The sequence below is a fragment of the Homalodisca vitripennis genome, unplaced genomic scaffold (assembly GCF_021130785.1).
Source record: "Homalodisca vitripennis isolate AUS2020 unplaced genomic scaffold, UT_GWSS_2.1 ScUCBcl_437;HRSCAF=2426, whole genome shotgun sequence".
NCBI lineage: Eukaryota > Metazoa > Arthropoda > Insecta > Hemiptera > Cicadellidae > Homalodisca > Homalodisca vitripennis.
This window is the reverse complement of record NW_025776582.1, coordinates 298895-370983: the sequence shown is the minus strand read 5'-3', so window position 1 is coordinate 370983 and position 72089 is coordinate 298895.

Below are 72089 nucleotides of genomic sequence, written 5' to 3'. Positions count from 1 at the left end.
ACTTATTGTATAACGCTAATGAATGATTTTTAATGACACTCAAATCAGCCACGTTGGCGGAGAAGATATATCAAGTTATAGTTGCACTAGAAGAGACAATTGTAAAGTACATTAATATATATTCGTTTTCTAACCTTAAATAGGTATTTCAAGGAATACCGGCCTGAATTCCGTCCACGGGAACGAATATAAGCTCACATAAAATAGTATATACCTCTAGACCACCTTGCAAATCGCTAAGAGGGATTGTTTCTGTAGCACAAGTAGTACTGACGTATTTTGTTCAAATTTAAATGTTATGTGCTCTAACACGTATATCATTAAAAATATCGAATAGACGAATAAGTCCATGATCTATACAAATAAGTATAAAGTCACAAATTTCAATTTATTTCATAAGTGTTTAAAATAATAGAATATCCGTTTGAACTTAGTGCTAATCTACTGAATGGTCCTTGTTTAATTCGGTAGTTATCAAAGAATAAAAATCTCATTGTTTACTAAAATTAAAGTCATATTTCAATACTTAATATCAAAGTGTTTTATACCTCTAAGGCAATTTTTCCACATTTGCTATAAGTGTAACAACACCTCCTAGCACAACCAACTACTCGATCAAATATAGCTAGCATCTTTGTTTAATTCTCTAAAAAGCAATCAAGAATCAAAAAAAGTGTTCGTTTATCTTTCAGTCGACTTATAACGTAAATACTTATGCTCATTGATCACTTTTTTAGATAACTAAATTGTAAACAGAATGCTGTTATAAACTATGTATACCCTATAGTCCTGTAAGTCACAATGAGAATCTAATAATGCATTGTATTACATTATCGTGTAGAAACATACTGTCTACAATAGATGTCTGAGCACACACCAGACAAGCAGGTTTGACTTTATTGTCCAACATGCACAAACCTAACCTAATAAGAGAGAGGAGTAAAAGTGCGATCACCTGCCAAGGGACTGACCATGCAATGCTCTACTTGGGTGCGAATAACGGTTTTATTGTTGGGTATGGTATTTTTATGAACCCAAGGGTACACTTTTATTCTCTATCAAGTTTAGTTTAGGAAGATTAGTTTTTAGGATTAATAATACTAGAGCCATATATATATATATATATATATATATATATATATAAGTAGATAATAATATGGGGTTCCTGGCGCACTTTCGGAGCCAACCGAAAAGCAATGTAAAATACTGTTCAATGTACCATAAAGGAAGCTGAGAAATAACACAGCAAATCTCAATGAAAAATTAACCGAATCTACAGTCGTTCGTCTCCAAAAGCGATCGGTACATTACTATCTACTCTGTGGAATGAAAAATTAACCAAATCTACAGCTGTTTGCTTCTACTTTCTTAAGCTGTGCTTTGTAAAATGTTGTCAAATCTGCTACGAATAAAGGAAAAATCTTCGAAATCTTAATAAAATTTAATCAATTTAAAACATTTTTACTAAAAACATACTGTACTTTAATAAAAAACTTTTCTACTAAATAAACAACATGAACTCACCAAAGTCTCTACAATTTCTAGCATTAAAACAGTGCAACAAAGATGAATTCAGTGAATTGCCGGTTTATTTTCAACAACAGTTGATACCGTCTTCGATACTTTCCTTAAATGATACAGAATTCAAAGAACTTGTAAAGTCTTTTGCAGAAAAAACGTCTAATGGAGTGTTTTACTATCGGCAAAAAACTAAAAAAGTAAGGGATTACATATTTAATATAATTACGAAAGATATTGAAAAGAAAGTAAAAAATAAACAAACAGAGAGTTTTCATCGTTTTTTTATGACATTTTTCCCATATTATACGTCCTTTCAAGATAATCAAGACTTAATTGATGAATTTCTTAGGAATTTTTGTGAGTATCAAGATTTATCAACACAATTCATTAAAGAGCATTATAGAATTTTTCTTATAGAATATAGCCACATTTTGTGTGAAACAAAACGTATTACTGTAGATAATATTCCATGTGATTCCTATGAAGAAAGACACCAACTATGGTTATCAAAACAGTACTATGACGTGGGGAGGGACTGCAAGTTTTAGAGTTAAGACTTTATTCTACAAAGTTAATTGTTATAATTTCTTTATCTTTAATAGTCTTCTTTCCAGTAACAACCAAGTGTAATTTTTCATTTTTGTTTAATTCTTTAATCTTTTTCTCATCCAAAACAGTCAAAAATCTGTTCGGTAAGTGTACTTTACAATCTTCCAACTCGGCAATTATTGTAAACCCGAATTTATCTTTCATTTTCTCCAAATTCATGATTTTGTACTTCTTTTTTTCTTCTAATTCATTCAACTTCTTATACTCTTTAAACTTGCATTCACCAATATCATTTAACTCTTTCAAGAACTCCATTTAAATAGAAAAAATTCAAAGTCAAAAAGTGCAAAACCATTTCTCGGTCGACCTTTTCTCCTCCCTCTGTCTCTTTCTCTCTCCCTCTCTTTTTATGCCTATGACACGATCACTTCTGCCGTTTATAGGCTAGGATCTATATTCAGGCTAGAGAGAGAGAAGAGCGAGATACGGATAGAGAAATGGTTCCGGAATACGATCTGAATACTTCTGAACTTGGTGTTTCTCCGCTATGGCCACTCGCATTGAAACAGTTCAGAAGTAAACTTCCTAACCGACCAAACCGAATTCGCGGACATATATACTGAGCAAGAAACTACAACATCCAATCGAGAAGTAAAAATTTAACAAATTAATTTAAAATATAATTTGAAAATTACAAGTAACAAAATGTACGCATATTTAAAATAGGTAAAATTATCTTACATTTAAAAAAAGAAAATGTTATAATAGTTAACGGAAACACAATTTTTATTCTTTAAAGCAATCTGCATTACCGACATTTTAGTTCCGAAAGAATGCGCTATGCACGAGGTGTGCCACTACAGACCGACCATCACGATAATCGCTTCGCCCGCGTCATATCCGTTAGTGATATCACGCCGTGAGAGGCACAATCGTTGGTTTACAATCACCATTTAGTTAAATAAATTTTTCTATATAAATGGAGCGCGAAAAAATATCATGTCCGTTCTGCAAAAGAGAAATTTTAAGAAAAAACTATGATCGCCATTATAATTCTAAAAGTCACGAAAAAAACAAGCAAATTTACGATAATGAACTAAATTATTTAAGACAATGGGCTAGAGAAAATAAAATTGCCGATCACGAAAACATGTTTAATATTGAGAAATTACGTGAATTAAAGAGAAATTTCAAAGTTGAAAAAGAAAATCTCGACCTATTTAATGATGAAAAACTTCATTCAATAGCTGAAAAGTTGGCTATCGGTACTAACGATAAAACCAAGTCTGAAATCATTGAAAACATTGATAAAACTCTTCACGAAAAACCTGAAAATATCATAGATGTTGAAGTTTTATCCTCTGTGAAAGGTCTTTTCAAGCAATACATTTTAACGAATTTGAGCGATAATTTTATGTCAATTTACAAATATCTTTCAATTATGCGCCCAGAAATTAAAGATTTAATAGAAAAATTTCAAGAAAATGTTAAAAATATGAAGGGCTATCTCTCTTTGGAATGTGAATACGAACGAACTTTAGTGAATGGTGAACCGCAAACATGTCCAATGTATTTTACTATCAAAGCAGACGAAATCTTTGACGTAAACGACTTTATTACTAAGCAATTTAATAAATTAACACATCGAGAACAAACGAATAATCCAAATAAAGGTTCCGGATGGACATTTAAAAGTTGTAAACAACTAGTTTTGAGCCTTAACAAACACGAAATGATGAATGCAGGATCATACATCGATTTACCAAAGAATATCAAAGATAAAAAAGCTTGTATAAATATAAAAAATAGAGATGATTTTTGCTTTATTTACTCAATAAGATGTGCTATTGAAAAACCAGAAAGAGACTGTGAACGTGTAAAGCAATACGAAAAATTTGTGAATGACGAAATATTTTCAGGTTTTGAGTATCCAATGTCTCTGAAAGATATACAAATATTTGAAAAACGAAGCTACAATTCCAAGTATAAGTATCCAACAATGTCTATCAATGTCTACAGTTTTGATGAAAATATTAACATTGTTCCGTTACAAATTTCTGAAAAATATGACGCTGAAACAAACATTGATTTATTGTATGTTAAACAAGATGATAAATCTCATTATGTTTTGATAACCGATTTAAATAAGCTTGTTTCTTCGCAGTTGTCTAAACATAAAGAAAGAAAATTTTTGTGTAGAAGATGTTTAAGCCATTTTTACAAATCTGGAGATTTAACAGATCACTTAGAAATTTGTAAAAATCATGAAGTTTGTAAGCCAATTATGCCATTTCCAGGTCAAACAACTAAATTTACTAATTATCAAAAGAAATTTAACCATCCGTACGTAATTTATATGGACTTTGAGAGCATATTGGAAAAGATTCCGACATGTAAGAACAATCCAGAAAGATCAACTACAACCAAGATTCAGAAGCATATTCCTTATGGTTTTACTCTATATTTAGTGTCGAATGTGACCAATCGCATGTACAAACCGATATGTTATCGTGCCAAAAATGAAGAAGATTTGAAAAACGTCCCGACAAAATTGTTTGAAGAACTCGATAAATTATCAAAGTACATAGCCAAAAAATATAATTCAAAGAATACGAAGCCTATGAAATTGACAGAAGAAGAAGAAATTTCATATCAAAATTCAAACGTTTGTCATATCTGTGAATGGTCTGCTTATGATATTGGGTCAGTTCAGTATGGTTTTACTCCTGATAGTTGGAAAGATAAGAGTTATAATAAAGTAAGAGATCATTGTCATTTAACCGGCAAGTTTCGAGGCGCAGCTCATGCATGTTGCAATCTGAATTTGAAATTTCCACAAAACATTCCAGTTTTCTGTCACAATATGAGTAACTATGACACACATTTGTACATAAAAGAATTAGCTAAGAAATATGGAAACGTTGATTTGATCGCAAACTCAGAAGAAAAATATATAAATTATTCAGTAAATTCTGGATATGGCTATGAGTTCGACAATTATAAGCCAAGAAAGTTTGTAAAGTTTTCGTTTGTAGATACATTCAGATTTATGGCCTCATCTATTGAAAAATTAGCGAAAAATTTAAAGAAAGAAGACTTCAAACATACAAATCATTTTATACAGGATGGATTGAATGAAATTATAGAAAGACAGCCAAATGACGACGACGAGATTTTTAAAATATTGTCTGGAAAAGGAATATTTCCCTATGAATTTATCGATAATATTGAAAAACTTGATTACAAAGAAGAGCTGAAAATTCAAGATTTCTATTCACTTTTGACAGACGAGAGCATATCTGAGAAAGATTATCAACACTACTTAAATGTATGGAACAAATTAAAAGAGAAAAATCTAGGGAATTACTCTGATTTGTACAACATTCAAGATGTTTTATTGCTTGCTGATATATTCGAAAATTTCAGAAATATTTGCTTAAATTGCTATAAACTTGATCCGGCACATTATCTAACAGCTCCAAGTCTCGCATGGGATGCTATGTTAAAATTAACGAAAATTGAGCTTCAACTGATACACGATTACGATATGTATTTAATGATTGAAAAAGGTATTCGTGGAGGTATTTCTCAATGTATTAAGCGATATGTGAAAGCAAATAACAAATATTTGAAAGATTTCGATAAGACAAAGCCCGAAAACTATTTGTTATACGTTGATGCTAATAACCTTTATGGGTATGGCCTAATGCAAAAACTGCCGTTTAGTGATATCAAGTGGATGGATCCAAAAACTTACACAACTGCAGAATGGAAAGAAACAATTTTGGAACTCACTGGCGACGAAGATTATGGCTATATTCTCGAAGTTGATCTTGGATATCCAACGAATTTACACGAACATCACAAGGATTTACCTCTTGCTCCAGAACATTTTAAAAACAAACTTTGCACAACTCTACTGGATAAAACTGAATACGTTGTTCATTCGAGAAATTTGAAGTTCTATTTGGAACAAGGTATGATTTTGAAACATGTGAATAGAGTTATTGCATTCGATCAGAAGCCTTTTATGAAAGAGTACATTGATTTTAATACTAATATGAGGACCAAAGCTACAAGTGACTTTGAGAAGGATTTTTATAAGCTGATGAACAACTCAGTTTTTGGAAAAAGTATGGAAAATGTGCGAAATAGATGCGATATTAGACTAGGAAATGAAGAATTTTCAATGAAACAGGCCAAGAAAACGAACTTCAAAAGCTTCACTATCTTTGACGACAACTGTATAGCGAGTCACATGTACAAACAGAAAGTAAAATTTAACAAGCCGATTTACATAGGGTTTTCAGTACTTGATTTGTCAAAGTTGTTAATGTATAAATTTTATTATGAAAAATTAAAGAGTTTTGATCCAGATTTGAATCTGTGTTACATGGATACAGACAGTTATTTTCTAGAATTGAAACGTGATCCTTACAAAATTATTAAAGAAAATATAGATGACTTTGATACAAGCGATTTTCCAAAAGATCACGACTGTTTCGCTACTAAAAACAAGAAAGTTATTGGAAAATTTAAAGACGAGCTAAATGGCGAAATCTTAGAAGAATTTTGTGGATTGAGATCGAAAATGTACTCGTACAAATATCTAGACAAAAATCCAGTAAGATGCAAAGGGATTAAGAGAAGCGTTGTAAATAAAACAATAAATATCGAAAACTTGAAGAAATGTTTGTTCGAAGATAAAGAAGAATTTAGGGAGATGACAGTAATCAAAAGCTACAAACATGAGTTGTACACCGTCACTATAAACAAGTTAGCACTGAACGCTAAAGATGATAAGAGAATTGTCCTAGAAAATAAGATCGATACAGTACCGTATGGATATAAAGGCGAAATTAAAACAGATATTTTAGAAGAGTTAAACAAACTTGGAAACTTTGATATGTAAATGGAAGATGATTTAATTCACTGTCACAAGTGTAAAAAGAAAACGAAAAATATAGATTCTAAGATTGTTCAAACTCAAAACGGATTGTATAGAATTGCAGCAAAATGTTCAAAATGTAAGACAAATAAGAGTAAATTTATAAAGAATCCTTATGAAAAACAAGTAAAGAAAGAATTGAAGAATAAAGAAGAAATAGAGATTGAAGCTAGAGAAATTCATGCACCAGTACGAAAAAAGTTTAAAAAGAGAAAAATTATAACTTTAGGAATTGACGATTTATGGGCAGCAGATTTAGTAATAATGTCTAACTATTCGGATCAAAATGATGGATTCAAGTATATGTTAAATGTTATTGATACTTTCTCAAAATATGCTTGGTCAAGAGCTATCAAAAGAAAAAACGGTAAAGATGTTTCAAAAGCCTTCGAAGATATAGTAAAAGACGCGATAAAGATCAATCACAAACCACCAAATCTACTTCATACAGATAAGGGTTTAGAGTTTAAAAATAAAGAATTTAACGAAGTTTTGAGAAAATACAACATTAAGATTTATCATACTGAAAACGAAGAGAAATCAAGTATTGTAGAGAGATATAACAGAACTCAAAATGAAAGAATGAAGGTTCTTTTTGAGATTAATAAAAACTTTAAATGGATCGATATTCTTCAAGAAATCGTAAAGAAATATAACGATACTGTTCATAGCACAATCAAAATGAAGCCTAAAGACGTAGATAAAGATGCAGAAAAAGAGTTATTAGAGTCGGTTTTTAAGTATGTTCCACCAGAAATTCACACGAAAACTAAATTTAAAGTCAATGATCATGTAAGAATTGTTAGTAAAAAACAAACATTTTCGAACAAATATAAGAACAATTGGTCAAGAGAAATCTTTGTAATTTATCAAATTAATAACACAGATCCTGTAACTTATAGTATAAAAGATTTAAATAATGAAGAAATAACCGGAAATTTCTATGAATATGAATTGAGAAAGTCAAAGCTGTAATTTTTTCTATATAAATGGAGTCTCAAAAGAAATGTACACAGTGTCAAGAATTTAAAGATTTTGAAGCTTTTTATAAAAATAAGAATAAAAAAGAAGGATTAGGGTCTATGTGTAAGGATTGCCGTAGTAAATATGAGAGAGAATTATACGAAAAAATAGAAAAATTAACGTTAGAAGAGAAAAAATGTTGCGTTTGTAAAGAAATTAAGAATATTTCAGAATTTCACAACTGGCATTATAGTAAAGATAAAAAACAAGCTTTTTGTAAGGATTGTGCTATAAGAATTTTCCGAGAAAGTCAAAATAAACCGACTCATTGCGAATGTGGAAGAGTTCTTCAATGGTTACCTAGTTATGCTAAACATTTACAAACAAAATATCATAAGTCAAGAGTTTTTAATAAAATTTAGTAACATTTTCATCGTGTAATAATTTTTTCTATATAAATGGAGTCTCAAAAGAAATGTACAAAGTGTCAAGAATTTTATAAGGAAAAGAATAGAAAAGACTGTTATTGTAAGGAATTATATGATAAAATGAACAAATTAACTTTAGAAGAGAAAAAGTGTTACTTTTGTAAAGAAATTAAAAATATTTCTGAATTTAATAACTGGCAGTATAGTAAAGATAGAAAAGATGCTTTTTGCAAAGATTGTGCTAAAAAAATTTTCAGCGAAAGTTATAAAAACGAAATGCCTTGTGAATATGAAAAAAAAATTCTACGATGGTTACCTAGTTATGCTAAACATTTACAAACAAAATATAATAAATCGAGAGTTTTTAGTAAAATTTAGAAACATTTTCATCGTGTAATTTAGATATTCTATAAATCAGTCGAGATTCTGTCATATTTGTAGTAAAATGATTTCCGTTGTATAAAATATTCAAAGATTCTTTCATTTGGTTGTATAGATTTATACTATTTGGATCACCATGTCTTAATAAAATTTCCATTTCTGGGTAATCAATTTCAAGTTCTTTCAATCTTTTCGGTATTTCTCTCTTTTGAGCTCTGATAACGTAATAAGGATATTCCCACATGTGATTCTTCTTAATTAATACAAAAACATGGTGTTTTTTCTTAGCAAAATCTTTACAAACAAGGTCTGGTTTCATTAAGTCAATTTTTACACTTTGTTTTGCGATTATTTCCGTTTTTATTTCATCTTTAATTTGCAAGTGTTTAACTTCGTCCTCTAAATATTTAATCTTGTTTTCAAGTTTGTACTCACCAAATTTACGAATACTTGGCAAAACTTCTTTTGTAACCCACTTTTTAAACAATTTCGATTCTGGCTTATTAGATCTCAAAATTAAAGAATATAAACCAGATTCATTAACGAAAATAGTATGTTTTTGAATATTTTCTCGGGGTCTATGGGATAGACTCCTGTAATTTATACATTCAAAAGTTGTTTTATCGTCATTATCGACATTATTTATGATAGCTTGCCTCGTGTTTTCATATTCTAAAATTTCTGCAACATCTTTTGCTTTGAACCAAATTTCGTTATTTTCGTCAACAATCGTAAAAATTTCTGTATTATTGAATTTGAGTTGATTATTGAGTAGGTCTACAACTGACTCCATTTAGATAGAAAGAAATTTAACTAGTAATTTTTATTTTGAGTGTAAAGTCCAGATTCATTGATAAAAACAGTGTTTTTTTGAAAGTTTGAAGGTAAGAACGATTCGTTCCCCCCTTGATTCATCATTCTTTCGACAATCTTAAATATATTGTTGTTTTACTCTCATTATTTAATAAATTTCCCTCAGAGTCTTGAATAGTCAGAACGATTTTTTGAATTCTTGTAATATTTTTTCTAATAGGAATATAATCGATTTCATTCGGTTTTTCACTGATTTTTGATCCATAAGCAACATTTGGGAAAAAAGTGTACAAAATTTCAGATTCTTTGTGTAAATGTTCGGTATGATTTTCAAAACTAGGTTCAACGAGATTGCAGTGCACTTCAATTACATCGAACGGTCTAAATTTTGGCGTTTTATTTCCTAAATATACCTGATTTGGCTCAATAGTTTCTTGAACAAACCCTAATAAATCTACAATAATTGCTGAAAACATTATTCTTACTGGTGATTTTATTTGAATTTTATTAGAGAGATAATTTTTTTGCATTTCAAACTTGTTTTCGTCAAAGTTTAAAGATTTATCTGATTGTTTGAATGTTTTCAGATAATTTTTAAGGGAATTTTTTATTTGATCGAAAGTATAATATCCTTTGTTTAAACCATAATATTTTGTTACGTTCTTCTCACTAAATCCTATACAATAAGGAGAACTTTCACTAATATTTATTACAAAATTGTCAGAATAAAAACCGCTTAAACCGATGAAAATAATTTGATTCATCCTCTAAATGAATAGGATGTTCCAAGTTTAAAAATAATTGAGAGCTTTCTGAAGTCAACTTGAACAGCTTCATTTTCGCTATTTAAATGGAGAAATTTTTAAAGCAAAAAGATCAGATAAAACTTCAAACGTTTGAAGAAAATAAGAAAGATCAACCAATCAGATTGTTAATTGTTGGTTCAAGTGGATGTGGAAAAACAACTTTATTATTGAATTTTATCTACAATAGGTTGATTCCTTATTCCAATTTGTATGTTTTTAGTAAATCTTTAGAACAAGACGCCTATAAAAAATTACAAGAAAGATTTGAAAATATTGAGAAGAACTTAAGCAAAGAAATATCACATTTTTACAATGCTTCTGAGGACATAGTTCCATTAAGCGAATGTAAACCCAATTCGTTAATCGTTTTTGATGATTGTATTTTGGAAAATCAGGACGTTATTAAGGAATATTTCGTAATGTCTCGTCACAAAAATATCTCTTGTATCTATCTTTCTCAATGCTTTTCAAAGGTTGATAAACAAGTTATAAGAAATAACCTGAATATGTTGTGTATTTTTAAGCAAGATGATCACTATTCGAGAAAGATTTATAACAATTATGTGGGATCTGATATGAGTTTTAACCACTTTATTGAGTTATGTGATAAAATTTGGAAGGAAGACTACGGATTTTTAACTATTAATCTAACTTTGAAGCCTAAAAATGGCAAATATTTGAATAAATTTTCCAATATAAACGTGTGATAATCTAGTTGTTTTCATGTTTTTACGTTCACGTTTACGTTTCGTGTTCTCGTTTTTACGTTCCACGTTCACGTTTTACGTTTCACGTTCACGTTTTACGTTCCACGTTTCGTGTTCTCGTTTCGTGTTCACGTTTCCACGTTCCACGTTCACGTTTTACGTTCCGTGTTCACGTTTCGTGTTCTCGTTTTCACGTTTCGTGTTCACGTTTCCACGTTCCACGTTTACGTTTCAAAATTTTCCTAAATAAATGGCGAACGTAACTTCAGAAGAAGCAAAAAAACTTGATCAAATAGAAAAGAAATTAATCAAAGAATTTAAAGAACAGATTCGAATTGATGAAAAAGAACAAGAATTTATTCAAAAAAATCAATCAACCTGTAACTTCTGCAATAAAAAACGTTGAGGGCAAAATTGAAAATGTTTTAAGTGATAATCAAAATTTGATGAATTTGGTTCCAGTTGTACGACAATTTGCCGATATTTCAATTCCAGAATCTGAAGAGTTTGAATTGCCAAAATTACCATCTTCAACACCATTTAGACCTCGAATCATTGAAGACTCTACCATAGTTGAACCAATAAGTCCTGGAACGACGGATATAATAATTGGTGAAATTGGTAGAAAATTCCTTCCTAGAGCGAAGGATGATAAATTTGGTTTGTATTGGGATAGAAAAAAGAAAAGTTTTATGATTGGAAATTTGCCCGTAAATTTTGAACATAATGACATAGTTATTAATGAAAAAATGTACGAAGGTACTCAGGGTTTATGGAGATTATTAACAGGCACTGATGTTCCAAAAGACGGTTTATATTCTGAAGAAGACTTGAAAAAGTATACTGAAATTTTATGGAAATCTGATTCAATTTACAAAAATAATGATCCATCAACTAAGAAACCAAAGTCAAGTAAAGGTAAAAAATATCTCAATTTGATTAAACCAATTTGGGAAAAAAGAATCGAAGGATCAGGTGTGAGAAAATACAGTGATAATAAGATTGAATACAGATATATCGACGATTTGACAAAACTCGATGGAATTATTAATTATATTTATGCTCAAGAAAAGGCTGGAAACAACAATTTTTTGAACGAAAAGAAAGCAATTAAAGATTTTATTTCGAACAAACTTGACGAAATGATTGAAAAACCTGATGGAATTAAATATTTAAAACGAATTTTGCCGACAATAAGTTCATCTATGATTGAGGGTAGTGGACTTTTGAATGATTTTATCAACAATTTACCTTTTGAATTACACGTACCAACTTATCAGTATCTGGGGCCTGGCACAAAACTCGAAAAAAGACTAAAAAGAGGAGATCCTGGTATAAATAAATTAGATCAAGCTGCTATGGAACACGATATTTTTTATGCAAAACATAGAGACACAAATTCCAGACATATAGCAGATAAAGTTTTGCAAGATAAAGCAATGGATAGATTTTTATCAAAAGATGCTAGTTTAGGTGAAAGATTTGTTGCGCTTCCAACAGCTGGAGCAATGTTTTTGAAGAGAAAACTAGGAATGGGAATCGAAGAGAACTTGAAATTTTAACTATATAAATGGAGGTGAACGTAAACTTCAGCAAAAATCAGAAAGAAAAAATAAAATCCGCTTTTAAGAAGAAAATACCCGTTAGTATTCAATTTAAAATAGATCAACTAAAAAATGGCGAAGATAAGATATTTTTAACAAATAGACAATACAATAAACTCGAAAAACATAAGAAAAACAATAAAGGAACCAGAATAGAATTTTCTTATAATCAGTTGAAAGAACTTAAAAATGGTGGACTTTTGAAAGATTTATTAGATTTTGGAGAAAATATTCCAGTTGTTAAAAATGTTGTTCCTTATGTTCGTAAAGCTGCTCCAATCGTTAAAAAGGATGTGATTCCTATTGTTCGAAACATTTTAAATTGGTTAGATAAAGAGTTGGAAGATGTTACAGGATCTGGATTAGATGAAAAAACTTTGAATTACGTGAAATCAAACATTAAAAAAAAATTGAAATCAAACCTTTAACATTCGGGGAATTGGAAGAAATCTGCAAAAATATTAAACATTTTAGAGGAATCTTCATGAGAGATACATTACCTGAAAAAGTTAAGAAATTTGAATGTGGAATTGTGAATTTAGACTCGATTATGGGAAGTGGAACGCATTGGATTTGTTATTATAAAAATGATAAGAATGCATGTTATTTTGATTCGTATGGAAGAATTGAGGACAAACCACCTATAGAATTGATTAAATATTTGAAAAAATCAAGCGTCTACTACAATGATTCTCAGATTCAAGACTATAAAGATCCCCCAATTTGTGGTCATTTATGTGTTTTTGTGTTGAATGAACTGAGTGATGGTAAAGATTTTAAAGAAGTTGTTAACAAATTATTACTTAATAAATATGGATTCACAAAATATTTTTGACGTATTTGGAACACAAATTATTCAAAATGTAGATAATAGTTTGAATTTTGATAGTTTGAGAAATGAGTTTGATAACAAGTTAGAAAATTTATTACAAAACCTTCCAGATTCAGATATGTTTGCTGTCGAGATTGAAGATTTTAAAGCAGAATATGATAACAAACTTGCAAATTTCATGAGTTCAAATGAAGTTGCTGATAAAATAAAAACATTGGAAAAAGAAGTTGATGATGGTGTAAAAAAATTATTTACCAATTTAATGTCTCATATCGAAAAAGCTGATAAAATTACTGAAGCGATCAAAGTTGAAAAGAATTATGTTAGTTTGGCTAATAAAAAAAGAATTGTCGGTGTTCGACCTGGTATTGACAAACATGATGTTGTTGTTAAAGAACAAATTTTAAAACCTCTAAAATTATCAGAAAACATCGATATTGTTGATTTACATGATCCGAATGTTAAAAATGCCTTAGATTTTAAAGGAAAAAGAATTAGCAGTGTTAGTAAAGGAATTAATCCATTTGATGTTGTTGTAATGATTCAATTAGAAGATCATATTAAAATGTTTAATGAACTAAAACAAAATTATGAGAATCATAAACAGCATGTTAAAGATTTTACAACAGAAGTCTATGAAAAACTTGATGAAAGAAGTAAAAGATCAGTAGACGATGTTGGTGAATTACTTGATAAAGTAAATAAACTAGAAGAAAACTTTAATACATATAAAAATAATGTTAATGAATTAGTTAGTGAAGTAGTTACAAAAATTCTGGAAAATTTTGATACACATTTCAATGAGAAAGTAAACTTTTTTGAAAATTTTGGTACACGTTTCAATGAGAAAGTAACACATAATAATGAATTACTTAAAAGAATAGATGATCAATACTCTTTATATCTCGATAAAGTAAATAAACTAGAAGAAAACTTTAATAAATTTAAAGAAGATGTTAATAAAACTTTTGAAAATATTGATAACAGATTTAATGGATTAGGCGGCTATGATGACTAAATTTTCCTTATATAAATGGCGCTCATATACTGTGTGAGATGTAAAGAAAAAACTGCAACAAATGATATAAAATACTATGCAAACATCAATGGAGTTAAGAGAATATCTGGAAAATGTGCTGAATGTAACACTAAAAAGAGCCAATTTATAAAAACTTGAAAATTTTTTCTTAATAAATAGAGATGGCGGGACATTACAGTGCTTTCGATCTTTTTATAATGCAACACGAAAGAGATTTGAAAAAAGAACATTGGGATGACATTTCTCAAAAATATGAATTATCCGAAGATATGATGAGATTATACGTAAACAAATTGAATTGGTATAACATTGCAAAATATCAAACTCTGTCCCCAGAGTTCATTCAAGAAAATATACATTATCAATTAAAAGATCATATGTCTGTTCTTTGTCTCTATCAACACTTGAGTATAAAGTTTTTGGATGAAAATAAAGATACAGTTGATTGGAACAATATTATAGATAGCGGTTACTATCCTGTGCAAATTTTATTGAAATATGTGACCGAGATCGCAAAATTTAAGGAAGAGAATCCTGAATATGACGAAGTAGATCATTAAAAATGACTCTAATCTTTTTAATTATTTTACTAAAATTTATATCTTTTCTTATAAAAACGTACATTAGATCGATGAAAAAATGATATCTTTCTTATACATGATGTTTAAAATTTCTAAATTTTCTCTTATTAAATGGCGGACTACAGAAAATATGCTAGTGATATTGAAAGGGCGGAGTTTAAAAATTTCTATCCAATTAGTAAACAACATTTGAATGAACCGAATAAAAGAACTGAGTTTAATATTGATTTTGGAGATAACTTTTGCTCGTCTAACTTCCAGTTTTATATTTCTGGAACTTTAACAAAACAAGATGGTCAAGCATATCTTGGAACTGATAATGTTAGATTAATCGATAATTTTATACCGTTTTTATTTTCTAAGATTGAAGTAAGAAAACACAATAAATTGATAGAAGAAGTCGAAAACTGTGGCCAATTAAGCACAATTAAAGGAACTATTTCGTATTCAAAAAGTGATGTTATTTCTCAAACTTCTAATGGCTTTGAATCAGATTTTAAATTTGGTGTTTTTGAAGCAGCTGGAAATTTATCTCATTTTGGATTAGGATTTTTTGAAAATGTTACTATTCCGATCTATAAAGGAGGATTTTATCTAAGTTTTATAAGAGCAGAAGACGATGATGTGATTCTGAAGACTGCAACTGGAAATGTTATGCCTGTTGATGGAAAAATAACAATTACAGATTTTTTTATTAGAGTTCCAATGATTGATTATAAAATCACGAGTAAAATAAGGTTGATTGATGAAATTACAAAAAGTCAAAACATTATGTTTAATTTTCTAGATTGGCAATGTATTGAACAAAAAGGTATTTCCGGAACAACTTATTCGTTCGATATCACAAATATTTATAGAAATATCTTCAATCCCAAGTTCGTTATCATAGGTTTTCAAACAGATAGACAGAATAATCAAGAAAAAAATCCTTCAAAGTTTGATAGTTTGAATGTAAAAAATATCAGAGTAAAATTGAACGGTTCTTATTATCCAGATGAATTACAAAATTTAAACATTTCCGGAGGTCTTTTCAGAATCATGTATCAGATGTATCAAGATTTTAAGAAAGTTTACTGTAATAATAAGGAAATGTATTACAATCCTAAAGAATTTTTAGCGAATAGACCTATTTATGTCATTGATACAACAAAGAGTATGACAAATATTTCTGGTTCAAAGAACGATATAATTATCAATATGGATTTTCAAAAAGCTGTTACAAACGCGATTTGTTATGTTGTTGTGGTTTCTGAGAAATTTTTAGCCTATGATGTGATTAAGAACGATATTAGAGAAATTCAGTAGTTAATGATGTTCATATTATTCTCTTTCATTCCTTCTAAAACTTCAAAAATATACTCTTTCGCTGATGAAAAATCTCGATTTCTTCCGGAATAATCTTTGTAATCATAGACAAAATATCCTAAATAGTTGTACAATAGAATGAAATTATTTATATTTATCTCTGTTGTAGAAATGTAAACATAAACATTTGTGCTGAAAAATTTATACCTCGGCAGACTTAGTTCCATAATCTCCATTTATAAAAAAAATCTTTTTGTTTAAATGGAAGAGTATAATGCCAACTGTTACAAGTGTTATAATAGAGGAGAAATTATTGATAAAAGATATTTAGTTTGTAGAGATTGTAATTTAATTTTGTATGAAAGACCTAAACCTAAGAAATTTCGAAATAAACTAACACATTTGAATAATCTGCTTACAAAATTGCAATATGGAGGTAAAAAACAAACACAATTTGTTACAGAATTTAGAAAACAGAATAAAAATTTTTACTTATCTCTTGGAACCGTTGAAAAAATTATTTTCCTTTTCAAAGAATACATTAGGTTTGTAGGTATCGATACACACGTTTATTATGAAAAGATATTACCTGTATTTTTTTATTATCTAGATGTAGAATTTGTTTATGATTTTGAACCAGAAATCCTCGATGATTTTATAGTACATTTGGAGAAATTAAACGAAGAACCTCGTGAAAAGAATGCGGTTTTACTCACATTCTCCCCGACTTCTCGAGTGAAGGTTAGCGAATTTCATTTTTTCCGTCTTTGAATTTTTTCTATTTAAATGGAGTTCTTGAAAGAGTTAAATGATATTGGTGAATGCAAGTTTAAAGAGTATAAGAAGTTGAATGAATTAGAAGAAAAAAAAGAAGTACAAAATCATGAATTTGGAGAAAATGAAAGATAAATTCGGGTTTACAATAATTGCCGAGTTGGAAGATTGTAAAGTACACTTACCGAACAGATTTTTGACTGTTTTGGATGAGAAAAAGATTAAAGAATTAAACAAAAATGAAAAATTACACTTGGTTGTTACTGGAAAGAAGACTATTAAAGATAAAGAAATTATAACAATTAACTTTGTAGAATAAAGTCTTAACTCTAAAACTTGCAGTCCCTCCCCACGTCATAGTACTGTTTTGATAACCATAGTTGGTGTCTTTCTTCATAGGAATCACATGGAATATTATCTACAGTAATACGTTTTGTTTCACACAAAATGTGGCTATATTCTATAAGAAAAATTCTATAATGCTCTTTAATGAATTGTGTTGATAAATCTTGATACTCACAAAAATTCCTAAGAAATTCATCAATTAAGTCTTGATTATCTTGAAAGGACGTATAATACGGGAAAAATGTCATAAAAAAACGATGAAAACTCTCTGTTTGTTTATTTTTTACTTTCTTTTCAATATCTTTCGTAATTATATTAAATATGTAATCCCTTACTTTTTTAGTTTTTTGCCGATAGTAAAACACTCCATTAGACGTTTTTTTCTGCAAAAGACTTTACAAGTTCTTTGAATTCTGTATCATTTAAGGAAAGTATCGAAGACGGTATCAACTGTTGTTGAAAATAAACCGGCAATTCACTGAATTCATCTTTGTTGCACTGTTTTAATGCTAGAAATTGTAGAGACTTTGGTGAGTTCATGTTGTTTATTTAGTAGAAAAGTTTTTTATTAAAGTACAGTATGTTTTTAGTAAAAATGTTTTAAATTGATTAAATTTTATTAAGATTTCGAAGATTTTTCCTTTATTCGTAGCAGATTTGACAACATTTTACAAAGCACAGCTTAAGAAAGTAGAAGCAAACAGCTGTAGATTTGGTTAATTTTTCATTCCACAGAGTAGATAGTAATGTACCGATCGCTTTTGGAGACGAACGACTGTAGATTCGGTTAATTTTTCATTGAGATTTGCTGTGTTATTTCTCAGCTTCCTTTATGGTACATTGAACAGTATTTTACATTGCTTTTCGGTTGGCTCCGAAAGTGCGCCAGGAACCCCATATTATTATCTACTTATATAAACTCGACGGAATAACGCATGTAAGAGTATTGTCTGGAAATAAACGTGAATAGACAATGTGAGTGCTAGTGCTTCATAAAAGCGACAGAGTGACTAGTTTAAATAGTAATGTACGTAGAGTTATTCAAAGGCTAGATATACACAAAAGGATGACCAGCCCCCAGGTAGGAAGCTAGGAATTCCGGAGTGAGCGATATTGTAAACATAATGGTCGATATTAGGCAGATAAGGGTGGCGATATTTGACACATTATTGTTGTGGTAAAAGTTTAGATATTGTCACCTTTACTACGGCTCTTTACTACATTATAATAAAAAAAACTGAGGTCAGCATGCACGCTAGGGCAAATATACTGTACAGTTACTATCTAAGTATAACACATATTGTTAAGGTAAGAACATTTATTGATAACTAACCAATTAATCCAATATAATTTACTTTGACGACACCATTTTAAAACTATGTTGTCTCATTGTATTTAAACCACGATTCAAAATACGTAATTTTCATATATTGCCGAGTTAGTTATTTTTATGTGTAAGCTATATTAAATAGCCACATACATATGTTTTCATAACTTAATTTTTTTAATACTTCTTAATCTAAGGAAATTACTGCTGGAAAATATTTTATGCATTAACAAGAGCTAAGACAGGTGCAAAAAATAAAATGTCTAGATTTACCAGTTTGGAGAAATACCAGGATGAACTTCTAGGTTTCTTTGACGGAGTCTCAGATTTAACGATTTAGTGAGGACTAAAAATGGTGGTAAACAACTTATTTAAACATTACTGGCTGGTTTAAATTTTCCAATTGTATGCACTCAATATACAAGTTACTTTATTTTAAGCTGCTTCACTCCCATGTCTAACATATTAACATTTAGCGGTTGGTTTTCGTAGAGACGACGGTATACATTGTTATAAGATAATGTTTCATACTCTATAAGTCAAAAAGGATTATATCTCTGAAGTTAGGTTAGTTAAAAACATTTTAAAAACACAACTTCCTGTCAGGATGGAAATTAGATTAGGCCTAACTAGAAGAAATAATAAATACGTAACTGCTAAATGTAAACGCACATCATATATGACACAGTTTCACTATCATAAAATGTTTCAAACAGATCTTTGTGGCACAGTTGGTTTTAAAACGTAATCGAATTTAGCTATTTTAAATTTAATATTAATTCAATCGAAACTCTAAAACCTAGAAAAATATCTAAACACTAAAAGTGTATTGCAAATAGAGTATTTGCTTTTAAAACTATTTAAAAAACTATCATTAAGTCTAAATGTTTAAACTGTGTAGTTTTTCATCAGGGTGTGCTGGTATTTTGAGGATTTATTTTATTTTAAAACAATGCTCAAATCTTTCTTGTTTAGTTTCAGCACAATGTCTTCCCATTGATTTGTTTTCATCAAATTATTGTTGGATCAAAACTTAATAGTTAATTTTCTATATTAAACTTTTAGAGCCCCTGTCAATGTTACCAGTTACAGGATAAGATATTAGAGTATTGCTGGTTGTGAGGATAAATTAGATATGGATTTGAAATTATCTTTTATACTTATTTTTTACATAGAGGATATAAGATTTTATGATGATTATGTCTTCATGGGATGTCCTTCATATAGTCAGGACGTCTATAGCCTCAGAGGTAATCCAGACTGTTATGTAGGGTAGATAGCGTAAGTACATATAAATGCACTATTTCTATAGAAGGGCAAATTAACGAAAGAGCGCTATTCAGTTCAAATGTGTCTTAACCGTTTAAAATCAACTAACGTGTTTATCAGTAAATAGTAATTCACACAATTTTAATCTTGTTTTGAAATTTTAAGGCAAAAATTGACGTAACCTTACGTCAACATACCTAACTATTTTAAAGAGACAATGACAAACTTCACTCCAACAGCTGTCTGACTTACAGGTAATTCTATTGGTTTCTAATCTGAAATAGCCTGGGGGTGTACATACAGACATTCTTGTTTTTTAAAGTAGGAAAAGTATTCTACTGTAATACATGCCCGTCACAAATGCAGTGCAAATTATACACAGTTGTACCACATTTCCGATATTACCTAGATGCAATTCACCATCCTGTACTTAAATTTAAAATCTTTTGAATTTAAAATCAGAAACTGTTATCTCTTGCTATAACCGTTATGCCCACTACACTGCGCCCTTAGCAAAAACAATGATTTCTTTAATTTCGGTTGGTCTCTCATTTTGGTACAAGACGCATAAATAATTAGAAAGAAAATACAGTATAGGAACTATGATAAGATCATTAATTAAAGTTAATTGTAGTTTATTGTTGCAATAGGAGAGCGATTAAGTTTTTCTCAAAAAAACGTTTTTTTTAATCTCGGCGGGACTATTGTCCCTATTGCCGCACTTCTGGATCCGCCAAGATGATTTTGTACTGTAAGTACTCACAGTCAAGGACTCACATCACATGGACATGGTAAATGCCAATGGTAAATGTTTACCCTATTGTTTAGCGCAGTAACAAACCACCTAATCTAAGACATAAGTAGCTCTAAGTTTCAGTCTAGATGGCCTTACGCTTAGGAGAGGCAAATCTTTTCCTTTTACTTCAATTTAGTAACAATAATTCAATAAGTATTTTTTTATTAGTTTCTCAATAAGTGGAAACAAATAAAACCACTTCTAGAGGAAAACAGTAACGCTGAGTAGAGCATAGTAATCCTCATTTTCTTAATTACTAATAAGTTGAGTTTTATCTTTTCCAGTGCCAAAAGTGAAAAGAGATTGTATATGTTAGTTCATGATTTGAGTGTATCACTGACTCGGCCGTTTTGTCAATTTGTTTTAATAATAATATAGGTGTAGCATTTATTTTTTACAACTTTTTCAGCGGTATTAGAATACATACCCGTTACAGAAAGTTGAATTTTACAAATAAAGATTGATGGCCAGTTACATGTAAGCTGCGGTGCCGGAACTTCAATAAAGAAATCATATCACTACATAGTTAGGTAATTAGACATAATTGTTCTAGTATTTACAGAAGAATAAGAATCTGTACCCAAAATAGTAAATAGTTATTAGGAAAAAGGTAGTTTGCCATCCCTTGGGAATTTTAACCCTTGCACTTTGGGACTCTACAAAACCACCCTCTTTGGTATTAATTCTAAACTAATTGTAATATAGAAAAATAATTTGTTTCTAACAAATAAAAAAAAAACTAATCACTAATGTGTTATTTGTTACTCCTTGTCATGTAACTCTCGTAACGTTTCATACGATTGGCAAATTCAACAAGTCGCATAAAGGAAACATCTATGAGATCTAGAATAATGTCACTTTATAAATTTCAAATGATTAACTAAGGCAGGGATTGGGACTGCCTGTGCTCAAAAAAATTGCCGTGCATTCACCACTGTCACTTGAAGCAAGAGTATGATAGCGTCTACAGCCGCAGGCCTGCAGCATATGATCAACAGATTGGAAACTTTTGGCAAAAATTGAAATTTACACGTAAATTTTAAAAAAATTAAGAGGTTTCAGAAAAGTGGTTAAACTGGGAGCCAACGACAAATGGGTATACAAAGATAAAAGGGTGGAGGTGTGAATCCTATTCTTTGCCGGGGTCTTTCCTATATACTGGCGAAATTTGCATTGGCCTCGGTAGGGTTCCAGGATTTCATCGATAGTATCATATGAACTGACATTGCAAGTGGCTTTGCAGTTATTTACAGAGCTTTCAAAAATGTCTCTTATCAATGCAAAGTTTCCCTTTTTATCTCCAAGTCCGTGTTTGCCTATCATTAAAACGTAATCGTTGGAGTATTAAATATTCACTTTGACATTGTGGCACGATATACTTCTAGGACTGTTCCGTATAAAGACCAAAATTGGTCTTTATTTACTTGGTTTTCTTTTTTTGACACCAATTAAATACGATAACCTAAAATAAGTATCAAATAATTGTCATGAGTAATTGTAACTATATTAATATTAAATAATATTCTTTGTAAACAGAAACTGAACCAATTAATATTAGTGTGCCATTCCGAAAGCACTATTGTAGCCAAACTTATTAGACCTATAATATTTTTGACTACAGCAATACATTACCTAGTGTATGTGAGTGAAGGCGACCTCCAACCGAATTGACCGCATCACCCTGTAACAATCAGATTAGTAAACATATAAAATCTTAAATATATATTAATGTAAATCATGAGGTTTAGAAAGCCATTACATTTACAGAAAGATTCCTTAATAAAGTAGATATTTAAAACAGTTTCTGTTACTATTAATTTATTCAATAACTATGTGTTTTAAGACTAATATATGAAAGTAAAAGTTGCTTACCTTGATGTGTAGTGTAGTGGAATATTGTTTTTAGAGTTACATGTACGTCTACACGCACGCACACCTTTATAACGTTTTTCCATTCAATCGACATACATTCTTTGTGTGTTTTTGCAACACTCGTGAGAAAGTGTTAGCTGACAGTGTGACAGAGGGGAAGTCGGGTCATCGCAGGGCCGAAGGCACTTGCAAATAATCAAAACAAGACTATCGAATTACAAATATGACACCAATATTAGTTGGCTGTATCATTCCTAGTAACTTAAAAGATAATATTTGAACAAGCGGGAAGGTTTAAATAAAACAGTAGTTTCAGAATGGCATTAAAACTTACAGTTTACATTGCCCAAATACTTACGTTACTCGTATAATTGAGGATAAGTAATATTTTAGCCTGAAACATAAATCCAAGTTAATAATCAGAACATAATAATTAAAGTATGTAGTTGCTCATGTAATTTATAATGTTAGTAATTTTATATATATATATATATATATATATATATATATATATATATATATATATATATAATGTTTATCAAAGTATGAGTGCCGATATCCGAGTTATCTAAGACGTCGGCCTTTGTAACTGAATTAGTGATAGCCCAGTTTCAAATGATGTTTTTGACCAAAGCACTGAAATTTGTTAAATAACACAAATGATATTTAATACTAGGTATGATAACGTTTTCTTCAAAAGCGCGTGATCAAAGAATTATTTATACACAATGGTATAATATATTTGTAAAGGATAATAAGTTATAATATTTTAAGTATTTTTATATAAGATTTTCATCAAAAGCATGTAATGAAATTATCATTTATACATAAAATAAACTTATGATATAAATTATAATAATGTTATTTTATAATAAATATATTGATAAAAAGATCGAGGCATTCGTTTAATTGCGGATAACATTTTTTAAGCGTGTAACCATTATCTATGTAAATTTAACCGTACTATCATAAAATGCCAGTAAATATGTAACTTCAAATATGTAAAACACATCTTTTGATATGACATATCTGGTAATATATAGCTTTTCATCGTACCTAATCAATTTAAGTTTATTGGTTACTATTTGGTGTAGAATTTGGATGAAGATTTAGAGTCAACATAGAATTTAGTAAACGTAAACAAAGTAACGTCATACGTATCCTACATGTACATGTAGTGTAGTATCACTTAAGGACAGAAAATAATATTCACGTGAGAGATAGCATAGTTGCTGTTATTAGAGTGAGTAAATTATTTAAAGTCTTAATTTACAAAAAATAAGCAATGACCAAAGGAATGTTACGTGTGGACTAAAATGGCAGCGCAATCAGCAATCCAAACTCCCTGAAAGCATCTTTGTATGAAATTAAAAAAAGGAATTATACTTTCAATTTTGTGTTTTTGCTAAGCCTTTCCAGAATCTGATACCATATGCTAAGTGCGGATAGATAACGCTGTAGTGTACCAAATTAAATTTTAATTCTGAGAATACGGTTGATAGCTTACGTAAGTTATAAATACCTGCTGCAACTCTAAAACAAGCAACACCAATAAAACTGACTCTGTTAAGGCATCGACTCACAGCTGCTGCTTCAAATTCATCTTTGTCTTAAGCAGTAAGTGGTAAAATTGGATTTTGAATGGTTAGTTTCAAAATTAATATCAGTAAATACTAAGAGCAAAATTTCAAAACCAACAAAATATTTTATTTCCAACTCCTGTACTACTTTTGAAACAAAGAGCACAGTTAGAGTGTTTTAAGAATATATATATATATATATATATATAGCTTTTTGAGGTAATAAGCAAGCTACAATTGGACCTCGAATGCCATATTTTCCAACTTGTGCAACAATGTTTATTGCTCAACACAGTCAAATACCTTCGAAAATTCTAATAATATAATTAAGACAAGTTTCCAACTTAAAAGCTATAAACGACAAATTCTACAACGTTGATCACTTAGTAACGTTATTTAGTTGTTTTTTTAAATTACACACATTTTCGGAACCCTGTTACTCGTTACTGGTGGCTGACAAGCAAGGGCTCGCGCGCCTTGTCTATAAGTAAAATTTATATTTTCATATTGTAAACCAGCCCTTTCATACGAGTCATCTAATATGAATTCAATACAAAGTAAAATTGTAAATAGTAAAGTAACTTACCTTTAATGTTGTTTTATTTTAAAGATTAATGATAACAATATATGTAATAATTATAATAATTAATAACAGTATATGTCCTTCTGACGAGACCACGTTGTCGTAATTATAAGTTGTGTCGATAAATAGCTAATACCGTCGTGATTTTTTTCTTCGTTGAGTTTACGAGTGCTCTTGAACTATGAGTAAAACTTCGAATAATTCCAGTATTCATGTTCTAGACTTCTAGTCTTCCTTTTTCCGACAACAGTTGCAATGTCAAGCCAAGATTCTGACACTGCGCGTGTCAGTCAACATCGACGTGAAGGGAAGTCAATTTAAAATTTATAGTAAATGATTAAGTTCACAGCAAAAGTACAAAGAACATTGGAAGCATTAGCGACTACACTGACATTTAATTGATGTCAGAAGTTTTCTTAGGTTCAACTAACTGTATGACACGGTTTATTTCCTCATTGGGGAGGGAGTCAGACCCTTAGATGTCATAGTAATTATATTATTCTTTTAGATCTAACATGACAAATTCTTGAGTTGCTTCAGTCTATACTCAAGGCTTAATTGCTGAATAATTCAGACTGCATCTGTGTGGGTTGTATTCAATTTAAGGTTTTGACTTACTCGTTGTAGAATATTAGCGACAAATCGCCAGAGGATCAGCCATGGTGTCAGGTCACAGTTCCAAATAATTGCGAACACTGCTAACATTGTTCGTATCAACCGGTAGCAGATTGAATCAAATGGTGTTTAAATGGTGTTTTCGTGGACACGAGGATTGATTGTTGTGAGTTATAAATTATATTAATACTATGAGATTATTATTAACAGTAAAAATTTGAATTAATGATATATGCATACAGGCTTAGTTCACAGTAACTTGGCGTTTTTCTGGAAGACCATAACATAACATAAATTTTTAACCAAATGGTATTACATACTTTAGGCATTTTTATATAATGCTTTGGGGATTTAAATAAAAAATATTACTTACCTAAGCTTAGCCAATTGAAACAAAACGACTATTTTCTTATTTTGTTTTTATAATAAGGAAGTTTACACATTTGTGGAAATAAGTTATTGTGCTTTTACATATGGTGAGAAAATAAACTGGTTTGCAACTAAAGAAGTTTTAAATTTTTAATACATGTTTAACTAGAATGCCTAATCAGTCTGTATAAGGTGGTTATACATGAGTTTACTTTACATGAGCCTTCTCAGTGGAAACCTTCTAAGATGTTTCAACATAAAGGTGAATACCCTTTTACTGCCGGCCATTTGTTTATTGTACCAGTCAAAATTGCCAAGGAGGAAAATCGCTGTTGTGCATTAATTTACAAAAAATTCTGTATCTTTTTTATTTTTCATTAGATTTGCATGAATTTTTATTTTATTTACTCGTATTTAAATGCTGTTTCTTTAATAATAAAAAGACATTTTAATTTGAAACACACAAATTATTTAATTTTAAAAATGATGTAAATAAAAAATAAATAAAAAAATAAAAATTGTGTTTGGCATCTGATAATTTATTTTTAAAATTATACTAAAATTATGAGCATGATATCATTATAAACTAGAGCAATTGCTTAGAACATATACCAAATTTGAAGGTGCTACCTTGAAACATAGCTGCACTATGAGGATTTTCCCAAAATTGGTAGGCCTCCTCTAGGCCTATCAGTGGAAATGGAAGGTAAACTTATCTGTGCCACATCCCCCTCACTATCTAATAACTCCTCATTATCTGATGGTAAGATACAGTCAGGATCGTCATCAGTGTCATCCATATCACTTTGATTGTCATCAATAGCCCTAGCTAACAATAATATCAGATTCGTTCTCGGCATCTGAATCTGACAAGTTCTGAAGGAAATCGTCACTCAGTTCGTCTTGCACTTAATTATTCTTCCCTCACTCACAGGAGAGTTAGATGTAACTCTTTTACTCATTTTATCCTTGATCAACAAAAGTAACACTTCAAAAAACTTTCGATAACATTGTCAACAACAACAACAATGAACGAAGATTTCAGTAACATAACCCAATCAACTGGTTTTGACAGCTGTCTAGGTAGTTCGTCAATTATAGTCAAAGACGATTAAAAATAGAAATCCAAAGTTCTTCAAATAGCTTTTTTCATCATCCTTTGCTCCTAAACAACCAAAATACCGAATATTTTGGCATTTGAACATAACAGTAGCCAGTAACGATAAAAAAAACAGACGTCCGACATATCGGACGTTGGCGTTTTCGGCAAAAATGCCGACGTCCGATATGAAAGGGAAACAGGCTTAAATGGGAAATATTTTAATTTTGATTATGTACATTCTAAAATACAAATACAATAAGACATAACAAATATCTAAGGATGATTATTTTTTTAATGGATTGTACTGGTATATTTTAATTTGTTCGTTTTACAAACAACCTTTAACGGGGATGTCCATACTTTTCAAAATAAAAAATTACTTGGTAATAATTTCCAATAATAATGGTTATCTTTAATTTTGTATTTTATGATAAATTGGAATGAAAGTTTTATTAAATGATTTTTTATTTGTGAGTAATTTTTATAACTGTACTCTTTTTGAAGTTGTAGTCATTTAAAAAGTGTTAATGCATTTGGAATTTAAACTGCATTATACTCTAGTTAGTGATTTCTTACGTAATCATGGTTATCACAACTGGTTCATGTTCATCTAAATTTTCCAGGTTGATTTCTAAAACAAACCAAAAAAGTAAGTGCTGCCCTTGTTAAATTATCTTCACTACTTACTTTAAATTATACAATACTAATTATTTTAGAAAAATTTTACTTGTGAACTAGGTTAATATTTTTAATTATTTTTATTTAATTAAACTCCTCGTTGTTTTAAACTAAAATAAAAATACTAGGAAATAAACTGAATAAAATGCATATATTGTACTGAGTTTATACAAAATAATGAACCAATTTTGGAAGGAAAAAAATTTCAATTTGATAAGAAAAAGGTAACAAAAGTTTTCAACAATGTAATAACTAATATATTCTAGGCACGCAGCTACGACATCAGCCCCAGCCGAGCTTTGTCATACCGTGCGGATCACGGTAACTAGAACAAGAGTTCTAGTTCTGGTTACCGTGGGGCGGATGACCCAAACAGACTTGAAGAGACGTAAAATTCTTAGTAACTAAAGCAATATTTTAATTTCGCTACGAATAATGAATAAATTATACGTACAATTACTACAGTTAGGGGAATGCGAAAACCACAATACTAAATTTATATCATGCAGCACAAAAGCTATTAGACATAAGGTTTTTGAATTAATTGTTTAAAGAGGCGGTTATTATTTATTTCCTTCCCCAAGATTTTAGTATGAGAACGAAAATGAACATCTCTATAATCTTTTTACAAAATAAATTTTTATACTTACATTTTCTTAGACATCTTTTCCTCATAAATAATGAAAAATCAGTAAAAAAAACTTTCGTAGGTAGATCCATTAAGTTAGTATGACCTACTCTGAAAGTATAGTGATTCTGCCCATATTTTTTAATAAAAAATACAAAGAAAATACCATCTTAGGGAATTATAATTTATGGTATGTGGAAATGCTTGGTATTGTCCTAAGTTTTTATTTTAAATTATAGCGAAGTGGAATTTGGACCCAGATGTCGGTTCCGTACGAGATAGCCCATGTCTAGGTTCATACTTGATGGGCTTAACATAATAATATATGGGTGTGTGTTTTATATTTGATATATGTTCATCATTAGAAAAGGGAATAACTGGGGAATATAGTTCAATAAAAATGTGAATTTGTAAACATAATTTCGTGTTTTGACTCCACTTCATTGCCAGGGACTTACCTGCTTCATGTCACCTCAATGGTTCTCATCAAACTTAATGAAGAACGCCGAGTATACGGCAGTCCAGAGCTCCAAGGAGAAACAGATGGACGCAAGACTACCATACCTATTGGAGGCTAAACACCAATATTTACACTGAAAGTCTGTCCATCAACGATGCTTTCAGTCGTAGTATTGCAAATCGTCAATTTCTCCCTTGTATAATACCAAACGTATACTATCAATTAGTGGATTTTTATGAAAGCGTTCCTTGTAAATATCACTTCGTATTCATGGTAACTTATTTAGTATATTTGACTGTTGTTCATCTGTGTCCTTTATAATGTTTACTACTGTTTACTAACCTGGAAATAAAATAAGAATGTCAAAGTAATACAACTTTTTTAGAAATAGTAAGAATTTAAAAATTTCTTTGGCAACAAACTCAAGCTAACACACAGACATTACGCTCTTGAACTTCTAGCAAAGTCAATTCCATTGACTTAAGGCTCTGCTTTTGGTAACAGCCACATGGCTTGAGGACAAGTAGCTATGAGCTATCTTGAAAAAACCACGTCAGTATAAGAACAAACCACAAACTCATTCTTTCTGGCGCTCCATGTGTTTGTCTGCACATAGACAGACGCTGAAGTGTGCTCGTTATGTTGCGGGAGAACGTCGTGCGGTGAGCACTGACAGGCTGAACTGTCGTGCTGTCGCTGACTAGTTATTGACAAGTTATAAATAGTTTGAAGCTATCTTTTCCTTTCCAGTACTCCAATCCATTTTCGATCTTACTCGATCCCTGCAGGTAGAGGTCGATCACAGATTTCTGTGACTAAACATAGGCCTACGACACTGCTTTCAAATTGCAGGAAGCTTGGGAATGGTGTGAAGGCATAATAAATTATTCGTCACAAGAAACAACACAATATTTTAAATAGCAGATAAGAGAGGACTTAGCTAGAAGTTATATCATGGTAACGGTGTAGACTACCTGAATCTGACTAGAAATTAGAAAATATTGTTGCAGCTTTCTGTATTTTATTTTATAAAGGTTGCTTAAAAACGCTATACGACATGTTCTAAAATGTAATTGCTCCCCGTAGATGCTTAAGAACACCAAGTGGATAAAAAAACCATACATCAAACATTTTTAAATTTAATTTTGAAGTATTGCAATAAAATATGATAACTGTCCTTTGACCTTTCGTGAGACAAGGGGAACCTGTGTACGAAGTTACAAGTCTCTAAAACTTCCATCGAGAGCTCCACAGACTGACGAATTACAACACCATTTATGTAAATCCCTGTCTAGTCCTTAATAGCGGAACATTTTAATGAAATAGTTAAGTACTGTTTTGTAATACAAAGTCTACATTGAACTAAAAACTAACTAGAAATTCAATAAAAACTCACTTTTTATAAAACTTACATATTGTATAAATCTAATTGATTGTTTCTAATTAACAGTGCACTTTGGTCACATTGGTAAAGAAGAACTATCTGAGTGATAGTTGCGCTACAAGATATGATTGTAAAGTGCTGTTATAAATATATCCCTTTTCTTTGTTAATAGAGATAGGTAATTGAAGGAATACCAGCCAGTATTTGGGCAACGGAAATAAATACACCCTCACATAAAGCTGTGTAAAGGGATTGTTACAGCAGCATAAGTAGTATTGATGTTTTATTGCTCAACCTTCAATTTTAGTAGCTGTAACACCAAACATACTCTAACCATGAGAAAATAATGAAAAGAACAACAGTACATGGTTTACAATAAGTATAAAGTACAAATTCCAATTTATATAGTGTTTCGAAGATATAATATTAACATTTTTAATTAGTATTATATCCGTATGAAGTTAGTGGTAATGCCGACTGGACGGTTCTTACTTAGTTCGGTATATGTCCTAAATTATAAATCATAGAGATTTTTATTTTACATTAAACTCATATTTGGATATTTGATACCGACGTGTATGATACCTCTCAATGTAATGCATGAGAGATTTGGTATGTGTAAACAGTTAATTCGGACCGGATAACTCGATAAAATTTAGATACATTAGCATCTTTATCTTTATGCTTTAAATAGCCACCGAGAATCTAAAAGTTATCGCTTATATTTCAGTCGGCTCGTATAAGGCATATATTTATTACCTTGTTTAATGTACACTGACCACGATTGTAGATAATTAAATTGTAATCAGGACTCTGTTATAAAGTATTCAGACCATGTATTTCCGGAAGTTTCAATTATAATATAATAATAAATTATATTACCTTGTCGTGTAGATGCTTACTGACTACAATAGATGGCAGCACCCATCTGACAAGCAGGTTTCACATTATTGCCCAACATACACAAACCTAACCTAATAAAGATAAGAGTATTACACGGTAGAAGGGTGACCACCTGCCAAGGGGCTGACCTTATTAACATGCAATGCTCTACGTGGGTGCGGATAACGATGTTATTGCTAGGTATATTTACTGTTATAAATGCACAGCAACCGTTTCAATCACTTTCGAGGTTAATAAGTTAAAAATATCTAAAGCGTCTAGAGAGTACAGTATGAGAGGAAACGCAGTAGGTAGTAACTCTGATCTATTACTGAACAATAAACAGTTTGTCTGGGACCATGGTAAACTCCCTGTCAAAGAGTGTGGAGAGTCGCAAGCAAAGAATATTTATTTCCTTTGCAGTTCTCGCTTATTGTTATTGGAAATGTTTCTGCTTTTGTAACAACCCTACCACTCCAGACAAAACGTATTATACAATAGAGTACAATTATAGTTCATTTTGTTACAACATTAATTTATTTTAATCTTTAATGATATATTATATTATACTCGAAGTATCTACACATATGCGATAAAATTATAAAATATAATATAAATAAAAATATTTTAAATATATATTTATGTAACTTACTATTTAAAATAAAATCGGGTAAACGGCTCTAGTTTAGCACATTAGTTTTTAAAAAAGTTTATTAGGTTTTATTACATATTGTAATGAAGTTTAAGCATCTGTATATTTTTCACATTAGATTACAGATTAAATTTATGTCATATTTATGTCACACAACACCGAGCGGATGACACAAACACGACTTAATGAGATCTGGTAAGTAACATATTTCACCGTTGGTGATAATATTATTACTGACAGTAATTATCTGCTGCTCTGGGGCCCGATTCAAATATTATACTTATCAAATACATTTTTATACTTTATAATATAAATTGTACTGGATTAATATAATTAAAATGTTTCAAATTCTGTCCATTACCAGTCCTAAAGTTAATGTGAATCAAATCTGTTTTATAAAATGTTAAGTAAGTCTTCTTACGAGAGATTATTATAATTATTAGAAACAATTACAGTTTAATTCCAACACAGTGAAACAAAAGACAAAAGTGATAATATTAGCAGTATTTCTAATCTATTTAGTAAAGTGTCATTGAAGTAAACTAATGTCATAAAATTAACTGACTATTAAAATAAAAACTAGTAGTTACCTTTAAAGTTTGGGAGTGTGTAAACGCGTAAAAACATTCGACATTCAGTTTTGACATCGTTTTTTAAAAATCATAAAAACTTTTTCATTGACAAAAAAGACTAATAAAACTATAAAAATGGAAACCTCAAACGAGTGCGGTTTATACGCCATAAAGAGATACTTTTTTCAACAAGTCAATAACTATAAAACCCCATTTATATGGGCCGTGTCCAGTATTTAATACATTACATTACAATTGCTCTAGAGTAGAATATTTGAGCTACTGTTTAACAAGCAGCCTGTCTGTGGTAAAATGTGCGAGAACTGTTATTATGGATGATATGGATCAAATAATTAAATATGTTAAATTTTATGGTAATACATTGTTTAAAATACAACATGTAAATGCCTAGGATAGAAAAGATCATTGGATATTTCTGCCAATTTTTTATATAAGTATTTAGTTTGGGATATATGTAACAAAAGCAATTACCAATTTCAGGCCAATTCTAAGTGTCTTCAAAGCTCCTATCAAATCTGACGAGGAATTTTCAGTAGCCATCAGTATAGAGCTTCAAGGGGCAGATGAAAATAATACTAGAATAGTATTGTTTACAATTTGGACTCATGATAAATTATGAAATTTATTTTACTGTTATTCAGATGTTTCCTTTAAAACAGTTACTGATTTTGTGATAAATAGATCATTTTGACCAATATAAAAAATGACTAAGAAAACTTAAAATGCAAAGTCTTTTAAAAATGTCTTGGCTAAGAAAATGAATTAATCTTGATCGAATTTTTAAATTTAAGTTACAACAATATCAAGCTAACCTGTTGTTTTGTAAACGTTCCTAATCATATTCCTTTTTAAATTTTAAAATAATTCACCATCGCGTCTGCGCCATCATGGTCTCATTGTTATTTAAACCAATACAAATCCTAATTACCTAACCGGCTTCTTAATATTTCTAGAAACATAAGATTGAAATGTATTTTGAGATGGCTTCATTCTATAATGGTATAGGGAAAAAGTTCAGAAGCTGGCTTGCTCCGTAATAGCAAATTTTATATTGCAAACGTTGCCCGATAGTTATTTTTTACATCAAATATAACATAATTAAAAACTTTGCATAAAATTAATTATTTTGCACTAAAAAAATATATTTCCCTGTCTTAAAGACAAGTTTTGAGAGGTTGGAGATCTGGAAACGTAACGGGATTATTAACAATTGACTTTTTTAATTAAACTTTACGAACAAATAAAAGTATATCACCTCCTTTCGTTAACTGATATTGACATTCGTCCTTTTGGACAAACCCCACTACAAAATTTACAAAGTATTTTAGTTCCTACGCTTTCGTAGCAGATGCCATTACAAACATCAGAGTCTATCGGTTCAAAATCTGTCGAACATTATCATCTTTAGTCAACAGATGTAAAACCGAAACTGCCAATAATCAACAGTCGTTTGTTAGATTTGTTGATGAAGGAGCGAAGCTTTATTCCATACCATAAACCTTTTAGAAAAATCATGCTATATATTTATTTGATTTTGTTCTGAACTATTTCTAAAGTTTCTATTATTACAAGTAACTTAATTATAGATTAACCAGTACTTTTTTGTCGAATTTAAATATAAATTTTAAATCAATTAGTGTGCTTATATAATGCTAATTTAATCTCGGCTCATAGACTAAGTGGTTCAGTCTCTAACAATGGGTGTTGTCGGCACTTGAGGCAGGGTAGCAACAGCGCTGAAGAAATGGTAGGAACAGAGACAGTCTAAATCACAGGGTCTCCGGAGGTATTTACAAGGACTACTCAACAGAAGTCGTTAGTAATGCGAGAATCCGAGTTCCTACGTCTGGCCGTTGGTTCGCACTGTGGATAATGTTCCAGTGAGACTTCTTTTATCTACGTTGTGTATATGTGGGATTGCTTAGGTCAACAATATAAAGGACCAACAACAAAGGTTTTGAATCACCAGCCATGCTTTCAAAGATTCTTCTTGTATAATTAAAGCAGGTGTTTTTCGAAGCATTTACACGAAATCAGAAAACTTAGTGTTATTTATTAAACGTTAGCAAGGTAGCCTAAGTTTTTACGTTTCCTCATTGAATGTCTGTAATTCCTAATAATACGTTTTGTAATTGAACATCCTTACTTCTTTAATCACTATGTTGTCAGGGCTGTACACGCAATGAGATATAGAATCAGGTTCACAAGTTCAACACTAATCAGGGTGTCTAACCAACAATTCTTAACAAAATAAGTGTGTTTTTGGCGATTTTTCACGACCAAAATCATATCTTAACACAATCCCCAGACAGTTTGAGACGATAAATATTTTGTATATCTCAAGAGAGAGGTTTTGTTGATTCATTTAATATGTAATGTCAACTTAATTCTTTACCTTCCTCATACACTTGGATCATTGTTGCATCACAGTTTTTGACAACACGAAACATCTTTTAACATGACTAACTGTATACTAGAAGAGAGGGTAAACCATTATTTTAAAGTTAAACCATACTGTAAGAGAATGCGTAAATGTTCGGAGAAAGGTAAGAGGATGTTAAGTAGGTGAGTAAAAATATTTATAGAAATAAAATTTAGTTATACTTGTTATACTAGTTAATCTAATTATATTATACTTCCACTGATATCATGATGTGCTGATTGTAAAAAATATACTTCCCTTCATTGTCACACTTAAAGCAGATGAATAAAATAGGATAAGTTAAACAATATTGACAGTCAGAAGACTAGTATAGTATATATAAAATCGTTCCATAAGTGGGATAATGAAACAAAAGAGCCTCATTCATTTAAAATATCTGTCAACCGTTTATTAATCACAAAAATAATCACCAGTGACTGTACTCGGCTTAACTCACAGTTTTCATCTCGTATATGAATTTTCAGAACTTCCGATCTACAGAGCTAAGAACAGAAAGTATTTTCCACTCAGACAATGGCAAGCTATGCTTCAACAAATTTTAATGGGAAATAGACCGTGGGTTCTATACAGATGTTTGGCATTTAGTTAATGTTGAACATCAAGTTCTGCCTATTTTATTGTAATTAGTTTACTAGTCATCGTGAATTTGTGTTAGATTGTGTCGATTATTTCTAGATACTAACCTTGCGAAATATTTTAATTGTAATTATTCATTAGAGGTTGTTTTAAGGCGGGTTAGTTAATTATGAATGGTTCACACAGAGAACTATGAAAAGCTATGCATTGACATTTAATGTATAATACTACACATGTAAACGCTAGATGTAGGTTATGTTTTAATCAGTGTTATATAAACTATGACATTTGTGTAAAAGACAACAATCGTGTACACACTACCAATGCTTGCAAAACGTCTTTTTATACATTGCTGTAACAACACGAATTCTTAAACCGACATCAGGTTTTCGGACACTTTGGCTTATACAAATATACACAAATAACAAATACGTTTCATGGATTAGGAATTTATCCTCTTTTTATGTTGAACAAACCAATTAGATATATTTTAAGATAATAGGAAAGAGCTGCTACTGCAAAACATAACAGTCATCTCAGAAGTCATTATTACAAACAGATATATCATGTGTCGGATACTGACCACACGCCAATCCCTATCTTTTACATAAGTTTAACAAGTATACCTTAGATATTTATTTTGGAAATGGGACAAAATGAAAAAGTTTGCACTCCTAGGGGAAGAACAGCAATGCAGAGTTCCTGTAAGTCAGTAATCTTCATTTTTCCGATTTATAGAGTTTTGTAATTTAATAATTTTCATGGTAATTTAACCTGAAAATAAAATTGAGCTTCAAAATAATATATACTTTGTGGTGCTAGAGGAACAAAGAGGTTTTACGTAACACTGTATTATGTCCATATCACTGACTCGGACGTGTGGGAACTTCATTTAATGAATATACAGGGTGAGTCTGACCACCCGTGCAGTATTTACAGCTGTCTTAATAACTGACTTCCATACTTTTTCTATCTCTTTTCTCCATAATTTGTCCTATCTTTTACTGTTTCAAAATGGCAGCCTAAAATCTGAATTACGTATGTCTGTTTACAAAATGTAACAAATTATTTTAAATTATATGAAATAAAATAATTTCCTTTAATTTTTAATTTGCTCAATAGCTCTGAATGACCTCTGAACTAGCCATAATCTTACTTTTCATTAATTTTGCTAGTACAGGTGCTCGAATCCGTCATCGGTCCGTCATTTGCTAAATGTCTTTGCTTAGTCATAGTTCTAATCTGGAACTTAAGCTATCTACAGCTCGCAACACTTCTTCGTGGCTGATTGAATTTATAGCATTCCGGATTCGCTGCATCATATTTTCGGGTGTTGTCGGTCGTAAAACATAAACTAAGTCTTTCAGCCTACTCCATAAGTAAGAGTCCATACAGGTCAAATCAGGGGATCTTGGTGGGTAGTTAACTGGACTACCTCTTAAAACCCATCTTCCAGGATATTGTTCATCAAGCGTTTGTCGTACGTTGTGCGAGTAGTGAGCCGGAGCACCGTCGTGCATAAACCACATATTGCCAACAACTTCCTCAGGTACATCTATTAATAAGTTAGGCAAATGATTAATTAAAAAAATTTTATAAGTCTCTTCATTTAGATGCCCTTCAAAGAAAAAAGGACCTACAATTCTCCTACCAACAATACCACACCAAGTATTCACAGTCCAGTACCTCTGGTTGTCAACCTCTCGTATCCAGTGGGGGTTCTCATGAGCCCAGTACCTCATGTTGTGACGGTTAACTTCGCCGTTGCTCCGAAATGTAGCTTCGTCACACCATAGTAAATTTCGAAAAAAATGTTCATTTTGTAGCAACTTTTCTCTTGTCCACAAACAAAAATTCATTCTTTGAATGCTACCATCACCATGAAGTCAGGATCCTCACCACTTAACTTTGGCTCATACCAGAATCAATAGCTATTCTTCTGGAAGAATCATTTGGGTTTAGTTGCACCGCCGCCAATACTTCTTGTGTCCTATCACTTTTTACAGGCCTTGCAAGTGTTTTCCCTTATTGCTGTCAGGCTGTACCTGTCCTGTTTCACGAATAACGGACCTCGAATAGCATTCTTTAGTCACTTTGAAAGGCCATTCGTGACTGAGGTTCTCTATTTGGAAACCGTTCGGCATACACCCTCGCAGAAGCCACATAGTTTTGAAAACATTCGCCTAACACCATTAGCATATCGAATGCCTCTGCATTTGTGTACGGCATTTCGAGAAACCACAAGCTGTCCGTAACAGCAGACACCAATGAACTGACTAAGGGTAGTCATATCACATTTGTCATATAAAGATGTCTAGCCAGCATACCGCAAGTGATAAGCCTGTTGAGGGTGGTACAAAGTACCTTTCTACTCCAAGACTGCATTGAGATTGTGCATACATGAATTAATGTTATCTTTAAAAGATACCATGGAAACTACTACAAAAATATTGGGCCACATTAGAAAATTAAAACATGTTGAATTTTGGTCTGATTTTATAACAAATTCTGTTTATTTAATCAGAAAAACCTGTTTGTTCAAATAAAAATAATTTGTTACATTTTGTAAACAGACATACGTAATTTAGTTTTTTGGCTGCCATTTTGAAACAGTAAGAGATAAGAAAAAAGTTTAATACAAAAAATGTTTGTTTTAAAAAGACCTTTAATTTGATATAACATTTATTATATGTTGCTATTTAAGAATTCTGAGTGTTAGGATTTTTTGTATTCTTAAATTTTGAATATTTTTTAAATTTAGAAAATCCACTGAAAAATGCCCATACCACATATTTTATTGAAAAATAGGTCAATAGCAAGTTATGAAAAAATCTGGAGCTGTTCCTTATTGTAGCTAGGGTGATACGGTAGTTTATTTTAAAGTCCTATTTGAAAACGTTTTGGTACACCCTGTACATACGGTTAAAGATAATTAACTTTTGTTTGCGCCAAAATGTTCGGTGTAATTAGACCTTTAAATTGATGTATCACACGACCCATGTTTATATTTGAAAATTCCCCCAAAAGTACCCCTACCCCTCAAATTGGGCCCTTTAGGGCATTTTTCAAAATTGAAAACAACTTTAACGGATTCGGAGAGGCCAAATTATGGAGAAAAGAGATAGAAAAAGTGTGGAAGTCAGTTATTAAGACAGCTGTAAATACTGCACGGGTGGTCAGACTCACCCTGTATACTGTAGGTAAGTTCTTGCACTCATTTTGTAAAAAATGTTTATACTAGTAAGTAAATAGAATTTTTAATATTATAGAAAGTTTTATATAACAAGTAAATGTTGTCGGACCAGTGACACGCCAGAATGTCATATAAAGATATCACATAATGAATAAGGACTTATTTGTTCTGGTTTTTAAGCACAGTTAGAATATTACACTCAACATAGTAAATGTTCAAGAAAGTAGTGGCTAAGCCAAGCGATGTGATGTGCGGTCATGTTTCACTTTACATAGAAAAAGAATCATTGTTACTCGTTGGTATTTTATCCTCGTACACGTTATGATTGGTGAACATTACAATAAACTTCCGTAAAATATGTTAGAACAAAATGTTTACGTGATCTAATAAATGTTACTTTACATATATATGTTTATATATGTAACCAACCTTGGCAGGGATTGGGACTGCCTGTGCTTAAAACAGTTGTCGTGCATTCACCACTGTTAATACAATCAACAGAAATGGCTGCAATGACACTGTTATGCGCACCCAGGTTAGAGTATTACATGGTTCTAGGACCAGTCCTTCGACAGGTCTTCACCCTTTTACCATGTAATACTCCCCTCCCTTATTAGGTTGGAGAATTGGGGTATAATGGTTTACGTCACATTTGCTGCTATCTGTCGTAGAAAATATGCATTCACAAGACAAGAGTATAATGTAGAACCGTAATTTATCTTTGTAACCCATTGAACTGTATTGTATAAATATTTTATAAAAGCGTGTTTTATATTTTCAGATAGTATAAATAAAAAATATTAAGTATTTCAAGTAGATAAAGGCGAGAAATGAGTATTTATACAAAAAGAACCCCTTGAGATAATTTAATGTAAACTTATTTGATTCTCGGTTACCATTTAAATAGTATAAATAAAGGCGATACGCAATATGATTGTCTGATTTGCTTGTAGAGTGATAGGAAATCTTGCAAAATCTTTCAAGTGCACTAGGTGCTTACCGATATTATTATAGATAATATTGACGTTATATTAGAACATTGAAAGGATGATAATTCCAAGTTTAACATATATAAATCGCAAACACCACCGCTAAATGTTGTCCCGACCTATTACGAACACAAGATCATAAAAGAATACATAAATAATTTTATTATTAGTTTCCATAGAAACTTTCTAATAATGCAAATCAGAGATTAATACAATCTGTACTTCTATAATTCTAATGAAAAATTGTAATAAACACTATATTTAGTCTCATGGAGTAATTGGCTCATATCTAAATTTAGTATGAACAAATAATAATTTAAATACCGTATTTGATGCAATATACTTATTTAAAGTCACATATTTTTCCATAAATATCACGTATTTACTACTTTTATTTATTAAATTTGTGTTTGAATAGTTTTCAAATTTATTAACAGGTATATAATCTTTAGATAATAATGAAATTTTTATTTAGCTGTAATGTTTACGATATGTTTTTCATATGAAAAGTCAAGCTACAAATTTCTAGCTATATAGATTGATTCACGTGATGGATTATTTCTTTTAATTGTTTCTTATTACAATTAGTTTCCTCACAACTTTTAAAAATGTAGTCACTTTTTTAATAACAGATTTAAATTTTTGTTTAATCTCATCATATTTTGAAATGTATTTAAATTATCCAACAATGTCAGTAAGAGCTATTTAAATATTAAAATGTATTGATTACTCTCTACATGGAAAAGACTGACGGATTAATGAGACTTGTCTTATTAAAAATACTAGTCTTTTTAATGCATTTACATGTCGGTTAAATATTTTGCAAAATATTAAGTTTTTTCGGAAGGTTTTATTATATATATCTCGAAATTAAGAATTATTTCGAGATTTGGTTGATTTCATACAGTTCGTAACGAATTTTTGTTGATAGATTTTTTGACATTTATGAGAGTAAAAGTTTTCATTTACATTTCTTGTAGAACAGTGCCTCCGTTCAAAATTAGAAATTTTTTAAAATTATTTCAATATTTATGCAAAGTATGACATTTTAATGTAGTTATATTTGCAAAAAATATCACGTTTTCAATATGTAAAGTAAATTAAAGTTATTTACGTATTTGAAATATAAGTTAAATTTGTATTTGAATAGTTTCCAACGGGTTTAAAATTTCTTTAAAAAAACCCAGATCGGCCTACGCTTGTGTATAATTAAAAGATATCAAAACGTTTATATAATATAAAAACTTAGATTTGGCTTTATCGCTAACTTTTTTTCACAACCTTTTTTAAATGCTTGTAAATATGAAAACTCTGTATATAAGAATGAATCAGGCCTCAATATTAAACGTAGTAATGTAACGTATATACACTAGTAATATAAAAAAAAACAAACAAATACATCATAGCTACAACAAAACAAGTGTTAGAGAATAGGATGACTACCAGATAATAACGGCAAAAATAAAAACGTGATGATGAATGGATAACAATAAAAATTTTAAGCCAAATGATAAAAAAGAAAAATTATATCGACAAGAGTTTATCAGGAGTATCAGTCTCTCTCTCTCTCTCTCTCTCTCTCTCTCTCTCCTCTCTCTCTCTCTCTCCTCTCTCTCTCTCTCTCTCTCTCTCTCTCTCTCCTCTCTCTCTCTCTCTCTCTCTCTCTCCTCTCTCTCTCTCTCCTCTCTCTCCTCTCTCTCTCTCTCTCTCTCTCTCTCTCTCTCTCTCTCTCTCTCTCTCTCTCTCTCTCCTCTCTCTCTCTCTCTCTCTCTCTCTCTCTCCTCTCTCTCTCTCTCTCTCCTCTCTCTCTCTCTCTACCTCTCTCTCTCTCTCTACCTCTACCTCTCTACCTCTACCTCTACCTACATTTACCACAATCAAAAGACACTCTCCCAACACACAATCCTACAAAGCTACAACATCATGACACCATCATACGCCAATCCACTGTAAATACTCCTCATTAATATCGGATCAACAATTAAACTAGTGATGTCTATCATAGCTAGCATTTCACATTACCCATCTCATGATCAAGTATCTGTCAATATGACATTACTTTAGTGTTAGCACTGCAAGTACAAGTAACCTACTATGCCAGTGAATGTGCATTGTTGTATCATATTTTTGTAGAGACAGACAAATTTTCCATTTCATTTTTATTCTACCCCTCCTATTTTTTTATGCTAAGACTAGTCCCATAAAATGTTTGATCTTTACTAAACAGATAAAATAGAATGGTTCGTCCTGGACATATGGAGAGTACTAACAAAAGTGACATACAGGAGCTGCACTATCCCTCAATAAAATACCGTTTTTGTCTTCCTAATAATAATAATACATTTTTAATACTCAATTTGTAACATTTAAAATTATTAAAGTTGTTTTGATGTAGTGTAACCAAAACTTTAATAAATTGTTCTTTTATGTAACATAATATGATGTTTCAATGTTTGTAATTATTCATATAAAATGTTGTAAATAAATAGTCAGAGGATTAATAATTAAGTTAATGTTTATTAATTAGCAAATATATACACATTAAGGGGAGCGGGAAGGCCCTATCCCGACAATGTTAAATGACCAATTTTCAGGTACATTTTTCTCAAGAACTAATTGGACTACGTACATGAAATTTTTACACCGTATTATATACACTATATTGAGTAAACACATGCTGTTTTAACATTTCTTAACAAAGTTTACTATAGTTTTTGAATTTTTGAAAAATATGATTTTAAAAGTTTTAATTTTCACATTACTTAATTTTTTTCTAAAGGGTTAATGTAATATTAAGACCTTGATTTAGCATGTATTTGTTGAATATAGCCATCTTCAAACGCACAAAAAATTCAACTCTCTACCTCCAATAGTTTTTGAGAAACATGTACCTAAGTATTGAAATATTATAGTTACGGAGAATGAGCATTAAAGTCAAAACTCACTAATAAGCTCAAAACATCCCTCCACCATAGGCTGGATCATCTGCTTTCTCTTCTTCCTCTTCCAACACAATTTTTCTTTTTCTATTCTGTTAATTCTAGCTTCCTTTGTCATATTTTCAGCCGCTTTGTCCGCTTTTTTCTTCCGCGTAATATCCAAATCGCGAAGTGCACAAGCTGATTTCTCACTCAAGTTTAGGCCCAGGCGTTTGTAAATATTTAACTTGCTGCAGTATCCATCATTAAAGTTTAAAACAGCATCATAAACTCCAAGTTGAAAAGTGTTCAGCCTTACAAAAACATTTTTAGGTATTTTCGACCCCACAACATTATTGAAACTTTCATTCGGATTTTGAGTTTTTTGATGAAGGCACTTTTTCAGAAGTTCAGGGTCAGCCACACTAATACACTTCACTTTGTTGGTTTACTGTCAGCTGATTGCAGAAACACTCTTTTATTTGGCCTTTGGTGTACCAAAATAACATGACACACACTAAAAGTTACTTGCAAGGTATACTATATGAATGTAAGCTTAGTTCATAAGCGCCCGCCCACGCGCAAAGGGTAAAAAATCTGACGTGACATGGCTTACAAAAATATTTATAGTAAGCTAAATAATCATCCCACGACATTGAACCTTATATTTTCTTAAAGAAGACATTCCAAGGAATAATAAAAAAAATTAAATTGAATTTGTAAAAATAAAAAAAAATTGCCTTCTCGCTCCCCTTTGCACACCGACAATGTAACACGTTGAAAACGTACGGAAAAGAATAAATCATATTTAGCTATATCAGCTGTTGTAAAAGTTGGCGCATGCGCATGTTGATTTCTTTGCTGTCGTAGTGTGTGTCTGTGTGAACCACCGATACACGCGGATATTGTCAATTATTTACAACATAAAACATAAGGTAAATTTCTTCTTGTATATTAGATCATCAAATTTTTATAATATATTATTCTGTCTCATTATATCTTACGAAGCTTCTCTAAATATATAATTTATAAAGACCTTAGTTTTATCGATGTTTTCATAACACAGATACCTTGTTTAAAAATTTAAAAGTTTTGCTGCATCAATTGTCTTCAGTTATTGGCTGTTTCGTTATAGCTCCAATTTGAAAAGCATTCTTTATTGCAATATCCGATACATTTATAAGTAAAATTTTTATTTAAATGTCTGGAATGACAGAGTATTGATTTAACGAAAAAATCTTAAGTAGTAAGAAAGTTAAGTACAATCATTTGAGAGTATGTACAATATTTACACAGTAAAAAGAAAATAACTATTGTAAAGATTAGCAACGCATCATTTCAGGGCAATCATTAGTTAGTACACTACCTACCTCACTAGAACTAATTATTAAACACAGGTTTTTAACCTAACTCAAGGAACAAAAATGTGAATGTATCATTAGCATGATATCTCAATAAATACCATCTTCAGCCATTAAAATATTCAGGATACTTCAATTCTACATAGACAACATTAAGTTCTATGATTCATGTTCAACTGTAGAATTTGGTTGAGCGTTATTGAAGCACTTAGTGGGCTAAAAAATTCTGTTTATGCCTACTGAGAGGGTGTTAAGTTTTCTATTCTGTATCCTTTATCTGTATGACAGCATGACGATAATGAAATGAGCTATGTGATTAATATTTAGCTTGCAACTTTAGCGAAGCCTATTACACAACACGTGGTACAGCGTACTCCTACCTTGCATGTATAAACCAACAATAAAAGAAATGGATGTGGTCCATGTTAAAACACAAAAATGGAACACGTAACTTTGCGGAATATTTAGACAATTCACAAGCAACAATACTGGGCTAATCATAAGTAACCGTAATTGTCCACATTGATTGTAAATCACTGATATAATAATATATACAAATTAAGTATCAGTTTTATTTCATTATTAATATTTTTCAAATGTGTAATTATTTGAAATTAAAAGGACAGGGCATATTTTTTACATCTTCCAACAAGAAAAAGACAACCAATGGCAAGGTATTCTGAAAATGGTTAAGAAAAAAGTTAGTTTTAGGTTAAAATGGATCGATAAAATACCAGCAAGTCTTACCCTGATGAAACTACACAAGATTATAATTTTAAGAAAACAAGAAGGTAGCTCACCAAATTATGTTAATGACATATCCTTTTCATTTAAAATGTATTCTAGGAAATGTTGGCAATAATAAATACAAAGCGATGCTTGATATAAAATGTTTCATCAATACCATTTACATATTTTGTCAGCTGTGCCACAGAGATGTAACTGAAACATTTACACCAGCTGGCTTTATTAAACGTGATTTTTCATGTTTACTTTTATTTTCTTTTTATTAATAACGGGTTTCTTTTCCATTAAAACAAGTAACAGTGTGTAAATATTTTGCACAAGAACTATTTCAGAGACATAAATCGGTCTGATTGATCTAGGGTGAAACACTGTTTTATTTAACAAATCATACGTCGTCATACAATCGTCTTCATGAAATCCAAATTTTATGACCTGTGGTCTTAGTGGCTTGATATAACGTGGACTTATAGGTGCATTTCTGTCTCCCGGTGAGAGGTTACGACAGTTAGTGCAAGTTAACCCACTCGGCAACTGCCATCTAGAATGCTCATTAAATCTTTACATCTGAGTCTCCGAAGAAAGAACCTAAAGGTCTATCTTGGCACTACTCCGAATGGTAAATCAAAATACATTATTCTCTTCCTCGATAGTAGTCCTTGTTAGTGTATTTAATTTTGTTTAATAGAATTATACTAGGATAATTTTAAAAAGTATCATGAATTGAGAAGACGTAACAAAACAAATTAATCTTTAGCTTATGTTTACAAATCCTATATCACAAGTTTTTAGTTCCGTCCATTAGCAAACTCAATACAGGCGTTCATAAATATTAAATTCTTGGTAATTAATTTACAGTGGTAACCTTTTGTGTATAATAGACTTGTTTTTAAGGAATTTATTTTCCTATTAAGAGAGGACGTTACAAGGTTTTAGGTTATAATAGGGCAAAACATATATTATTTTGGAACCTTTTAGATGAATTTGCATGTAGTTCTGTTAAATACTGACCGAGCCGCGCCACTACATAAACGTGGATTAATTAATTACATTCGGATTGGTTCCCTGTAATGCATATTTGAACTGCTACCAAATCATGTTGCCAGTTTCACTATTGTTACTTAACAGTCACATTGACTTTTGTTTCTTCTAATGGTAAGCCTGTGATAGTGATTTATATATTACATGTATATACATTTGCGGTACAACAGCTTATCTGATTGAACCACATTTTATGAGTTTACGATTTAGTGATAATAAACTTTTAAATTATGGCATATTTACTATTTCTTTCTAATAATCATATTTAAAATTTCTTTTAGGCATCTCCAACCATCGATAAAAACCGATGTTTCATTTAAGAACATTTATCGGTTGCTATGGTTCAGGAAAGTGGGCGTAACGCTGGGTTTACAACCATTTAAATTGGGTGGCCTAACTAAGGGATATTTATTTACAAATGATATATTCTTCCATTTATTGTTGCCATTAGGGTAGCGTACCTTTTAAGTTACCCATAAGATTAACAAGTTTCGGTAACCCTCAGCAAAATTCTATTGGTTGATATGCACCTCAATTCTTACTGCGTAAATTTGATCTATATCACAAGAAAGACTCCTAAGTACCATGGGCAGTGCTTCAAACAATGCAATTATAAGAAATAATTGTGAAACATTACACTTATTCAAACTACATATTTGATCAGAGCTTTAGTAAGCTAGTATCTTCGAATAATTAGTATCTTTAGGTACAACATATATTTTGTCAGACCTTTAGTAGGTATCTCCGTAAATAATACTGACCTTGATAGAATATTGTACGGTGCTGATCATTAGCAACAAGAAAGCGTCAGAATTTAAAATAATATATTCCTTCACGCAGTTATAAGATTTGGCTACCCTTTATAATACGTAAATATTTCGATCGTCCAAACTAGGTTATCGATCATATGCTTGTTTTAGAGATCTACACTTCTTAGTATAGTTAATAACATTTCTTTTCAACTAGGAACACTGTAATTTTACTATTACTTTACATGTCGTCATATTATATAGTGGCAAAGTCACCAGATTAGTTTAAATAAGTACAATACTAAACTTCATATCTATCTAAGGCGATAAACTATTAAGATGAAAATATACAAATAATACAAATCATGAACAAATAATAGCCATGAGTAATTGCAGTTACATTAAGATTATAAACTATTCTCGTGTACACTATACACTAAATAATATTAGTGTGCCAGTCTGAAAGAGCTATTGTAGCCAAATTGACTTTTAAATAAGCAATGCGTTATCTACTATAGTGTATTACTAATTACAGATCATCACTTGGACGTGATGTATGAGGACTGGTTTTATGTGTGGTATTACGGAACCGACTAGAGTCGTAGGGGACAGTAAGACTTGTATAGACCATTATATTTGTGAAGCACAATAACTATGATCAGATTAAAACTGCTGTAATAGCGAATAATATTACAGATCATTACAGTATTGTGTGTTTAAACATTGAAATAAATTACCTCGGTCTAATCCAAGCTATCCAATTGCCACTAACTACATCTTAGACAAATACAAATTGCAACATAACATAAACGGGTGTGACTGGACTCATGTTATTGACACAGCGGATCTCAAATACTAGCGCTAATCTGTTTTTAGCCACTATAAAAGACTGTACGGGACAACGCGTGTAAAAATATTACTAATACCAAACCGAGACTACGTAAATTGAAACCTTGGATTACAGAAAGCCTAGTACGGTCTATCAGGAGAAAAGAGATAAATTGAGTAAGCTTTTGAGAAAACAACCATTTAATACTGATTTGAAACTTTATTTCATGACATACAGGAACAGACTGGACAGACTTATAAGGATTACAAAAAAGAACTACTTTAGGACAAAAATTAACAATAATTGCAATAAACCCTAAAATTTTTTTGGCAAGCCGTTCAACGAAAATGAGTGGAAGGACTAATAAAAATGACGGATTTCCTCTAGAACAGTATACAGGTAACAGGACAGTACGCGAACGATGAATGATGTAAGTAAACAGGTGGGCCGACGAATTCAATGACTATTTCTCACAAGTTGGATTTAACTTGGCTAGCTTAATCGACTCGAGCGGTCCACTTGTTGTAGACGATAACGACTATACTGTGGACTCTGTTTTTACTATGAGAGAACTGTCACGGAACAAGACTTATACAACTGTGTCAGTAGCCTACGCGGAGGCTCAGCTCCTGGGTACGATTGCATTTCCGCTTCCTTTCTTAAAGACAACTTTCAGCTGTTTTGTGAACCTCTGCTACACATTATTAAACAGTAGCATACGTTCCGGGAAGTTTTCCCGATGCTTTCAAGGTTGCTAAAGTGATTCCACTGTTTAAGAGCAATGATATTACAGAAAAAATCTAACTTCCGTCCAATTAGCTTACTTAGTGTCTTCTCTAAAGTGTTAGAGAAAAATCGTAAGAAATCAACTCACGGATTATATTGAAAGACTAAATATTCTGACAGACCGCCAGTTTCGGTGTTCAGGAGATCTAAAAATGTGGCCGATGCGCTGTTCTCAGTAACGAAAGATATCAATTTGGCATTAAGCAAAGGTAACCCGATGTTTATTAATATTTCTAGATCTAGCAAAAGCATTTTGATACGGTAGACAGGAAAAAAATTACTTCAGAAACTTCATTTGATTGGCGTACGTGGAACATCATTTAACTGGTTCCAAACATACTTGGCTAACAGAGAGCAGTTTACAACTATCAATGGTGTTAATAGTGACCTGAAACCCGTCAACTATGGTGTAATCCAGGGGAGTACTCTTGGGACCATTATTATTTTTAATTTACATGAATAATATTTCAAAAATCAATATTTCCGGTAGCTTGTATCTTTTTGCTGATGACACTGCAATTTTATTCCAAGCGGAAACGTGGGACGATATTTTCGTAAAAGCAGCTCAAAGTATGTCAAAAGTAAAAAAAAATGGTTTGATCAAAATTTGTTAACCTTGAACGTTGCTAAAACAAAATTTATGCCCTTATCATTACGAGAATCCAGCGACACTTCGATTAATAGTATTAAGCTCCACGTATGCGACGACTTCACTCGTAATACTGATTGCCCTTGTGACATAATTGACCGTGTTAATGAGTATAAATATCTTGGCGTTATGTTTGACAATCGATTGACGTGGGACTGTACACGTACGTTATATAAATAAGAGATTAAGGAAAATGATTTTCGCTTTTCAACAATTACATGAAGTGCTGACAATTAGAGAAATTAGGATGGCATATTTCGCATATGTGCAGTCAATTATTGAGGGGGGAATTTTAGCATGGGGGGGGTGCTTACAGGACAGTTATAGATCGGCTTCTCGTCACACAGAAATCTATTATGAAGGCGGCATTGGGGAGGTGTCGAAGGTACTCTTCGGATGCTTTGTACAATGAAATGCAAGTTTTGGATGTTAGACAGCTTTACATCAAAGCACTTGTTATTTACGTTTTTAAACATCAACCAAACCTATTTGACTCTTTGCCTCATGAATATTCCACAAGATACGCTACTACAGGGACAGACTAGAATTCCGAGATTAATTAAAACCTTCTCTAACTACTAATACATATTATATAGCACACATTATTTTTAATAAATTGCCGGATTCCATAAAAAATACTAATTATATAACAATGTTTTCTCTAAAAAGAAGAATTATTAATTGGCTAAATTTGGTGGGAAGAGATCGTTACTGAATTCTTAATTACATCAAATTATAGACAATAGATGATGTGGGTTGGGATGGGAGGCGGAAAAATGAATATAAAGTGTTGGTGTAACAGGCATGTAAGGATGTACGCGTGAGTATGTTTGAAATATACTGGAAGCATTTGGGTTTGTTTGGGAGTATATACCTAATAAGATTGTATGTATGTTGGCTTGTAAGTAAATATTAGAAATAAGTAATATAGAGTGAGCGAGTTTTTTAGTTTTTGTGTAAATATGTGTGTGCGAATGTGTGTGTGTGTGTGTGTTGTGTGTGTGTGTGTGTGTGTGTGTGTGTGTGTGTGTGTGTGTGTGTGTGTTGTGTTGTGTGTGTGTGTGTGTGTGTGTGTGCTGCACGCGAGCGTTTGCGCGCGCGTGTGTTATGTGAACTTGAGTGTGTGTGTCTTCTGGGGGAGGTCATGCGAGACTAATACGTTGATGCCATAAATATAGATAACAACCCTCGATGATAAGGAATGGTGAATTTTTGTACGCAGGTTTTTCCGATGTCCGTCTGCAAACTAAGAGTTGCCACCAAGGCCTGTCCGTGGTCTTGATCTCCGACAGTGTTGGTCGTTTGTCCTTCTAATAATTATGTCTATTCACTTACTTCATCTAGATACATTCTCACTTTAGTTTTATTTTTCATTCTATGAAACATTATTTTTACTTTATTTTATTTAATTTTTCTTTTTACTTAATAAGATATAACAAACATTTTTAAGGTTTGAAATACCAATCAAGTACTTTGTGGTGACTCGTTCTCACGCACAGGCTTTAGTAGCCCATGTGAGAATATTTCTCAAATAATTAAATTAGAAAAATATAAATTTATTTTACACAATATACGTTAAAAACCCAAATATTTATAGTAATTGTATATTTTTAGACAATGAATATATTAATATAATTATATCATTTGTAATTTTTTTTTGGAGAATAAACGATTTTTTTTTATTTGATTTGATTTGTATGTGCCGCTGGGCATAGACCTTAAAGAAGAGCTCATATTTTCTGATTACGTCACCTACGTCATTCATCAATCCTATTGAAGGTTTAAGGGACTCTATAGGTTTATAAAACTATTACTGAAACCCGCCAAAGTAGACCACATGCAGTCTGTCACTTTGTCAGATTTTATTACCGCTATGCACTATGTGAGAGTAGCCATGGGAAGGATTCTAAAGTTGCAGAACACCGAAGTAAGGTACATCTAATCACGATTTCACTAAGCGTTCCACTTATCGCGAGGCTGTCTACCTGCTTCCTATGGAAGTCTTCTGCAGGATGTTGACGTGCTGCATGGTCCAATAAGTCTTGTCTCTAAAGGAGCCGCAGTACCTTAGTGAGAGACTTAGTTCCCGGGAAGAGGTTACTGATCGATGCGTTAGTCAGCGTGGAATGCTGAATTTTCCTACAGTTAGGCTAGAGACTAGCCGAAAAAGTTTCTCCTTTGGGACTACCCTTTATAATGATATTTTGAAAGACGTTACATGTGTCATAGCTTGAAACGCCTTTTAAGCAAGATAAAACCAATTTTACTCGATTGTAGGAGTTTTAAACTTTTTACCTGTCAAAACAGATAGTTAGTTTTAATTTCAGTTTAAAAACATAATATAGTGGAAGCCCTATTTTTAATCCATCCGGTTAGGGAACTTGAACAGGTTTTTATGTTCGTAAAGTTGAGCTTTCACGATATATTGAACTGATATGGACGCCAATCGTTGAAATTACTCTAGTTGAAAGTAACGATTAACACGATAAACTAGTGCTCTGGCGAAGGTAGTTTCGCCTGTAGCGTTTTGGGCCACAGTGGTTTTAGTTTTTAATACAGTTCACTGGTTAAGCATAGATCAGGCATAACTAATCAAAAATATTTTATACCGATTTGGATAGTTGATTACAATTTCATCCGTGAATTTTTTCCAGGGTTTTGTGCAAAATAACCATCTATTTTAAAGCAAATTACTATGAAAATATAGAAAAAAGTAAGAATAAATAGACCAAGCCTGAAAGATACGGAGAATAAAGTCTAAAAACATCATAACAACGTTACATTAAAAACACCCAATAGTTAGATTTAGAAATAAATGTCAAATCACCGTCAGGTAATAATATACAGACAGAAAATAAGTTACGAAGTAAATGTAGGCTATATGAGATAAAACTTCCCGATCTATATAGGGATGAAAGTGTCAAATAAATCTAATAAAATTTAAATTTAAGAATATAAAATGACCAACCTTGGCAAGGATTGGGACTGCCTATGCTTAAAACAGTAGTCGTGCATCCATAATAACTAGAACAAACAGCAATGGCTGCAGTGAAACTTGCTATGCGCACCCAGGTTAGATCATTACATGGTACTAGGGCCTGTCCTTGGGGAGGTCGTCGCCCTTCTAACATGTAATACTCCCCTCCCTTTTTAGGTTGGTTATTTGAGATATTTATGTTACGTCACGTGTGCTGCATTCTACCGAAGGCAATATGCACTTCCTCAACAAGAGAAGAATGTAGATCCGCAAATTCTCACTAAGACGTATTGAATTTTAAAGTATTAATACTTGATAACAGCGTTTATTATTTTCAGGTTATATAATTTTTATTAAGTATTGAAATTTGAGTAGATATAGACAAGAAACGAGTATTTTTATGTGACAAACCGGTTGATATTAAACGAAAATGTATTCTATTCTCGGTTGCAATTTACGTAATATACATATACTCGTAGAGCTTACTCCATCTGTTATTAAACTTCACTGAGGATTTCTTGTTCAATTCCACCCAATCTTTCAAGTGCACAATGTGCTGACTTGAGAGATGTATCAACAGAACCGTTATATTATAGATACTTTTGAATTAATTCTTATCATTCTTCTCATATGATAAGAATTCCACGTTTCCACATATAGAACGATAAGACCAGTGCTAAATATTGGACTAACCTTTTCATAAAGGTTAAATTGACATCGATTAAAAACGACTAAATATTGAAAACATTATGAATTTAGTTTCTATATGAACTTTATAATAAATAAATTCGTAGATTCATTAAGCTCATGAAATATTTCTTTTATTAAATATTCTTAGTAACATCTTCCGTTAATAATTTCCATTAGCTCACGACCACAGTTAGTGGAGGCTACTAACATTATCAACACCCCGGAGATCTTTATGGAGAAATACATTAAGGCAATAAATTGGTGAAGTCAAAGGAGACGGAACCAGGTCTAACTCGTGATTGAATATTTAATTGAGTTCTAGCAGTGGAAAATGAAACCTTTTTTGCTGATATCACGGGAAATGAGGAAATTAAACCGGTAAATGTATCAAATCCTATCAGTACACACCATCAGAGCCTCGGGGAAAAGCCGGGGGATCACTATTAGCGGCTAGTGATCTCGCACTAGTGTAGTTCCGCCGTTTCTTTATCAAGGAAAAATTGAAGAACAGCCTTTTCTTAGGGACACTGGAACAAATTTACATTTATCCCAAATTTATGCTTCAAAGGAGAAGGTTGAGGAAAGAATTGTGAGCGCTTTGCAGCTAATAACATATGCATTCCTCCTACGGTTTTGTGACGTTGAATATATATTTCGGACCCAGACTACTCTTTATATGGAATTTAATGATAGCTGAAGTAGCTAAAACTCATGGTTGATTAGCAGACATCTGTTCCACTATGATCTCCTAGTGGATGATAATATTTGGTTGACGAAACAACCTCGCTTTTGACTAGTGGCATGATATACTATTAACTATGGTAAATTTTGTATATTTATATTTAATCCAAATAAGAAACACTAACATTAATGCTTATAAACATAAACATGTAGTACAGCTGTTACAACATTGTCTAGATGAATCAGATAGAACAGTTACAACGAAGGGTGACCTACGCGTTCATAAAAAGCTTATGATACAACCAATCTTAGTTTACTGGTTAACCTGGAAGAAATTGATTGTAAACCAGGCTACTTTGTCAGGATATTAAAGGGAGACAAAATCGTTAGTTACAATATCTACATATAACTTAAAATATATTTATTTGTCTGGGTGTTATCTGTGGTGTGTAAAGCGTAAGAAATATAATTAAAGAGAAAACTTTATTATTTCATATTTTTACCCTATTGATACTTTTCAATGTCGATCACTGCCATAACTGTCAAATATGACGATTTATTTTCTAAGATGAACTTCCTATAAATTTCTAAAAACCAAGTTAAGTGTATAAACTATAACAATCGGATCTGGATTACTGGACGTACACCACTTAAAAAGAAACAAGTAAAGAAATACTTTTCAAAATAATATCATAAGGTAGAAATCTTAGGACAGGCAAACAAGCAATGGTGGCGCCAAATAAATACGTAAAATAAATTTGTAAACCCACAACGATTTTCTATTCCTTTGTGTGTGTGTGTGTCTACGTTTCTATCTACTCTTAAGTTTAGTCTAAAAGGTAAAAATTAAGAACTTTATATCATATATATTATATGATTCAAGTGCTGCACACGTTAAAACTGAAGGCAACGTCATAAGTGGGAAGCAATGAAAAATATCAAATTGTACAAAACAACTTTTTTATTTTATTAAATTTAACATTTTTTTATATTCAAAACTATTCACAGGTTTGACATAATATACAGGACATTATTGGAATTTAAAAAATTTTATATTTTATAAAATTGGAATAAAATATCAGATTTGTTTTGCTATATTTTATGATATCAACTTTATTTCTATAAGACGATGAATGTAGTAGTGTGTTAGGAAATATGACCTCAACAGGACTCTAAGATAGAAATTACATATGTTTTTAAGATTATGAGTAATTTGATGAGATCATGAAATGTTCTCATATGCACATACACTAAAGTAATAAATATTAGTGTGCCATTCTGAAACAACAGTTTCAACCAAATTGATTGTATTTTAAATTAGAACAATACATTACCTAGTGTATGTGTCGTGTGTGTATCAGTGTGAGTGGGGCAACTTCCTGCCGCATTGACGACATCACCCTGTAACAATCAGAAAAGACAGCATATAATAATGTATCATTTTCAACCATAAAGTTCCCAAAACCCATAAAATTATATAAATATACCTTAATTAAATAAATATTATTATTATATGTATATTTATTGAACACATACGTAAAATTAAAGCATAATAAAAGCAAATAAATTTAGTATACCTTAAGATGTTGTGTAGTGGAGAATCACTGTTGTAATTACATGTAGTTCTACACGCACGCATACTTTCACACTTTTCCATTCAATCATCAGTCATACTTTTTGTGTTTTGCAACACACGTGGAGTAGTGTTACGTGAAAATGTAAAAGAGGGACGTCAAGCCGACGCAGGACCGAAGCCACCTGAAAATATTCAGAACAAAACCCTCGAATCACAAATATGACATCAATTAGTTGGCTGTTTTATTTATAATACCTTATAAAAGAGTGTTATAAAAATCTTGAGATGTGAGCAAAACTGTAGTTTAAGAATGGCATTAAATTTTAACCTGAAATGTCCCAAATACTTACGTTACTGTGTCATCTCGCGTGGAGGATAAGTTATATAGCTTACTGAAACATGATTTAAAATTTTTAATAAATACATAATAATTAGTTTGAGTATAATACTACAAGCAAGCAATTATAAAATAATATTTATTTGGTTTACTGATACCTGTGATTCTTTTGAAACAAAGTATAGTGTTGACAGCATATTAAATAAATTGTATCTTTTTGACAACATCTTTCAATCTCTTGACGTTCACCTTGAATGGTAAAGATCCAAGAATCGATTCTTGTGGGACTATGAATGTAATGTTAATATATATTTAACAAAATATTGTGAACTAGACAGTTTTATCAATTAAACATGCTTCATTTTTGTGGTAAAAGCAAGCCACGTAATTGGACACCGAAATCTTCATTTAAAAAAAATTTATTATTGATCCACACAGTCGAATGCTATAGAAAGTTCTATAAATATAATTGAAACAGGTTTATATTTTTTTAAACTATCTAAAAATATTTTACGAGGTTATTAAGCTTATCAATTGGATTATCATTAATTCAACAATGGTGTGGTTTCAAGCAGCCCTCTGGTATTTAGTATATGCCCTTAAAAAACATTTTGTTGAAAATATAGGAGTAGAATTAAAATAGGACGTTAGTTTCCTGTTAACCTTATTTCCCCTTCGAAAACACGATAATTCAAGAAGAATCGGACAAATTCCTGATTCTAATAAGAAACTAATTAATCGATTGAGTGGTGTCAGTCAGTCATTGCCTGCAGCAAAATTCGAGTAATCACACTGACATTCCATTGATGTAACAAGTTTTCTTTCGTTCAATTGTCTACTCGTATATGATGCGGGCTTCTTCGCCCGTTGGAAGCAGGAATCAGACCTATGAATTTCACGGGTACCAAACAATTGAAAAGAAGAACTTTATAATAATTATTTTCCTTCATGGAATCTGAATCAGTTTGATGTGACTAATACTATATGCTCCCAAAGAGTCAGCAATTAAGCAATTATTGAAATACAGCAATACCAATTTCAAATACAGCAAGAAAAGTATTACCCTATGTCTTAGCGGTAATATTAATAATATACGGGCTCTTGTGTCATAGTAACCGGAGTACATACAGTAATTTTATTGTAACATGTACATAAATTTAGGATACAATAATTGAGTTTTCTCTCCTTCAGGAAATAAGACAAATACATGGGTTGCTACAGTCTAAACTTTAGGCTATTGTTCAACATAAATATTCAAAAAACATCTACGTGAGGTAATTTCAATGAACAATTTGATACCTTGACTTACCCATTTGAAACATCTTGCCGTCAAAACAGCAGAGGCTCATCCGTGGTGTCAGGGTCAAAGATCCGAAGCAGAGCGAACACTGCTAACTCTGTACGTACCGACTTTACAGGAGCAAAATGAATCATGTGGCCACTCTATTTGCAACATATTTGGAAAGTGTTATGGTTTAGAAGTTGCTGTTTTCATGGTAACGTGGCATAGTTAATTGTTATATGTAAGAAATAGATTTATATTTTGGGCCTTTGTATAATAAATTCTTCTAACTAATAGTTAAATATGCATACTGACTTGGTCCACAGTAATATATTGGTTATCTAAAGGAAAGTATCGTAAAAATACTTGTAAAAGAAAATAATAAATATTCTAGACCTTTTATATGGTGATATCTGGTCTAAACATAAAATATGATTAATCTAATCTTGGACAAAAAAGACTTTTAGTTATTTCAAGTTTTTTAATGCGCCCAAGATATAAACTAGATTATATTTTATTTCTTTGTTGTATAAATAATATTAGTTGTCTCGAGGGGTTACTTTTCATCTAAAGTTTTGAAGGGTGATTGCTAAAATAAATTATAAAATACGTACCACCTCCATATAACATTTTTGTCAGTAATTACTTTAAATTATACATTACAAACGACCTTAAAATTATCATGTACAACTCATAAAATATTATTTAATAGCAGTTATTTGAGGTAATGAATAACTTATTTTTAGGCAATTTCTTTCCACTTTCCGTTATATTTAGTTAAAATAAAATACATGTTATTGAATTGATTAATTTAATTATCACATTTTACCGAGTTCATGCGAAATGATTAAATTGGAGGAAAGGAAACGTGAAAGGAAAACAAAACTGAGAAGTTGATAGAGATAACAAAAGGTTTCGACAATGCAGTTATCACTCAGCTACGATATCAGCCCTAGCCGAGGTTTGACACACTGGGCGGATAGTCCAAACATGACAATGAGATCAATAATTATTGGTAACTAACACGATCTTTAACTGTGCTGTGAATAATGAGTTAGTTTTATTTACAAGTACAACCATTTAGGGGAGTGCGAATGCAATTAATGCTAATTTTATGTCATGTAGCACAAAACTATTGAATTAAAAGGTGAACGTTTTTTAAGATTTCTTTTACAAAAATACCAATTTTTCCTAATATTTCTTAAAAAGATTTTCTTAATATTTTGTGAAATATACTCAAAACATATGGCAGGGAACTACATTATAGTGTCGTTAGCATACCCTGAAAATTTGGTGATAGTTACTTAAACACACGACATCCAAATCTAAAAATGCCTACTTACTGCTAATTAACGAAAACCAACAATAAAATAACAACCTCCCTAATTGAGGTATATAACGACTTGGATTGTAGGTATTAATATTCAGACATCCAAGACGATATAAAATATTTTTTATTAGTAAGCTCCGAGTGAATATTCAATAAAATTTGTTACTAGATGTTTAACTATTAAATATTATCTGGTTTGTCTTAAATAAAAATCACAGTTCTAAATCAAAATAATGGATTTATTTTAAACTGGCAAATTAAACATTTCAGTGTTTCAGAATTATCATCACTCTATTTTCGACAAAGAATTGACAAACCGGTTATTAATATTAAACAGGTCTTTTTTAAAGAAGTAAAAATATCAGTGAAATATATTAAAATAAAAATCAGAGCTCTTTTCTGAAATAAAATAATAAAGTTTTCAAATAAAAATCAAGTACTACTTAGAAATAACCAAAATAAAAATATTCACTTCTAACTAAGTTCACTCAAAATTCAAAAATAAAAAATAAAATTTCTTTCCACTAGTTGTACCTTAACTTTCAAGTCTTTGCAATTCAGATACAATATCTCAAAAAATTATTAAAGATCAATTTAGTTCCAATTAATAATTCACAATAAAACAGTTCAAATTAAATAATAATAAATTACTAAATTTTCCAAAATTCCATCAGTTATTATAAAAGTTCAATTTTAATTCACTTTTCTTGCAAATTTCAACCAAATGTAACTTTTATGATTCTATTGTGCTCTATTGTTCATCAAGAATCAGTTATGCAGATTGTTCTATAGTTTCTATAAATTAAATTTTACTATAAAAAAGGCAACAAAATTAATTTAATATCTGATCTGGAAGACTATTTCAATATAACGTACAATAAATTTGGTGCTTACCTCAAAATACCTCGTGGAAAAAAAATTTGGAAACATGGCGCACTGTTATCAACTTAATTCACGATAATAACCAAAAGAAAGGGCCGAAAATTATGAGCTGGCAGCTTTATAGTAACCCTTCCCCCCCTTCTGATGAACATCCACGGCGTTCTCTCATTGGCCCAGCCGTATCAAACTTAAGAACAATAGCCTTCTCAGATCTAACGTAACTGCAGTACAAGACAAGTTCTGATCAGTTCAAGGCAGTGAGCCGCCTTCCTAATAATTTCAAATTTACAGCACTAACTTGCCAAAGGATTACATATTCGTTTATAACCTAACTTCTCACAATCTAATTAAAAGTAAATCCCAATATTTATTTCTCAAACTTTTCATGTAATTTAAGTTTTAATTTTAAAACATCAACCAATGTAGCTTTAAAAGCGCTACATTGTCGTAGCAGAGCGTGATTTCAGTAAAAATATCAACTAATGTAATACTTATTTATGTTGCTACAACGGACAACAAAGCATCATGTACAATAGGATCTCGCTAATCCATCCCTACATCGGGTTTTGAAGAGCCGGATTACCGAAATCACCGGATTAGTGGAGGTTATGTAAAAAATAACACACCCTACTTATAGTACTGTATTTAATTAAAAACATGTTTACAGATCGTACAGACATTATACTGCAACATTGAGAAACTACTGTAAATTAACTGGGAAGAAAAACCACGAAATGGAAATGCTTACTTACTCGTGGCAAGAAAACAGTTTTTGATAGATTTTTTTTATTTTTAACACAAAATGAATGCAACGGGGTGACATTTGTAGGCAAAAATAATGTGCAGATTTGACCATCAACAGACCTTAATTCATCTTCATCGGGAAGACCAGGACAATTAATTGTCAAGAAGTAATAAGGATTTCTCAGGCAGGTTCTGTTTTTAACACACAAACGACGAGCAATTGCAGCTTGTGAGTGCCACTAGCATTGGAAAAAAGCGTAAAAGTTATCCTGTCTAGCCAATTTACGGCCAGGGGCACTGGCTTCGGCTCTATGCACGAATATATTTTTGGGCAAAAGGCGCCAAAACAAGTCACTTTCATCAGCATTATAAACCTTATCCGGCCCATTTCATCAACACTTTTTTTAATTCAGCATTAAAAGACTCAATGTACATCACATGAGAGTCTTCCACAAGAAACTTTTAGCAATCTAATTCCAAAACGCCTTTTTAATTAATCCAGCCAACCAACACATGCACGAAGTTATCCATTTCATTATTTTGTTGTAAAAGGCCTTTTCAATAAGAAAGTCACCTGAAATAGGTGTATGCCTGCTTCTTTCTTGCTTGAACCATGCATACAGAGCACTTTATAATTGTGGAAACTCAACTGAATTCAAAGTTTTTGAGGACTCACTACTCTTGAAGAACGTCTCAATTTTGTCCAGAATATTATCAAGGACCGATGTAAAAATTCAAGGAAGTTAGCCAAGATGACAAAGTGGAGCTTGAAAAAGTTTGTTAAATACTAGTGTGGCGGAAGATGTATTCGAACTCGAGATTACAAATTAATCTCCAACCATTCTATGTAGCCTCTGAATGTATGTACTTAGTGTGCATGTGCGATTATCCAATACTCCTCAATTTATATTTTCAGAATTTTATACTCAAAACACGAATTACAAATAGTTGAAAAAACTTTAGATTTTCATCCAAACCCATTACTTTGGAATACTGTAAATACTCTAATTAAATTTAAATTAATGTGTATAGTATACAACTACAACTAAACATCATTGAAATTCAATTTAAAATCGCCTGCTCGACAAGATCAAATATTTTAATAACGTTAGGATAATCCCTAATAGTAGGTTTTCTCACATTTATGTTACTATTTCTGTAATGTGTCCTTCAAACTTAACTTCTGCGCCCTAGTATTTTTTTAATCAGTATTTTTAAGTGACACTATGTTATATTTACTAATATAATCATTGTTTATGTGTGTTTGTATTTTTGCAGGCTTTGTGCAACGCATCATAAGGCTTATATTTTTCCGTTAGGGATGATTGCTTGTTAATGTGCTTGATATGAAAGATTATTTAAGAAGCTTCATTTGATAACAATTACCGGTATTTTTTAACCATTTAATGCGTTAGAAGTAACTAATAATAATACTACTGTGCAATAAAAGACATGCGGTACTAAAGAGCTCATACTCTAGGATCAGCATTTAGATCAAGACAGAGAGAGGAAATAGGATGAACTGATTTGTAAGCTCTCTGCAAACCATTAGCTAGTCCACTACACTTTATAAAGCCCAGCATTTGCTGCAAAACAGTTCATTGAATTTTTGTCTATTAAATAGACAAAGCTTTTTGCAGTATTGTGTCAGGAATAGATAATAATACGATAGGTACTGCTTGAGTACTAATTAAAAACTATTAAAAAACACATATGATTAATTAAATTATAATAATTTTTCACGTAAAAGGCTTCTCTAAGGATAGAACGAGGTATATCCACTTAGGGACACGGACTTTGTCAGTAGCTGAATTTGTTTTCGGAATATCCCCTGTTTGACAGGCAAACCTATTGTTCAGTTAATTAAAATAACAGTTGAATATGAGTTCATATTTAATTCAGTGTTCATGTCCAGGAACCATTGGAATCAAACATAAATTTAACTGTAATTCCACAATATACAAAGACAGACTCCTCTTAGAATATTTTCTTCTCTAATATTCTGCAAAAAAATTTTGTGAATATTTCCTCTATTCCTATTTCTCTATTCCTAACAGACTAAAATGCTTGATCAAACTACAAAATAAGCGAGATTACTTTTTTATTAATCGGTACGTTTGTACTTACATTCAAAACGTGAGAAAATTAAAGTTACCACAGATTTTTAATACAGCCTAACTTAATTCTTGTAATTAACAAACAATTCCATTTATAACGCTAATCCGTTGCAAAACTTTCATAGTTTTGTCGTCTCTGAAGTCCAAAAATGTGTATAGATTTAACTGGATCTTCTAACTACGAATATTTATTAAAAAAACTAAGACAAAAATTTAATTTAAACATATTTCATAACTTAAAAACACATTAAAAACATCACAAGACAACAATTAACTGAGAAAATTAAAACGGTGAGACCATAAGTTACATTTAATAGAAATACATAAAAACATAATCTCTAATACGTTAATTTAATCAGTTAAATTGTTCAGTGACCTAGGTGGACACATTCTTCGTTTAGAACATATATGTTACTTTGGTAGTTTAAAACTATTTTGTGAAATAACTGCTGTTTGGTTTTGATTTAGTCGGTAGCATCCTTTATCTTTTGTAACATTGTTTCTGCACATCACTTTAAAGCAAATTACGGTGGAAAAAAAGAACAAGTAAAAGTAGATCAAGCCTGAAATATATGAAAAGAAAAGTCTACTACATCGTAACAAACGTTAAATTAAAAGCAACTAACCGTCAGACATAGAAATAAATTTTAAATCACCCTCAGATAATAATATACAGAGAAATATGTCACAAAGGAAGTGAATACGAGATCTATTAAAATTTAACTTCCAAAACTTCTAATGACCAACCTTGGCAGGGATTGGGACTGCCTGTGCTTAAAACAGCAGCCGTGCATTCACCACTGTTAATAGAAGCAACAGCAATGACTGCAATGACACTGTTATCCGCACCCAGGTTAGAGCATTCCATGGTATTAGGGCCAGTATAAATACGTTTATTTATACATTTGTAAATTACCTTTTTTGTTTACTTTGTGTTTGTCTACGATACTTTACACACTTTCGTTCAGTCTAAAAAGCCAATATTTAATATACTATATTTAATCAACTGCACTGCCTCAGCGATATTGCTAATAATGGACATGTATGTGACGTAGTGGCCGGAGTCCATAGAGTAATTACATATAGCTAAATATACAGTAAATAAGTAGGTTATAATACTTCTGCTGTTCTACAGATAAATAAGTCAATGCCTACTAATCTAATGCTATAATCTAATCGCAAGGCCTAATTGTTTAACACCAATATTCAGACAACATATAGAGCTATATATACAAGACAACATCTACGTGAATTGTTTTCTGTAAAAATTGGTTGTGTTGACTTATCCATTTGAAGAATATTCTAGTCAAAACGACAGAGGCCCAGCCGTGGTGTTCATGTCATAGTTCGGATGAATCCTGAATAGGAAGTCTGCTAAATCTTTCCGTATCAAGTTGAAAATTAGACACGATGTCACTGTACTAAGATATTTTTCAAATGTATTAGGTTTTAAAATTGTGTTTTCATGGTAACAATGAATAATTATTACTTGTTAAGAAATAGCAATCGTAAGCCTTTTACAGTTATATAAATTCTCAGAAAGAGAATCTAGAAAGAACATCTAGATCTTTGCATTAAGACAGTTAATAACGAATGAATATTTATTTCCTCCTGTAAATAAAGATCACACATTTATACAAAAACAGGAAACGTTCTCCACACGGCGTAGCCTGTGTGTGGAGATCGAGTGTGTGAGATTTACTTACAATATAAATGTGTATAATTGTAACGTATATATATTCTTAATATAATAAAACAGAAAATAACAAATACATCGTTTCTACAACAAAGCAAGTGTATGATTATTCAATAATAAAAATTTTGACAAACTTTATCAAAAATAAAAATATAATATCGATAGCAGTTAATTAGGAAGCTTGGAACCTCTCACACACTTATACACTCACTCCACACATAAACAACATCTCTCTCTCTCTCTCTCTCTCCCTCTCTCTCTCTCTTTCTCTCTCTCCCCCCCCTCTCTCTCACTCTCTCTCTCCCTTTCTCTCTCCCTCTCTCTCTCTCTCTCTCTCTCTCTCTCTCACTTTCTTTTGGTAGCTTAAAGTAATCTGGCAATTTAGGAAAACATATATGTACAGTGTAGTGAGAATTTGTTCAATTGATAGACTTCTCCAATTGGAGGCAATAATCCCAGAAAACACTGTCAATCTGGTCGAGTAATTTAATTTTATGAAATAAATCGAAAGGCAAGTTACGCTTTATTTTAATAACATTACATAATTATGTAAGGAAAAGTTACATCATTATAAAAATATTTTCTAATAGTGTTTTGCATGTGTCAGAGAAAAGATTGGCAGGTAACACATTACGATTAAAATCGGCATCACAGAAAGGCCTTTTTTAACAAAAAAGGAAAAGTTAAACTACTTCATAAATAAAATGTTATTATTTCATACACTTGTACTTTGGTACAATTAAAGTTATATCAAAATATATATTAAAATGAGTAGATGCAAATTAATACACAAAAACGTAACTACCTAAATCTCTGTCTAAATCAAAGCTATCTCAACCGAAACACACTATATGTTATGTAAAATAGTATGAACAAAAGTAATATCGACGATAAGAATAGTATATAATGTTTAGTCAGTATCGTATGAACAAAGATTAAGTAAGAAAAGTGTAAGAGAAGTAGTAATAGAGCCAGAGCAATAATTTATTTTTTAGGTCCGTATTCCATGAACATTTATTAAGTATGATAGTAAGTAAAGTAAAGAGCCACTAATACCAAATTTAAAAGTTAGGTCCGTATTGCACGAACATAGTTTAAGTAAGATAACAAGTAAAGTAAAGATCCACCAATACTAAATTTAAAGGTTAGGTCCGTATTGCACGATCATAAAGTAAGTAAGAAGGTAAGTAAAGTAAAGAACCACTAATACCAATAACCAATTTAAAGGTTAGGTCCGCATTGAACGAACATAGAGTAAGTAAGATAGTAAGTAACGTAAAGAACCACTAATACCAAATTTAAAGGTTAGGTCCGTATTGCACGAACATAGAGTAAGTAAGATAGTAAGTAAAGTAAAGAGCCACTAATACCAAATTTAAAAGTTAGGTCCGTATTGCACGAATATAGATTAAGTAAGATAGTAAGTAAAATAAAAGAATACCAAGAATAATACGTTATAAGTTAATTTCGTGTAGCACAACATTTAAAAACGATACAGAATATGAACGAAAGGTTAATTATGATAAGTATAGTAATTGAAGTAATAAATTACCAATAGCAAGAAGTATTCGATATGTTCGTATTTCACGAACAATTCGGCCGGCGTGAGGTTAAGATCTCAGCGCACCGTTGGTCTTACCGTGCTGATCGGATTGTGTAGACTGACCTCTCGCTCCTCTGCTGGCCGGTCCGTCTGACGAGTTTGCGTTGGAGCGCATGCGCGAGTTATCGTTCATGCCGCAACCCGCCAAGCGTCGAACATGTCGTGGCACGATAGCGAAGGCGAACTTGTTTTATCTGGATCCCGTTACTCATTGTTGACGGGAAAACTAATCCCACAATAAAGCTTGAATGGACGACCCAAGATAATAAAAAAAATACACTGTACTTTTTAGTACCTCACAAGTTGCTACTCTAAAATAAAATATAAAATTTGTTTCATCATTAAAAAAATATACATACAACTAGCACAATGTACATATACACTAAACTGGAGGCTCAATTACCATAAAACGTCTAAAGCCGTACATACAAACATATGTACATGAGTTAGAGAATATTTCAATATTCAAAGATCAATACGTGGATTTTGACTTATCCATTGGAAGAATATCTCAGCCTAAGCGGCAGTAATTCAACTTTTGAGTCTGGTCTCAGATCCCTCAACAAGAGCGACCTTCAACATTGGTAATTTGGTCCTAGTGGATTTGAAGCAACAAAAATCAGGAATCCATAAAAATTAGAACTTCAATTATATTGGAATTTTAAAGAATTATTTTTTTACAAACGGGGTATATTTATTGTCAAGTTTCTAATTAGATATAGTCTAACCTTTTGCGGAACATTCTCAACTATTTCTAAATTTTTATTATTACGAGTAGCTTGGATATACAATGATAAGTCTTTTGTTTTATAAAATGTGTGTATACACCTTAAGAAAAACCTGGTTGCGTGCTTATAACATGCAAATTGGCTTGGGTGTTGTAGTCACTTGAGACATGGTAGCAACAGCGATTAAGAAATGGTTAAGTCGAAGACAATCTCGTCTCGCGAGGTGTTAACTAGAACTAGCAAACAGAAATCGATAGTGATGTGCGAAACCATGTCTCGTCAGTGGTCGATCAGTCACGAAGAAATTATGACTGATCATATTTATCAAAACCTGGATCAGTGCCTGCGGCAGGAAACCATAATCGTCTCGCGTTAGCGTTCTTTAGAAAACGGCTATGGTGTAAGTCACAGTACTAACGTTATTTATTAAACGTTAGCAGAAACCCTCAGCTTCACGTTTCCTCATTGAGTATTTAAAATCCGTGCCCCCATTACTCAAGATTGTATATGAGCCACTGTATCCAGTCCAAACAATACTTGCAAAAAGTTTATGTTGGTGACTATTTAGCCTATTGCAAAAAGCGGACCAATTTAGTTCATGTATTTTTCTGATTAAGGTAATCTTAACTTAGTGTACTTTCCTAATACTCTTGGTACGCACGTACATAGCAGTTCTTATGACATAAACCGTCTTAGTAATGATAGATGTTGTACTCTGGGAAGAAGGGAAAGGCTCACTTTGGCGCTAATCTATACTACAAGAGAAGGGATAAACTTAAGAAGGAGGGTAGTAGAGGCAGTGAAATAGGGTAGTAATCGTAAATACTTAAATCTAAAGAAAGTTTAGTTATACCGGTTATGTTTAATTTCAAACAAACTATATCATACTTTCTCTGTTATCAAGTAATGTGGATTGTAATAAAATATTAATTTCGTTCTTACATTAAAAACAGAAGAATGGAGTAGGATAATTTTTAGAATTTTAATCAGGAATGTATATAGTATTTATAACACTGTTCCTTTAGTGGAGTAAATATGCAAAAGAGCGTCATTAAGACGTTAAAATGCCTCTTAATTGTTTAAAATCAACTTATGTACTAATCGGTGAACCACACAATGTTTTACTTGTTTTGAAGTTATTGAAATCTTACATCAACAGACATGAAGAGAGAAAGCATTTTAAAGTCTAACAATTCACAACTTCACACCAACAGTAGTCTGATTTATATTTATGACCATTGGCTTTCAATATGAAATAGCCCCTGGTTTTCCGTGCAGGAATTGAAATCATAAGTGAGTGGGTCTAGATCGATGTTGCCCATTTTGGGGCCAGGCACGTGTTACATCAACTTTATTTTGAACAAGATGTGTGTAGTGTATATAACCTACTAGATCCGCATTAAGGGTGAAATTTTATGGAGTTGGTCTTTCGCGAGCATTCTTAAATGTACTTTTCCAGCATGACCAACATCCTCCCCCCCCCACCCGATGCCAATGGCCGAGTTTAAAATGTGCTTATACTACCTCTTTGCTCTCATCTGTAAATGTGCCTATAGAGAGTGTGTTGATCATGTGCCAGTCCTTTGAGAGGATGAGATATACCTGAACTGTACCGTGCTGTGTGCGGCAAGTGAAGAGAACCACATTTAACTCATTTCTCTCGATTTACTCCTCATCCTTCCCAATCACAGCTAGCTTGGAGTTACGTACGTTACATAGGTAAATTAGGTTATATTTGTCACTCTCCATAAACAAGCCGGATGGCCTCCGTGAGTGAAATTAATGTCAATATCTCCTCAAAATTTGCAGACACGTTATATAAAATACAGCTATATAATAGAAATTATTCATAAATTAAATTTCGTCGTAATTTTAAAATTAAACAGTAAAATAAACTATGTATTGGTAACTGTTATCATGCAATGTAATAGGGAGATATTGTTGTCTCCTAAAATAATATTAATATTTCCTGTTAAAAACCAATTGTATTGTCTATTACTCAAGCAGTAGAAAAAGTTTTTATTTCTGTCTGTAAGTCCACGATTTAACTGTAAAAATCTACAAATATACCTAAAAATAATTGTACATTTAGCTTCATTTCTAGTAGCAAGTTGAAGTTAGGGTGAGCATTAGTGTATATTATTACATTGGTTTTATAGATAACTATGAAGACAAAGAGGAAATTGCAGAATAAATACATTTGTAAACAAGCTTAGTATATGATATAACACGTGCCACAGTAACATGTCGCTATGGACTCTAGACATTGTGTATACAGCCTCAGCTAATCCTCCTGTTTCGTGACATGTGGTGTGGCGTACTCTACCTTCATGTTTACATTTCACGATCACTCTTCATGTATTTTGATGTTTGTAACCGGTACTTAAAATTGTAACGGTACTTAGTATTTAATCAACAAATTACCCATAATAAGTTACCATTCACAAAGGTCAAAAATAAACGCCATCAAAGAAATGAAGTGAAATTTTCATCATTATCTCAAACCAAAAATCCTTGTGTTTATGTTAAGAAATTCGTGAAAAGCTAATGTTCTATTTTTGTGTGCATTAGTAGTGTTCTTTCAGGGAGCTCAGTGTAGTACAGCTTGACTTTCGTCCGTCAGTTCCCATGGATACAATTTATTAGGAAACAAAACTGTTTTTGGTTTAAAATATGTGATTTTGTTTTAAACAAGCGTCAGAAACTTTTCATTATATATGATTTTATCTAGGTTGAAATTTACGCTAAGTTAGGAATAACTTTCTTGTAATCTCGAACTCGAAAGCCGTATAGGTTTGCGTTTGATTGTGAAACAATTGATCTCTTAGGGAAGAAAATAAAGGTAGTTCGCAATCCATTTAACGTAATATGTTATGCCTTGTATAAATTACTGACTGAACAAGATGAAATTAATGTAGTGAAATTAAAGGTGATAGTTCATTAGTTCATAGTTTAGGAAGCGTATATTATAAAAAAAACGTATAAAAATTATAGTTTTAGGTGACTAATTCCATTAAAAGCCTAATTAAAACATACTAAAAATAAGTTTTGACCCAAAATTCACCCTTTGCTACTTTCATAGTATAAGGTAAAACATTAGCATGTTTCTGTGTCGAAGTACAAGGAGGAGCTAATGGAAATTATTAAATTGGGGTTTTGCCGAAAAGTAACAATTATACTTGCATTCTGTGCAAACCCACGAATCTTTTCTCACCTGGAGAATTTGTTGCTTCACGAATATAATGGTAGTTGTGAGGAGAATAGGTTCCAAGCCGAAAGTCAGCCGCATAGATCTAGTTTCTAGTATACAAGAAATGTAAACATACCTAGGTATCAGAACCCCACAACCAACGTCAACATAACCTCAACAACCTGTAAACAATCGGAGATGAGGGGAAAAGACCGGAGTGATGTTACCAAATGGGAAGATTCTAAAGCAGTCAACCACCACGTTTCTAAAACCGAAGGTTTCCAAAAAGTTTTAAAGAAGGGATGCATACACAACAAAGATTTTTTGGAATTTCTCCAGGGAGCTAGCAATGATAGATCCGTCAGTGGAAAGGGATCGATATCTGTGCCTGGTTTGATAAATGTAAACATTGCTATAACTAAGCATTTAAGACTGAGTTATTGCTGCTATAATAAATCATACTCAACACAGGTATTATTTTATACATGAAGCTCACTATCGTTAATAAGTATAGATATGCGCGAGTTAATGGAAACAAAAAATATTAAAAAATTGTTGATCCTAATACTAAATTTGTTATGATAAATAATTTTTAAATTATTATCTTGTGAAAACTTTGACTTAAGATAAAGTTAATGAAAGTGACTTGGAAGGCAATATTTACTGTAGCTGAGTAGTTATCTTGGCTTGATATTTTGTAAACTGATTTTATGAAGGCAAGTGGCATGATACAAATGATGACCTATTTTAAACTTCAAGTCTGATAAAATTATTGCGTGTTATCAAAATAACAACGTAGGGAAAAAGTTGGAAAAAACTGGATAACATTGTTATTTTTAGTTTTGGTGTGAAATGTGGTAAGAAAAACGCCAAATTATGTTGTTTTTTGAATATATTATTTATTTAAGAACACAACAAACACTTTTTAGATGATTCTGACAATTTTAACATATTGAAAAAAGGTTTATGTCAAAGGTTACAGATCCCGTTTTATCAAACCATACGATTTTTCTACTAAATTTGAAAAATGTTTTATAACTTAAAATAAGCTATTTAGCTTCCAAAAAATAAATTGTTTAGCAACTCTATTTGGTTTTTCACAATTGCAAAGGATATTTCTTATTTATGACTACACAAACGTCACAAAGAGAGGTGTCAGCGTCTTCTACTGCTTTAGCAAAATCATCGTGTACCCATGCTTTGCAACCGGAACCTTGGGTCCAATTTTCACCACCCTTTGAATCGAGGTAGAGGGCGTTGCAAACAATGCATGCTTCTTCTCTCTCATCTTCATCTTCATAAGACGAGACCATTCCATTCTTATTACCAGCTGGGAATTTCCTAGATTTGTTATTACTTTTTAATTCCATTTTCAAAACCAGAGGTAGTTTTATCTGAGTTTTTGCTTTTAGGATTGATCTGAACAAGGCCTTTTTGGTAGCTTTTTCTTTGATTTTCTTAATTCTTTCTTTTTCTTTCTTATTTCTTTCACTTTCATCTTGCTCTAACTCAGTCTTATAAGGGGATGATGTTATCACAGCAGTTTTTTCCTTTTCTCTTGTCAATTCTTTTTTTTTTTTGGGTGAGGTTCTTCCTCTTCAGGTACTGGAAGAACACTTTTAGGAGAAATTGAAAATGGTAGGTTTGGACGATAATAAGTTAGTCCTAAGCCTTTGTCCCTGTTGAAGTTGATGGCTGGTCTACTATTGTAATTGTGGTCGCATTGCTCTGGAGCACAGTGTTTGAAGTTCCTTGTGCAGGTTTGGCAGTTCTACATGTAGAGACTGCAATTCACTTGACGCAAGCCTATTTACTTTATTTGGTTGAAGGTGGTTGATGATTGAACATCTGGCATTAAATGATCTGTGGTTAATGAGGGCGCAAAAAGATTATCTGGAAAAGTATCCGGATTGTATGGACTTATCCCAGTTTTAAGAAACACATTTACTGCAGTTTCCACAGTAGCGGCTCTAAAAAATGTAACTTTGAACAGTTTTGCAACCTCATAAATGGTGACGCACCTGCCTGGATGGTTGAACAACCATTTACGAACTTCTTGTTCATAATATGTGCTGAGTGGAACCATAACAGACGTCAAGAGGCTGTAAGCGATAGGTCGTGTGAGGGGGGAATGTAAGCATATAATAGTCAACGTAAATTTGGAAATTTTAGTGAGACGTAGTAAAGCGAGGGATTAAATTATAAAAACGTATGAATAGGCATCCAGATGTTTTTACCAATAAAGTAGACGGAGTTGTTCAAATGGGAGAGGTCTTCTTCAATCTTAATTTCAAATATGCGAACCAATTTGAATTATTTTAAAGTAAAAATTTAAGGACTTGAAGTTAGTAAGGAAGATAAAGTTGCGCTTGAACAAAGTTTGTTAAATACTAGTATGGAGGAAGTTACATTCGAACTTGAGACTACAAATTAATCATTAACGATTTTAATATGGATCTGTGAAGCCTTCCGATGTATGTAGTTAGTGCGCACGTGCGTCTAACTAATGCTCCTCAATTGATATTTTCTGAGTTTTATATTCAAAACAAGAATTAAAAATTCCTAAATAATATTTTGTAAATTTTATACAAGGATTTTGAGGACCAGATAAAGCCACGTTGTTGAAGACTTTAGATTATCAACCAAACTCATTACTTTAAATAAAATAAATACTCTATTCAAATTTAAACTAATGTGTGTAGTAAATATATAAAAATAACACTTAATTGAAATTTACATAAACATTTCCTGCTCGACAAAGTCAAATATTTTAGTAAAATTAAGAAAATCCTTAAAAGTAGGTTTATTTATATTTATGTTACGATTTATGTGAAGTGTCCTTCAAATGTCACTTCTGGGTCCCATCCGTATTTTTAGGTGACATTATTATACTTTTCTGTTAGGGATGATAGTTTGTTAATGTGCTTGATATGACAAATCAATTTAAATTAATGACTTTTTTCAATATGAGAAATATTGAAGCTTAATTCTTTTAATACTAAGCGTTATTTTCTTACCCATTTAATGCGCTATAAGTAACTAACAGTAATCATTTTTCATTATTGGGCAAAAAACATGTGGTTTTAAAGAGGGCTTTCTCTAGGATTAGGGTAGAGAACAAGACAGAGAGTGCAGAGGTGAAGAAGGGTGGCTAATTTATAAGCTCCCTGCAGGACCATTAGCTACACCACTACACTTTATACAGCCCTGAGTTTGGTGCAAAACAGTTCACTAAACTTTTATCCATTAAATATGTATAAATGGACAAGGCTTTTGCAGTATTGTGTCACAAATAAATTTTTTAACGTAACAGCTTGTCTAAGGATAGAAAGAGGTATATCCATTCAAGGACACTTACTTCTTGTCTTTAGCTTAATTCGTTCTCGAAATATCCCCAGGAACCTATTGTTCATTTAATTAAAATTCCAGTTTAATATGAGTTCATATTTATTACAGTGTTAATTTTTAAGTCTAAAAATTTAATGATACCAACCATACAATTATCTTTAATTCCACAAGAGATAAAAACAGAATATTAATTAGAATATTTTCTTCTCTACTTTCAGCAGAGTGTAGTGCTTGGTTAACAAAC